Source organism: Phoxinus phoxinus (assembly GCF_949152265.1).
Source record: "Phoxinus phoxinus genome assembly, chromosome: 20".
Lineage (NCBI taxonomy): Eukaryota > Metazoa > Chordata > Actinopteri > Cypriniformes > Leuciscidae > Phoxinus > Phoxinus phoxinus.
In genome coordinates, this window is record NC_136895.1 from 6,043,050 (window position 1) to 6,115,138 (window position 72,089).

Sequence of the window (72,089 nt, forward strand, 5' to 3'; positions counted from 1 at the left end):
TTTACTTTTTTCAATCTTTATCAATGACCTTGCACAAGTTTGTTCTAATTGTAAATTAGAGCTTTATGCTGATGACACTGTCATCTATACATCTGATCGGGATTTGCTGCAAGTTCAAAGAACTCTTCAATCTGACTTTGATAAAGTGCAACAGTGGCTGTCCATTAATAAACTTCTGTTGAACATGAAGAAGTCCTGCTGCATGGTGTTCTCCACGATACAAAATCGCCGTTGTGCTTCCTGTTTTGAATTAAAGTTTTTAGATGGGTCCCTTATGCAGATTGTGGAGGAATTTAAATATTTGGGCCTCTGGCTAGATTCCAACCTTACCTTTAAGACACATATTGATACTATTATTAGGAAAGTATATGGATGTCTTAACACTCTGTATAGATCAATTAACTGTTTTTTATCTCCAGTCAGGAAAAAAAATATTTCTCAACTGGTAATACCAATTATTGATTATGCAGATATAGTCTACACTAATACCTCTGAGTCCAATCTCAAACCCCTTAATGTTGTATTCAATTCTCTTTGCAGATTTATCTTGAACTGTCCATTTAAAACTCATCATTGCTTTATGTATGATTCACTACACTGGCTGCAACCTAAACCACGAAGGGATTACCACTGGATTTTGTTTATTTTTAAATGTGTTAATTCCAATTGTCCTGCATACCTTAAACAGTACTTAATACCCTATTCCTCAACATACTCACTTAGACGCCTCCAATATCCAACATTTTTTACGGTGCCAAGGTTATTTTCTGTAGCTGGTAGGAGAGCATTCCAATATAAAGCCCCTCATGATTGGAATAACTTTCCTCTTTTTTTGAGGTCCATGGGACCCCCTTGAAAATGAGATGATACATCTCAAGGGGCTATCCTGAAATAAATTCAATTCAACAGCCGAGAGGAAGAGAAGTAAGGATGTGTGGTGGAAGGGTACAGAGGCAAAACAGAGGAAGAGACAGAAGAGACCAAAGGCATATAGACGTATATCGGATGAAATAAGGGCCACTATTGTGTTGTCAATCACGTTCTTACAATGGCTGAGGCGGGTCGAAGGGTGCAGCCAAACATTGGGAGATCGACCGTATCCTCTACAGTTCAAACGTTTCATAGAGAGTAATGATACCTGTTGTATGTCAACCAATGTGCAATGTACTGTTATACTGTATACTTTCTGTAATGAAAGGTTAGGCGGTTCAAAGAGGCGGCGTGTTCCGGCCCAAATGTTCCCTGGTGCTACTTTGCAGTTTGAGAAAACAATTACGCCACTGACCAGGAAAACCCTAGTCTAAAGTCAGTGGCGCGTTATTCAGATGCTATTTTTAGGGCGCATACTTGGCCATAATGTAGCGTGTGCACAACACACATACACTTTGCTTCTCTCATCTACACAGACGCAGCAGTTCCCATTTTTGCAAACCATACATGATTACAAGGGAAAATATTACCACATGAGGGAAATCATTGTGGTGTCCATGAAGATGTGAAAAAATTAGCATAAATCTAGCTTACACATCTACCCAAATTATTCAGGCTAATTGTAGTAATGGCAAGACACACTGTAGGTATATAAGGACATCTGACAAAGTGGGTTGTCCGTCAAGAACCAGGAAACTAAATTCTGAAGACTGCGAAATCACCTTTACCATCATGTAAGTTGCGTGCGCCTGGCAAATCCGCCGTTATTATAGCAATCCGCCATGGAACAAGCGCGCCTGCTCTTAAAGGGAATGTGAGATGACGTTCTGATTGGTTTATTGCACGTTACACCTAAACCACACCTATGTGTAATGAAGCGACTTCAGACCAACCCATTTTAGATTTGCGCCGGGCGCAGGAGTAATTTATCCCGCGGGTGTAATAGCAGCGAACGAGATCCGCTCACAAAATGATGTTTTATTAACAAGGTTCGGGAGGAACACGTTCTAATGATCAAGCAATCAAGTAACTCCAACCAGCTGTCATCAATCAGTAATCAACAGATCCACTCAATCAGCATGAGTAAAGCCTATAAATATTCACAGTCAACTCACCCTTATTCCTCGACAGTTTTCAGCATTTGGTTCTCCGTTCTGCAAACGATGTCTCAAATGCAACGTTCACCGTCCGATGACGAGCTCAACCGCTCTCCGGTTCCTCCGCCGCCATCAGCCGGCCCTAGGACCACTTCTTCTCCGCCTGATATCGCCTCCGAGCCCCAGGCTTCATCTCGCGGGCGCCGGTCTGCACAAGCAACCCCCCGCACGCCAAGACGCCGAGGCCTGCCCTCACCTCCACCAGCGAGGACTCCAGCTTTCTCCCCGGCATCCTCCTATCATTCGGCCGTACCCACGATTCCACCCATTGGAAAGTGGACAGTCATGAGTCTGAGACAAGCGCTGATAAATTCTGATATTCAGCCTTCACGCAGGATGAACAAAGCGCAATTGTACAATCTGTACGTCACCTTGCAGTCATCCAATCTCTCTCCCAAGTCCACCCCAGCTTCCACGGCAGCCAGCAGGCTGAGAAAAACCCGGGAGGCCCCGAATCCGCCTCGCCAGACACCGTCTCCTCCTCATTCAAGATCCGGTTTTCGGCGTGCATCAGCCCGCAGTACCAGGCCTTCAGCGAGCCTGGGCCGCGCCCCAGATGCCACCGCTGCGAGCCCTTACTCGCCTCCCGCCTCAGCTCAGCTTTACACCGCGCCGCTTCCCGCCGTAGCGCCTTACACAGCTGGGCCCGCCGGCCCACCCCCAGCCTCCCAGCTTTTTCCTCCCGCTATTTCCAACTCTTTTCCTTTGCAGTGGCCTCCGGCTCCCGTAGCAGACGCTAGCGTGAGGCTGCCTCCGCTAGCGGCGCAGGCCCGGCCTTTCAGTCATCTTCCCGCGACTACTGCTAACTCCTCCCCTTTTCAGTGGTCTGCAGCCCAAGCAAGCGCGAGGCTGCCTCCGCTTGTAACTGAGGCTCACACTTCTTATTCATATCCTCCTTTTCCCCCTCATGTTTCTTTCAATTTCCCTCCCCAAGCCCCTCAGGCCGATTTAAGCGTGAGGCTGCCTCCGCCGATAGTCGCAGCCCCGGCTTCTCTCCCTTTCAGCTCTCTCTTAAACGTAAAATCTAACTATTCTCTTTTTACAGCTACACCGATGCCTGTCCCACAAAACGCCGTCGCTCTGGAGCCTCCACCAGTGGCCCACAACATCCGAGCACAGATCCTGGCAGGTGCAGACATAGACCTTTCACATTTACTTTCTCTGCTCCCCGTGTCCGATTCTAATCGCCAGTTGGACTGCGGGGATTTTTCAGTGACTTTAAAAAATCAAAACATGCATTCATCACGTTTACTTTCGTTTTCTGAATTCTCCATCGCTTTCAGCCATTTCACAGAAGTCATTTGTTCAGCATTCCCTCATAGGCGGCGCGAACTGAACGACTATTTAGCGCTCATCGCCGAGCTCGCGTTGTCTTACGGGGGAGGGCACTTTTATACCTACCACAAACTCTTCTCGGCAAAATGCGCTGTTAGAGTTTCCCAGTGGAACCAGTGCCCTTACTGGGGTGCACTCGACACCGACCTTCACAGCAGAGTATTCCTTGGCTGCAGGAACATTTCTTGCGCGGTCTGCAGGTCAGTAGCTCATTCCACCATATCATGCCCACAAGTTAACCCCTCCATTCCCCCTTGCTCAAACACAGCACCAGTTAAATCCACCAGTTATGTACCAAGACCGGCAACCATCAACGCAAATCCCCACGATGCCGATTTCAGCTCCAGAGCTTCTACGGATAGCAAACAGCCTTGCAACAATTTTAACGCTGGCAAGTGCACCAGGCAGCGTTGTCGATACTTGCACATATGCAGTTTCTGCGGCAGCGCCCATGCCCGTCCTGTATGCCCCGTGTTTAAAGATGTCAATAAAAAATCCAAAAATTATTTATCGACTCCCGTGAATATTTCTCGCCTTTCTATCGAACTAGCTCACCACCCGGACTCCGACTTTACTGAATATCTGCTTTCCGGCCTCCAACATGGTTTTAAACCTGGAGTGGTTTGCCCGCTCTCCCAAAACGTCATCTGCGATAATCTCCAATCGGCTCTCGCCGAGCCCGACGTAGTAGATAACCTGATAAAAAAAAGAAGTTGATTCAGGCTTTATGATTGGCCCTTTTGACGATCCTCCATTTAAAGTTTTTCGCATCAGCCCCATTGGCGTGGCTACGAGAAAGTTTTCAGGTAAGAAACGTCTCATAGTTGATCTGTCAGCTCCGCATAATTCATTTTTCCCAAGCATTAACTAGCCTGATCCCACTTGACGAATTTTCTCTCAAATACCATGACGTAGATCACGCAGTCGACCTAATAAAAATCGTGGGTCGGGGCGCTTGGCTCGCAAAAATTGACATCACCTCAGCTTTCAAAGTGATGCCCATCCACCCTGATTCATGGCACTTATTCGGAGTGCGCTGGCAAGGGAAATTCTATTTTGCCGTTCGTTTAACTTTTGGATGCAAAAGCAGCCCCAAAATTTTTGACATGCTATCCGAAGCTGTTTGCTGGATCTTGTCAAACAACTACGCAATTCCTCACCTCATTCACCTGCTAGACGATTTTCTAATCATTTCGCCTTCCAGTGCCATTCCAGCCGCTCATATTCTCACAGTTCAAAGAGTTTTTTCCGAGCTCGGAATCCCCATCGCCCAAGAAAAAACCATGGGTCCCGCCACATCCATCGAGTTCCTCAGCATTAACTTAGATTCAGTTAAATACCAGGCCTCCCTGCCCAAGGAAAAAAAATCGACAGAATAATTCTCATCTCATCTACCCTCGTAGACCATTCAAAGTGTTCCAAACGCGAACTCCTATCCCTGCTCGGCCACCTAAACTTCGCCATGCGCATCATTCCACAAGGACGCCCTTTCATTTCTCATCTCCTCTCTCTCGCATCTTCAGTGCACGCGCTAGAGGATCTTATTTCCCTAACTGCAGCGTGCCGAGACGAGCTCAGGCTATGGATAACTTTCCTTAATCAGTGGAACGGCCTGTCTTTTTTTATAAGAACCTAGTTTCATCCCCCATCGACATCCAGCTATTTACAGATGCAGCCCCCTCAGTCGGCTTCGGGGGTTTTTGCCAAGGTCGCTGGTTCGCGTCTCCATGGCCCCCCCAAATCCAGGACACTCTACAGTCGTCCGCACTCTTCGAGCTTTACCCTCTCGTAGTAGCAGCCTTCCTGTGGGGAAAGGAATGGACTGCTAGCAGTATCTTAGTGCATTGCGACAACGAAGCTACAGTCCAATGCATTAATAAAGGCCGTTCCCACTCACCCGCACTGATGCCACTTTTAAGACGTCTAATCTGGATTTCAGCGTGTGATCAATTAATTTTAATCGCTAAACATATCCCTGGGTCAAAAAATCAAATCGCTGACTCTCTGTCTCGCTTTATGTTTCAGAAATTCAGGACGCTGGCTCCAGAGGCGGACAAATTCCCAACTCCAGTACCTCATTATTCGGAATTAATATTCCCGTAACCCACTCGTTAAAATCCCTCCTCAACACATCGCTCGACACCATTCTTCAAGCAGTTTCTCCCAGAACTCTTCAATCCTACGTGACCGCATGGAAATGTTTTAAAACTTTCCACTTTTCCTACAACACACCATTCCCTGATTTTTCTCTCCTTTCAATAACCTCCTTCATCTCTTACCTCAACAGCGTTAAGGGCCTCCAAGTTGGGTCCATCAAAGGCTACCTGAGCGGCATCCAATTTTTTCACAAATTGATACATGGCACCCCCTCCCCGGAAATTAATAATTCTCAAACCTCCCTCCTAATTAAAGGCATCCAACGATCCCAGCCCACCCGCCCGGACACAAGACATCCCATCACGTTAGATATTCTCACTAAATGTATTTATACCCTGCGCACAGGCTACCAATCCCTTAACACCTCTCGCACGCTCGATGCCATGTTTATTTTAGCCTTTTTTGGTTTCCTCAGATGCTCGGAACTGGCTATCACTTCCCATTTTGACCCAAAAGTCCACCCAAGCATCTCAGACCTATCAGTACTTAACAGCGAAACAATCTCCTTTTTGATAAAACAAAGCAAAACAGATCAAACCAAAAAAGGTCATTTTATATACATTTTCAACCTTTCATCACCAATTCAACCATACCAAACCATACTGGCATACCTCCAACTGAGAAACTCTCAGGCTAAATCCCATCTCGAACCCCTCTTCGTGGACGACTCCAACAAACCTGTGACACGCTTTTGGTTCCAAAAGCACCTCAAATCCGTTCTCCAACAATCAGGCATCCCGGCAGAGAATTTCTCCAGCCATTCCTTCCGCATCGGGGCAGCAACCTCAGCAGCTCAAAAAGGCCTCTCTCAGCAGTAGATCCAAACCCTTGGAAGATGGTCCTCAGACGCCTTCCAAAGCTACATCAGAACCAACCGATTCCACATTTAAAAAGCCCACCAAACCCTCATCGAGTAAAAAAAAAAAAAAAAAAAAAAATTATAGTGAGTATTGCCCTGTACGTCGAGCATATAGGTCTTCTCTTCCTCCGTCCAGCGAGTATTGATCTCCCAGCGGACACAGCGAGAGCCTCTCCAGCCAAACTTGTCTCCTCTTTCTCCGTCCAGCGAGTATTGATCTCCCAGCGGACACAGCGAGAACCTTTCCGGTCAAGCATCCAAGTCTTCTCTTTCTCCGTCCAGCGAGTATTGATCTCCCAGCGGACACAGCGAGAGCCTTCCCGGTCGAGCATATGTCTCCTCCTTCTCTGTCCAGCGAGTATTGATCTCCCAGCGGACACAACAAGAGTTCCCCAGGCCAGGCGACTTCGTCTCCTCTTTCTCTGTCCTGCGAGTTTTAATCACCCAGTGGACGCAGCAAACTCTTCCAGTCAAGCATTTGCGTTTTCTCTTTTCCGACGAGGCTTACCCGTTCCGATGCCGTGACAATTGCCACAAGTACCCTCCCGTTCGAACATCCATACTTGCCTTCCCGCATGCCTGCTGAACTTACCCGCCCAAGACTTTACATATTGAACCCCCGTCGGACGCTGCGAGAGCTCTCCTGGCCAAACAACCAGGCTCTTCCTTGAAATGCCAGCCCGCCAATCTCTACGCTCTTTTCGGGGGGTCTTTAAACTGGCGGCTGTCCTTTTGCTCACTTAGCTTTTTGGGGAGTACTCTGGGTTCGGGCCCAAATTCCGAGCTCGGAGCCCTCCCCCCAGACAGCACGCCAAATACGCATAAACCTTTACTCTCTGATCATTCGTAAGTGTGAACTCGTGAAATTATGTTTTATTAACAAGGTTCGGGAGGAACACGTTCTAATGATCAAGCAATCAAGTAACTCCAACCAGCTGTCATCAATCAGTAATCAACAGATCCACTCAATCAGCATGAGTAAAGCCTATAAATATTCACAGTCAACTCACCCTTATTCCTCGACAGTTTTCAGCATCCCTCCACCACCCCATCTCCTCACACTTGCATGGCTATCTTCCTAACCAGAGACGGGGGGAGTACTCTGGGTTCGGGCCCAAATTCCGAGCTCGGAGCCCTCCCCCCGGAAAGCACGCCAAATACGCATAAACCTTTACTCTCTGATCATTCGTAAGTGTGAACTCGTGAAGTTACTTGCGTTTCAGATTGTTAAAATAAGGCCCACAGAGTGCCATTATAGAAAACATCCAATCTGTTAGCATCTCAACTATCGACAGGGTGCTGAAAAGACACCACAAGAGCATGAAACAGCTGTACCGTGAGCTACGGTACCAGTATGTACAGGTAAAATATCTATGTACATACACTAACTACAGCATGACCTGTACACATTTTCTATGGCTGTAGAAGAACAAAAGCACATGCAATATGAATACATTTGAGTTAACTGTATCTTGTCCAAAATTAAAAAATGTCCAAAGAGATTTCATCACTCAAACGCCATCAGACAATGGTTTGTGACCCACAATAGGATGCCTATAGAATTTCTCCCACCTTATTCTCCATTCCTTTCCAAACCCAATTGAGAAGTTCTTCTCAGCATGGAGGTGGAAGGTCTATGATCGCCAGCCACATACTCAGATGACCCTGCTGGCTGCCATGGATGTAGTAGCCTGTGAGGACATCACAGTAGACGCCTGCAGAGGTTGGATAAGACATGCATTGCAAGGGAAGATATTCGTTGTGATGTAGATGAGAATCTGTGGCCCGACAGACTGGCACGTCAAGAGGTGTAGACAGACTGCACTACAATTCCTCTTACAGTATTTGTATGTTGTATTTTCACCTTTGTGCCCCTATTTCTTTATCTTTTCTATATCACAATAGTATTGTAATGTTTTTTTTTTTTTTGTCAGACCACTAATAAAAGTGTAACTGTGAATCCTCTCCAGTCTCTTTCAATCAACAACTCGCGTAAAGTAGTGTGTAAATTTTTACTTTTGAAATGGATATATGGCATACAGAAGCGCAGCTTTGTACATTTCAATACAGTAACTGTCATCCAAACTGTTGCCATAGTTTACATAATACTTACAGAGTGCAGTGTTTTATTGGCAACATGACTAAGCATTTTGACTATCTTGTTTGTGAACAATGTCTTTTTATTCTGATGGCACTGATATGTTCATTGAAATACTGTAAATACTTACTTTTGAGAGATAAACTAAAGATTTTGAGGAAGTTACAGGCTTTTGCAGATAATCCAATGTGTGGTGCTGTTTGTACGAATTGTTTTGAGAATGCACATATTTATTTGCAAATATTAAAGATGATTTGAGAAATGCACCAAAGCGACTGACAAAAACTGTAAGTCAGTGTCGTTGCAGTAGCTCCCCCTCCCTGAAGGCACATCCTTGTGCCATAAAGAGCCCATCTGAGGAGGGAGGGGCTTTGGTAGATTGATTGACGTGGAGCTGGAGAGGGATGTAAACAAACAGAGAAAGGTAAACTGGTCCATAGGGGAGTGGAGGGTGGGAGGAGCCAGGAGGAGCCAGACAGGGACCCAGGGCACAACCAGACTGATGACCCAAGGCTCCGTCGCAGGAGGGGGGAGCGATGGTGGAGGCCTGGGATGAGGGACCAGGGATGCGATCTCCTGCGATCCGTCGTGGTGGTGAGTCAGATGGAGCCGAGGAGACACAGAGGAAGTCCAGAGGCGGATCCACAACACTGGATGGAATCCACTGAGGATGACCCGAGGGACTGACAGGAACCAGCGGTGGCAGGACTGGGGAACTGGCTGGGAGAGGCAGAGGAGGTGGGGGAGGGAAGTTGGGAGGGAACTCTGGGGACACTGGAAGATCTAAGCTGGGCGGGACCAGCGAAAGTAGGATAAAAAGGGGTATAACCTTCTCAAATACCTCCAATTCACAGTCAGAGGCCAGTAGAAGCTCACCATCAGTGGCATGAGTGTGGGTAGGGATCCATTCCATGTTCTCGTAGTCCACGAGTACTCCCTCAGGGACAGGCAATGTTGCCAGCTCGCGTACCTGGTCAGATGTACCGCTGGGCTCAGGCTCAGGCTTAGGGGCGCGGTATGGCTCAGATATTTCTTCTGGCTCGTTGTCCATTAAAGGCTCTGGCTCTGTGTCTGTGGTGGGCTCAGGCATCCACTCTCTCTGGCTGGGTGAAGGTACAGAAGTGCAGTCCTCTGAAGTGCAGATGGTGAACGGCGAGTCGTTGCTCACCAGCACCCAGTCCACGAATGCGGCAAAGTTGTCTTGAGGACCATTCCCTGGTAGGCGTACCTTAGTGTGGTAAAAACAGAGAGCAAATGGTCAGGGTAGTGCAAAAGGCATGTTTAGAAAGTCCCTTGTATGGTCTTCCAGTGAGCGGTCCCTCTGCTCCAGGCACAGGAGTCGTACAGCAGGCAGGTCCATGGGTGGGGAAAAAAAGACAGAAAAAAGTCACAAAACTTCTCTTCTGTATTTGTCCGGTATTCTGTAATGGGAAGTCTCACATTGATGAGTCAGAGGTAAGCAAAGAGTCCTTTAATCAACAATGGGAACATGCAGGAGAAACAGAATCACAACTACTGTACACTTAATGCAAATAATACCACAGAGGGAACTACAGTAACTCAAACTGTGGGCTTATATACACAGAGCAAACAAAAGAGCTAATGAGTTAATTACCAAGACAACAGGAGGACATGATCATCAATCAAACAAACTGGAAAACTAGGTCAAACAGGCAAACAGAACACAATAGGCGCTTTTCCACTACACAGTACCAGCTCGCCTCGACTCGACTCACCTTTGTTTGGTTTTCCACTGTAAAGGATTTTCCACTTCCACAGGTTTTGTACCTGATACTTTTTTAGTATCACCTCCGGCGAGGTTCTGAGCGAGCTGAGGCGATACTAAAATGCGACGTGAAAACACGGCAGACTGCTGATTGGTCAGAGAGAATCGTCACTATTCACTGCGTCATCATTGCACGTGCCAGACGGAGTATCCTGATTAACCCCGCCATTTTTAAATAGTTTGGCCAGAGATTGCGTGATATATCCATTAATAATATTATGTAAAACAGCATACACTCAATTTCCTCCATTGTCCTGTGTGTGTGGGTAGCGGGTGTGTGTCGCGTAGAAGATTCCGTCACGGCAGTTTCCTGCGGCGTCGCTATGATGACCAGGTACTATTGTGGAGGTACTGTCTGCATTGGAAAACGGAGCGAAAAGCGAGCCGAGACGAGCCAAGACGAGTCGAGTCGAGTCGAGTCGAGTTGAGCTGGTACTGGTAATGGAAAAGCGCCAAATGAAAACTAAATAAAAACAGAACATACACGTTACAGTCTTATGGTGCATCTCTTTAAAATACTGAATGATAATTCTGAATTAATAATTCATGATATTTTTTGGAAAAATTCCTTAAAACCTATTTTAAAAAAACAATTAGTATTTGTGCTCTCACATGTATTCAAGGTGTAAGGAAAATATGTTATTACTTTTTACTAGATGGTTACACCACATGACAATTTTAAAGTCATTAAATTAAAACTGTTATTGGCGCACTTGTTGGTTAGTCGTTTTACATGTTATTACGACATCTCTTCTACAGTATGTTTGTTCGTGAGATATATACAGTCCTTTCCTTATTTGCTGAGAAATTGCTTTCAGTTTTCAGTATATTTCTGGTAATCATGACATGAGAAGAACCTGATAATGCGATAATTTAAACAAAACAACCTTTTTTATGACTAATAGATACTGCAAATCGTGATCTATCAATATGGTTATATAACACAGTCCAAAGATATGTATACCCAAAGCATCCACAGGTATTATTACCCTTTACCACAAAACTACATGTGGAACTGCAGTGTGAGCATAGATTATTCCACAAGCTAATTTTTTTGTAATATAATATAATATAATATAATATAATATAATATAATATAATATAATATAATATAATATAATATAATGTAATATAGGAACACTGCAAAGGGTATTATCAACCATCAGGTACAACTTTTATGGCACTGGCTCTGTAATGTGATATACATGAGAGTTAATTAAAGACAGGAAGTATAACAGAGCATTTCAGTGGAAGCAATGAGTAAAGAAGACAAGCGTGAGCTGACCTTTCCACAGATGGCAATAAGTCTTGAGAAAAGCAGCTGGAGGGAGCGGATAATGAATGCTTCTTTGGAAAGCTCTAATTATGTTTAACACTAGCAGTTTTGGGAAGACAGAAACAATAGTGCTAGTCTTACACATGGGGGCATGTTTATGATTTGAAGTCAAGATGTGTAAAGGTTTATATTTGATTGTTTTCTATTAAATGAGAGAAATTGATATGACTACTTGTATGTGTTGGTATACCTTTAAGACTTATTTGTAAATGATCTCTTAATGATTGGATAACATTCCTTCATTCATTTGATAGCCTCTTTGTAAAGCTGTATTACATTGTGACAGATTTAAACAAACTGTGCTGAAATGTGCTGGTCAAACTGTTAAAGGAATGTTTACCAGAGGGTTTAGTTACCGGGTTTACACACAAGGTTATCAGTTCTATCACACTTGAATGAATACACTATCATTTTTAAGTCTGGTGGCCAGTTTATGACTATAAACAGTTATGAGGGACAGGGTTCTCAAGGTTGTTTGGCATTCCGAATGCAGAATTGTAATTAAAATTTGAATGTAGGTAAAACTGAAACTCAAATAAATATTCATAACTGTATGGTATCTACAAAAACGATTTATTAAAGGGCACCTATTATGGAATTTTGAAATTTACCTTTCATGTAGTGTGTAACATAGATCTAGGTGAACAAAAACATCCTGCAAAGTTTGAAATATGAAAGTGCACCGTATATAAAGTTATTGTCTTTCAAAAGTGAGAGTCGACTCTGAGTCATTTTTATGAATCGTTAGAAGACCGAAGCTTTTTCTCTGACTAGATGACGTCAACTTGTCAAGTTATTTGAATACGATACGCCCACTTATTGCGCTCCAAGGCCAAGGAAAACATCATGGCGACGAGACGCTGTGTTCTGAAGTGCTGCTCAAAAGCAAACTTTTTTTATCTGCCCAAGGAGGAGCATTTGAAGACTAAGTGGCTACAATTCACTATACCACAGAAGTATAGTCCGAGCCTTGTGCTTTGTTCGCGTCATTTTGAAGACGATTGCTTTTTAAATGCAATCAAACTTGGATTCGCCAGCTGGCTGATATTGAAGGAAGGTTCAGTTCCAAGTGTATTTGCATCAGCTTCCTCCTCCGTATCACAACCTGTAAGTGTTATTAATAATTTTTGCTTTTATATTTTATGTAGCATGCTTAATAATTATTTAGTTTGTTGTGTAAGCACCGTTTAGCTTCTAGGTCTTCAATGACAATTGTATTGAGATATGTGAAGTGTTTGTCGTTGTTTTCGGAGTTGTCTAAAGAATAGAGTAATACCTCGTAGTAACGTAACTGCATTTTTTTTTTTTTTTTGTAAAAACGTTATGTTTATGCATCGGGCTAACGCAAACAAAGACTGATTGTGCTTTTACAATATGAACTCTGGGCTATATGCTCGCTAACATAACATTAAATTATTTATCTTATTTTTCGTTTTTTACTACAAACTATAAAGCAGTGGACTATAATCATTATTATAATACAATTGAATTGATAAAAGCATCATTGTACTCCGTGTTAAAAATAAGTATTATCTATGTAAACACTGCTGGGTCATCTGACCAATCAACGCAGATTAGCGTCGCGCAAAGGAGGGGTTTGAAAAATGAGTCGTTGAAGGATTCATGTGGGAGTCGGTGCGCAAATCAGGTAAAAAAAAAATGCATATTATACGAAAACAAAAGTGTTTTTTGTCATTGCATGCATGTAAAACTGTTGTTGGGGACTCCCTAAACAACATTAGGAACATTTTAAATGTCATAATAGGTGCCCTTTAAGACAAACTTTGCATTTGTTGCATTTGCAAGTGTTAGAAAAGTAGGCCTATAAAAAAACGGTTAAGTTTGAAAATGTATAGGCTTCATGCGGATGGACATAGATAGATGATAGCTAGACAGACAGACAGATAGATAGATAGATAGATAGATAGATAGATAGATAGATAGATAGATAGATAGATAGATAGATAGATAGATAGAGACAGAGAGACAGACAGATAGATAGATAGATAGATAGATAGATAGATAGATAGACAGATAGATAGATAGATAGTTAGATAGATAGATAGATACACAGACAGACAGACAGACAGACAGACAGACAGATAGACAGACAGACAGACAGACCGACAGATAGATAGATAGATAGATAGATAGATAGAGATAGATAGACACACAGACAGACAGACAGACAGACAGATAGATAGATAGATAGATAGATAGATAGATAGACAGACAGATATATAGATAGACAGACAGACAGACAGATAGACACAGATAGATAGATAGATAGATAGATAGATAGATAGATAGATAGATAGATAGATAGATAGATAGATAGACAGACAGACAGATAGACAGACCGACAGATAGATAGATAGATAGATAGATAGAGATAGATAGACACACAGACAGACAGACAGACAGATCGATAGATAGATAGACAGACAGACACAGATAGATAGATAGAGATAGATAGATAGATAGATAGATAGAGATAGATAGACAGACAGACAGACAGACAGACAGACAGATCGATAGATAGATAGATAGATAGATAGATAGAGATAGATAGATAGATAGATAGATAGATAGATAGATAGATAGATAGATAGATAGATAGATAGATAGATAGATAGATAGATAGATAGATAGAGATAGATAGACAGACAGACAGACAGACAGACAGCGCCACATGAAAAATGTGGGAAGGAAGACTTGCTTATTTTCCAGAAGACACTAGGGTCTGTGTTCCACAGCCATTACCAAACATTACACAGGGTGGCACGTGGTGACCAAGATTACACAAAATGAAAGTAGTTTACATTATTTCAATCGGGAAAGCATGAATCATGAGTTACAGGAAGAAAACCCACCACTGGAAGCAGAAAAAGGGAGGTTTGTCAGCCTGTCTGCAGTGTCTTCGTGAAACTAAAACTCTGGGATTAAGGTGTTTCGGAGCACAGGCGTAGCCGTGGCCTCACCAGACTGCTTATTCAGATGGCCGTGTGTAAATGGTGCATACTCTGCATGTAGGAGGTGTACTTCCCACGACACGCCGGTAACACTGAACGACCGCCACACAAGTCCGTCAAGGGTTTTAAACGCTCAATACACACGGGTAAAAAAAGGTCCATAAACAAAGCTTCACGTTTCAGTTGTTGGAGTCAGACGCATCTGGGACTGTTTTTATTGTTTGAAAGTTACTTGATACATTGCTGCAACAATTACAGACTTTTTGGGAGGCCTTTTGACACATTTACTTTTACATTTAGACATTTATATTAGGGGTTCAAGCACATAGCTCTAAACCTGGGAACTGTGTGAATGCCACCAATGCAGAAAGTTTTGTTCACTTCAAGTTCAAGCGCGGATACACTGTTGTCAGAAGGATGTCGGGATCAGTCAGGCTATTGTCAGACCGACAACTTCCATCCAGTTACCAACCACTACGGCCTTTCATTGGGAAATTTCATTGGGAAAGCTTGAGGGTATACAAGGTTTAACATTTATCAATGTGACATTTCATGTTTCTTTTTTATTGGCTAGTCAGTATTCCTAGGTCGTATCAGAAAACACACTGTGAGATGATCATGCTAAATTTCTAACACAGTTAGAAAATGATCGCAGGCTATCTTTGGTAAAAAAAAAAACGTGACAAGGACCATCTTTGAGCCTCTCTCACTGTACGACGTAGGACCACCGTTTAGGAACCACGCCACGATTGGTCATCTTTTATCTGGGACAGACCAAAATTGTACAATGTGTACGGCATTACCATTTGGATAGCTATAACATGGTCATTTAGTAAATGGGCCTGGCCAAGTGTACACAAAAGCCTGTAATCCCAAAACAAAAATGTAAAAGTTCACGAAATTAGGCGAGGACATGCGGCATATGACTCTAAACAAGTATGCAAACTTTTTTGGAGATCGGATCATAGGTGGCACTATAACAGTTAAAAACGTTTCAAACTATATTTCTATGGTAAATGTACTGAAATGGCAAAAAAATGTATTTTTCATATCTGATTTAGATGTTTACCTGATCACTATGTGCTTGAACCCTGATAATTCCTGCTCGCAGCTATATTTATTTATTTGGTTAGTTATTGTTGTTACGATTAGGCCTACTATTTTGTTTCATTTTCAAATAAGATTAAAACACATTTTTTTGAATGAAATATACAGTACTTACTGCATTTTGCCATTATATATAAAAAAAACCAACAACAACAGATGAATATGCGTGTTTTGACATTTTTCAAAGTTAGACATGAATTCATCAAAGAACTCAAACTGTATACTTTTTTTTTGCCAACTCAAACATAAAAAGCACATGTCATAACATGACAGAGAGGCTACACCACAGCATGATAACAGTAATCATGTTTTTATTGGCATGCTCTATGATGGAAGGCAATCATATCTTTTATATGACAGGTTAAAGTACTTCAAATCTGCAACGTCAAGAGGTTCAGAGCTAAATCTATATACGTGAATATTACAGTCATAAAAAGCCAGTGTTCAGCCAATAAATTAAATAATTTAAAATAGATTAATTTAATTAAAAATCCTATAGACTTCCATTTATGGAAGAAGTCCAATAGAGACCAGAATATCATAAATTAGGCAATAGCCACACAAAATCAACCACTCATCCTGCATTAGAAACCGCATAGCAATGCCCAGCCAACCACCCACAACCACACATAACATTAGAGAAGAAACCATTCTAAACACCTTAGCAACCACATGTCATGCACCATGGCATCTATTCACATCACCAAAACAATCCTTAGAAACTGCATATTAATAACCAGCAGTCACACAGTAATGACCTGAAAACCCATAACACCTTAGCAATATCAGAGCAATGTAGAGGAAACTACACCTTAGCAAAACATAGGCAACACCATAGCAACCAACCACAACACCATGGCAACTTTTTGGCAACACGAGAGAAACCACACAGAACATCTTATCAACCACATAGTATCGCCCAAGCAACACACAAAAACCTCCTGGAAATACCTACAACACTCATACTGTAGCTATACAGTAGACGCTACGACTAGCAACAACTTACAACATCACAGCAACTTCACAGCAAAACACTAGAATCCATTCACAACTCTTTAGCAACTGCTTGGCAACTCACTAGAAACCTCGCAGAACACCATAGCAACCACACAGGAATGCCCTGGTAACTATCCAAACAGCAGAGGAACCGCATAGCCCTGGCAACTACTTACAACACCATAGCAACTGCATAGCAACACACTAGAAACCGGATATGTTAGAAACTCAGAACATCCTAGCAACCACATACCATCGCTGTGGCACAACCATTGCAACCGCACAGCAACATCCTAGAACCCACAACACAGAGCAACCCCAAAGTAACCACATAGGAATTACCTGGAAACTACTCACAACACCCTAGCAACTGCACAGAAACACACATGAAAACGCCCACAACCCACCAGCAACTGAACAGCAACACACTATAATCCCAGACAGAAACATACTGTAGTGTCTGCCCAGATCTGGGCCACATCTGGTACATGTGTATTCAACGTAGCAACACCATAGCAACCGTGTAGTATCTGTCAGGAGTTAGTAATCAGCAATAAAGCACACGAGACAGGAGTAGCAAACTCAGTAGTCAACAATACAATTCACACACGAACACAACATTTCCCCCCTTTTTAAAGAACAGAATATTACATCAGATCTAAGTAACATAGTCCTTCAACCATCTAGGCTTCCGAACATCAAGTTTAGGTCTAGTGGTATGAGTGTGTGTAGTGAGCAGTGATCTCAGCCGGAGTTGTTGGGAAGATGGGAAGATTTCCATCACTAAGAATGTGTGTACCCACCCCAAGTCTTTTGGCAACCGCGAGAGGATCAGTAAACTTTCGGTGTCCCTTAGGCTCCTTAACCTCACGTTATCCCCTTCTACAAGGAGTGTGAGCACCAAGCTTAGCATCAGTGTACCTTTTCATTTTGTGTTGCAGCCGCGTAACCCTTCAGCAAACAGTCATGTCAGTTGGCGGGTTCACAGGAGCAGATGCCAAAATAGCCTTGTGCGAATCTGCCTGCCATAGACGAGCTTAAAGGGTTAAGTACCAGTTTGCAGCTTTGGCAAGGGTGAAGTACCAGTTTGCAGCTTTGGCAAGCGTGAAGTACCAGTTTGTGGAGCGGCACGGTGCACCTGAAAGAAGTCAGTTACCACAGGTGTCCATGGCTGATGTTGCTGGATGGCCGTTTGGACAGTGTCTTTGAGCACACGGTTGACTCTCTCTACAGCACCATTAGCTGACAGGTAGTAGAGAGAGGAATGATGGTGATGAATATTCCTTCCTTCCAGAAAAGCAGCAACAGCAGCAGACGTATACTAAACACCGTTATCTGTAACTGTAGTCAATGGATTTCAATGGCGGCTGAAGGCTGACGACAGAAATAAAACCACAGAATCAGTAGTGACAGTGTAAAGGAGTCCTCAGGACATTTGCTGTAATAGTCAGTTAAGGTTATAGCAAACCTGGTGTCAGAGTCACATGGCTGGACTACATCCACAGTCACTTTCTGCCATGGTCCATTTGTCAGTGGCACTGTCTGGAGAGGAGCAGGGTGTGACTTGACAGTTTTGTCATCGAGCAGACACACTTGGTAGGAACAGACAGCATCATGAACCTAAGCATCTATCCCTGGCCACAAATAGAGATGACGAAGGCATTCTTTGGTTCTCACCTCTCCCTGACGTCCTTTGTGCGCTATGGAGACAAGCACAGTTCGAAAAGTAGCAGGAACAATAAGATGTGAGCCTTGGAAGATGAATTTGTCCTTAACAGACAGTTTCAGATGCAGTCAATATAGTACGACAACAACTCCACGTCCAGTCCCTTGGGTGAAGGAGGCCGGACATTAGAAATCTGTTTAAGAAGTTGGGTTGCAGCAGGACAAGAAACACATGCAGAATCAATATCCGCAGCAGACAGACAATTACAGGCGGCAGATAGAAAAGCAACAAACTCCTCATCCACATCCTCAACAAGAGCTGGAGCAACAGCATTATTTGCAGGAGAAGCAGGAAAGAGCAAACATGACAGAAGAACAGGGGCACTGAGTATCACCTGTACAGGTGATTCATCAGGAAGAAGACCCTTCCCTGAAACAGTAGGACCTAAGAACAGCTGGCTGGTTTGCCAGAAGTGACAGTTATCTTAATTGAGCTGCAAGCCAGCAGTTTCTAGTCGTTGTAGGACCGCTTGAAGTGCTTTGTCATTCGTAGACATGTCAAGTCCATGGATGGTAAGGGTGATTTTCAGTGACAAGCCAACCAGGATGATGGTCATCACCTTCTGAAATGCTGCAGCTGCTGAAGCCAATCCATAAGGAACAAGACAAAAATGGTCATAATAGTAATACAGTTTGTGAGATCATGACTGTCCTCATACAGAGGTACTTGGTAGTAAGCATTAGTCAGGTCGATGGTAGAGTAAACAATAAAACCCTTTAGTTCATCCATGTGTCGCAATGGAAAAGAGATTACGACCACTGCTTTATTTTGCTCTCTGAGGTCAACACACATCCTAATTCGACCGGACTTTTTCTGCGTAACAACAATTGATGAAACCTTTGCAGATGCGTTAATGCGTTCTATCACCCCAGCGGCTTGCAAGTGATTTAATTCCTCTGACACAGCACTATGAACAGAGACTAGAAACCGTTTAAACACTATACTTAAGATAAAATAAAAACATCTTGGGTTACATATTTAACCCGGTTCCCCAAGAAGGGAATGAGACGCTGCATCGGTTGCTGACGCTATGGGGATGCGACCTCGCCGGACCCATTGACTGAGGCACGTGTAACTTCATGCCATAGGGCCTCTTTTGTTCCTGGCAAGATAAAATATGGAGTTGCTGGCAGCAACACTTTATATGTTTAATCCAGGCCTAAGCACAAACCTAGGAGAGCAGCGCACTGAAGGGAGTATGTATATGAACAATGTATATAGCTTCTAGGCTAATGATCTGGGGAGGCAACAGAAAATGGGTCCCCACTTTTTTTGGGTTTTTTTGCGACGCATTCATTCCAACTGTCAAGCCCTGCTCTAACCTTTGGGTGTTAGGATGGGGGTACTGAGAACAGGCGCGCTCAACTCCCAAATCGGTTTTGGGTGCGAGTATTAAAAAAGTTGTCAAATAAATATTTAAGAAGGATCACATGCCGAACTTAAATGGTTGTATTTCAAGAATGCTTTGGAATATAGATGTATATTGGTATTGTTTTAAAGAAGACATTTAGCAGATTTTTGTAGAAGTGAAATAAAAAAAGTTATAGAAGTTTGAGTTTATGAAAATGTACAAATGTTAAAAATGTAATGATTCATATTTTATATAAAATATATATTTTCAAAACCTGGAGAACTCTAAAATAAAATAAAAAATAAAAGCCAATTTTATAAAAAATATCTCAAAAAATCAGCTTTCAGTGAGATTTAGTTTGGGCGCAGTACCACACTTCTCCACTAGTTAACATTACTGCCCATATAAGGGTGCCTCCATTTCCATATGTTGTTTGCGTGATCTGAACCATTATTTTTACAATTTTCATACAATTTATGAAGTAGACATCCTATTCAGAAGTATAGGATGGTTTGGCAAAAGTTTGGCAGATTTTAAAATGAATTCCACCTCTAAGAAACACAAAAAGAAGACGTATGTGCATTATAGCTCGCTGCCACATCACTAATGCTGAATCTATTATTTTTTAACCTTTTTTTCTAAAAGAATTGAATGGATGCTATCTTTTGAACTCTTGGCATGAAAACAAACTGAGGTTTCTACCATTCTTTCATGATTTTTCATGTTCATCACTATTTCAAAATAAAAGTCTGAACACGCCTTAGGAGTATGAAAATATTCTTGTTGCAAATTGATAAGAAATTTTTGGTAACGCTTTAGATTACAGCCCGGAAAGTACTGCGTAATTACAATGAAATTACAGTGTAACTTTCGGTAATTACAGTGTACCTATAAAGTACTTATGTGTAAGTATAGGGGAACAATATGTAAAGTCTTGGGAATAAAGGGGTAACAACCAGGAAAATACTGCGTAATTAAAACTAAATTACAGTGTAACTTTCGGTAATTACAGTGTACCTATAAAGTACGTACGTGTAAGTATATAGGGGAACAATGTAAAGTTTTGGAATAAAGGGGTAACAACCAGGAAAAAAAAAAAAAAAATTAGGCAAATTATTAAGTATTTTAGAACTACGGGGTACTTATACTATAATACAATCTTACTTTTGGGAGCAATTTAGCGAGTAGGCTACATACACTGCACCTTTTTGTAATGTATACAAATACATAAAGGCTTTTTTCAAATTACGGGGTAGCCTATATATCAGTGCATTTATAAAGTAGGGTAATTTGTTTTTATTGCAAAGGTGCACTGATTAAGTTGTTTCAAGGCAAGTAAAACTATTGCAACTTTTTTTTTTTTTTTAATGCTGGGGAAATATACTCTTGTTTCTTGTAGTTACAGGGTAAGTATGACATTGTGGGCCGTAAATTAAAGTGGTGCTTCTTACCCTCTTGTTTCTTGTAGTTACAGGGTAAGTACAATAAAAACACATGTAAACACACAATCTGATATCACTTGGAAAACTTTATTTGAAAAACAACTTATTTTAAAACGGATTTACAACACTTTCTCTTGCTTGGTTTCCTCCTCCTCTTGTTCCTCTTCTTCTTTCTTTCCACTGATAAATCTTAAGAAGGAATCCCATGTCTCTTGCTATTCTGTATTATGTGTTAAAAGAAAATACAGTACAGAAATGTCCTCACCATTTACTCATCTTTTACCCTCATGTCATCCGAGATGTATATGAATTTCCTTCTTCAGATTAACACAAATTTTTTTTTTAGAAAAATATATAATCTCTGTGAATGCATAATGCAAGCCCATGTGTTCCTAAAAGTTGACATCAAACAGCACATACAGCAATAACTAAAGTAATCCATACGACCCCAATGGATGAATCAATGTCTTCTGAAGTGAGACGATAAGTGTTTGTAAGAAAAATACCAAATATTTAAACATTTTAAAGACTATCGCTTCCGTTCCGACCAACTGTCACTTGCGCGTGCATGAGAGGGTTGAGTTCACGCTTGGCACGCGTGACGTAAGCGCGCCGAGAAACCGAATGTCGATTTTTTATTTTTTATTAATGCTCACAACAAAATACAAACAATAACACATAATAATAATGAAAAACAAACAATACAGAAGAACAGAGATGGCAGTTCTCGCGCGAGTTTCACATCTAACTCCCGCGAGAACGTAATGAACGCGTAAAGCTTCACCAAACACGAAGCCAAGCCGACTCTCATGCACTCGCTGGACGCTGGTGACAGTTGGTCGGTAGCGAAAAGATGAGTAAATTACGAGAACATTTCTGGGTGTACTGTATTTTCTTTTAATACATAATACAGAATAGCAAAAGACTCCTTCTTAAGATTAGGCTAATCAGTGGAATGATAGAAAAAGAAGAAGAGGAACAAGAGGAGGAGGAGGAAGTAGGAAGCCATGCAAAAACGTATACTTTCTGTCAGGACTTTAGTATTTGAAATGAAAAGTTGATTTTAAAAAAGGAATAAAGAATAATAAGTGTAATATGTTGTAAATCTTTTTTGAAATAAGTTGTTTTTCAAATAAAGTTTTCCAAGTGATATCAGATTGTGTGTTTACATGTTTTTATTGTACTTACCCTGTAACTACATGAAACAAGAGGGTAAGAAGCACCACTTTAATTTACGGCCCGCAATGTCATACTTACCCTGTAACTACAAGAAACAAGAGGGTAAGAAGCACCGCTTTAATTTACGGCCCGCAATGTCATACTTACCCTGTAACTACAAGAAACAAGAGTATATTTCCCCAGCATTTAAAAAAAAAAAAAAAGTTGTAGTTTTACTTTTACAACTTAATCAGTGCACCTTTGCAATAAAAACAAATTAGCCTACTTTGTAAATGCACTGATATATAGGCTACCCCGTAATTTGAAAAAGCCTTTATGTATTTGTATACACTATTATTACAAAAAGGTGTATGTAGCCTACTCGCTAAATTGCTCCCAAAAGTAAGATTGTATTATAGTATAAGTACCCCGTAGTTCTAAAATACTTACAGTATAAATAATTTGCCTAAATAACATTTTTTTTTTTCCTGGTTGTTACCCCTTTATTCCAAAACTTTACATTGTTCCCCTATATACTTACACGTACGTACTTTATAGGTACACTGTAATTACCGAAAGTTACACTGTAATTTAGTTTTAATTACGCAGTATTTTCCTGGTTGTTACCCCTTTATTCCCAAGACTTTACATATTGTTCCCCTATACTTACACATAAGTACTTTATAGGTACACTGTAATTACCGAAAGTTACACTGTAATTTCATTGTAATTACGCAGTACTTTCCGGGCTGTAATCTAAAGCGTTACCAAATTTTTTTTTGAAAATCAGTCACCAAATATGTAAACTAGAGATTGTAAGCTTTCAAATTATATATAGTGTGTCAAGATTAATTTAGGTTTAGTATAGGATATTACTGTTTTAAATATGTAATGGCAATATAAGGGGTTAAATACTTATGAACAACATGAAAATAGTTAAATAATCTGAATAATTTTGAGAATCATACATTTTGAGAATATATTATTTGATTATTATTACTTAAACAATATAAAAAACGAGTTATAATTAAAACAAATTAAAATAATCAAATAATTTTGAGAATCATACATTTTGAGAATACATTATTATTTTATTATTATTACTTAAACAATATACAAAAACGAGTTATAGTGTAATTAAAACAAATTAAAATAATCAAATAATTTATGTATATATATTATTTGTAATGTTATTATACATTATTATTATTATTTTTATTATTGTAGTATTAGTAGTAATAGTTGTTGTTGTAATGCATTTGTATGTCAGATTATAGTCTGTTTGAGGAGTTTAGCTGGTGGCCTTCAACAATAATAATAGTTAACAGATATAACAAAGCAGTGACACTATGTCTGTAAAATCTCCGCTCCTCATAAGCGTCCTCTAATTGTACCTTAGGAGCACAGTTAAGACATCACACACTGAAGTGACCTCACACTTGTCCCTTTTAACTTGTTTTATAGTGATGAGTTTCAGGTTGTAACAGGGAGCGAGCGGTTTGATGTTGTACATGTTCAGTAACCACGTGCCAAATTAGGCCATGACGCCAGTCTGTTAATGACAAAATCACACAGTAAATGTATTTTTGGGAAACCGCTTTGAATAAACCTGCTCCTGGACAGACCCCTCATGAGGTCATCCCTCAGCAGACAACCACGTCCAGAGACGACAGACGTGAACAAGTTCCTGCCACTGTGATTTGTTGCATGACAGAAATGTGAGTTGAAATGCTTCTGCCACTCAAATAGTTGACACCAAGATGTCACTCCAGCAGAAAAACAAAACATGAGTTAATATTGAAGTTCATCAGACAGGAGTGTTTAGATTATTTGAGATGTGATGGCGCCATCTAGTGGACACTTATTGTAACTGACTGTCCAGTTATCCCAGACTGGCTGCACAGTTGGGCTGAAGCCTTAAAACATTATTTACAAATTGGCAAATTAAAAGTTTACTTTAAATTACATCTTAAATCAATATTTTTTTTTAATAATACACTTATAAGAACATACCATGACAAATGTAAAGTACCTAAATGTTGACTGTTTAACTGTAGGCTATGTAGTGTGTTACTTGATATTACAATTTAAGTTAATATATATTAAATGTAAGACATTACATTTAAAAACATTACACATGTGTAATTACAAATATTTTTAAAGTCCTCCTGTGGTGAAAATCAAGCTTTTAATGTTGTTGTGTCTATGTGGTGTTTTTAATATGTTTTAAGACAAACCATGTGTAAGTTCATAAGTCGACAGAATTGCTGAGTATTTTCTGCTTAAAACTGCAGTGAGCCAAAGACAGTCTCAAAAACACGGTGTGAAATCGTTGGTGTTTCTGACGTCAAAAACTACCTTGTAACCAATCAGATCAACGTGTGATCGTCAACCAGTGGATCTCTGAGCTGAGCGAGTGAGTGGAGGCGGGGCTCATTTGCATATTCATAGAACCGCGCATACTAAATAAGGCAAGGGTGTTGAGTTACATTCAAGTTACGTTTCAATAGAAATTACATTAAAATATATATATTTTTTGGTATATAATATAACTTGTCAGTTCAATCGGCAGTAGCAGTACACTTTTAACAATATTTCAAAGACAATTAGGAAATGATATAAATGTGTAACTTCTATCTAACTTATAACTGTATCTACTAGCTAATTGCATTTAATATACATTTTACATCTTCATTTTACCTGCAATTTCATTAATTTCTCCTGTAAGCATATACCGTACTTTAACTGAATCAGTTCTGAATCAAAAAATGTGCCAGAGAACTCAAATATCTCCACAGTAAGACTGGCTGTCATATCTTTCCCGCAGGCGCTGACGATCCTCAGCCTAGGCAGGTATCGACAAGTTAGCGGCGGGTATCCGCTGAAAGGAAAACCGTTCAATCTGTCATCTTAATTACCTTTCACATCCCATGAAAGCTCTGATTGCACCATTACATTAGCCTACCGTTGGATTCCCATGCCACGGGTCCTAAGAAGCTGGAACAAATGTTACACTGATAGTAATTACCTTAAGGAGTTCGAAAGAATCAACCTTCTGTATTCAAGAGAATCTGTTTGACAGATGTTTACAGCTTTCCTATGCCCCACGGGACAAAAAGAAGAAGAAAAGTTGTTCTTTTCCAAAGGTGCTATCAGGACAATTGTCTATCAGGTTGATTTGATGAGATAACTCTCCTCTAGTTATGAAATGTACAGCTAACTGAACTGCACAGACTGCAAGTCTACAGTATTTCACAAAGATCAAGATATTTGTCAATTACTCATGAATTTGTGATGCAAGCACTCTCTAATGTAGGAAGAGGTTGGCGTAAAATATTACTTTGCCAAAGAGTGTATAGTTGATGGTGTATAGTTGATAATAAGAGTGTATAGTTTACTTGATGGTTACACCACATGACATTTTTGACAAAATGGTGCAAAAATCAAAATATTTTTATTTATTTTTATTATTATGATAAAAAGCAGAAGTGCAGCTCATGCTAACATGTGCACCAATCTTTAAGTATTCAAAACATTGGTATGCATATCAACAGAAGCATTTGTACACATACTCTACATAGTAAGTGCTTTACTGTTTCCTGTTCATTCAAACTGAGTGACACAATTAGGCAGGTTTTTTAAAATATAAATATTATTATTCAGATCTGTTCATTCATTAAAAAAATATAAGCAATACATATACAAATAAAATTTGATATTGATATTTTTGGGGCGGATAGAACCATAAATGCCAGGATGGTGCAACTGAGTCTACTAAATATCATAAAGAAAATGATTAGTTGGAGATAGTCGCTTAAAAAATAGTTTAACAAAACATCTTTACTTTTTATTTTACTATTTTTTTGTCAGAGTCGTGGTGCAGCCAACATGCAAAAATATAAAACAGCAAATTATATATTGTCACAAGTTGCAGATCGTTGCAATAAGCACGATGAAGACAAAGGGAAAACTCCAGAATTAGTTATTATTATTTACTAAATCAAAATACAGGAAATAACAGGAGAAAAGCCAGTGTGAACCAGCCAGGAGAAGCTGAACACGGGAGAAAATACACAAGCTACTAACAAGAAACTGATAAACAGATGAACATAATGAACTGATCAATCAGTAACCATAGCAACTAATAACAGGAAACAGGAACTAAAGAAAACATGTTTTTGTTTTGTTTTTGTTTTTTACATATGTACAGTTACATTTATTTAAGGTGTAAGGAAAATATGTTATTACATTTTACTTGATGGTTACACCACATGACATTTTTGACAAAATGGTGTAAAAATCGAAATATTTTTATTATTATTATTTTAACACATTGTTTAAAAAATAAAACACTTCTAATTAAAATAAATACAATGTAAAAAATTACAATTAATTTAAGAATAATTATTTACTTTTTTAATGTTATTATATAGCATTTATGTTATATTTATGTTATATCAATGTTATTATTGTTACACCATATTACTTTTTGACAAAACACACACACACACACGCACGCACGCACGCAAGCACGCACGCACGCACACACACACACACACACACACACACACACACACACACACACACACACACACACACACACACACACACACACACACACACACACACACCAACACAAGTGATAAATCTTTAAGGTTACAAAAGGAGAGTCACCTTTGTCCAATATAGAACCAAAAATAAATCTGCTTTTATATGGCATTCCTGTTAGCACTTTGAAGGCACAGTATAGGCTTCTTGATGTTTCGCGGGGACAGAAATGTCAAACACTCAATGACTTAATCCGTGAGCATTAACTGTACATTACCTCTATCTTTTAACAGAGCATTAGTATATTCCACAGCAAGACCAGCCTGTAAAACCCCGTGTCCACCAGAGAACAGACTGATATTGTGGGCCTAGCGCTCTGCACGCTATCTCCTCAGAGCAAAAGCCAATGCTGCATTTTTCGTGGGCACAACCTGAAATGAGCAATGGCGTCGTTCTCAACTGTAACCGCTGTCGAAATATTATCTCAATGGAAGCTGTCTCCGGCGAGCATCCTGGGGTGAAGCGCTCACCTCAAACACACGAAGCTGAAGGGGGCTCGAAGAAGCCTTGACATTTCCTACCAAGACTGTGGCAAGACACTTTCAGTGTATATGATAATGATGAATGTTTTAACTAAATCTGCTGGAATGTGCAAGACATGGGATCGGTTCCCTGTTTTATGCTGGATTTAAAGAGAGAGAACCATAATTAGGGTCTGATGCTATATGTTCATTGTAAAGATCAAGGTTTTATTTGGATTTTTTTTAGGAACAGCGTTGCATAAACTGCGTAGACTAATCTTAAAAGTTAGTTCATGTTTTTAGTTACACTTTATTTCAATAGTATATTTGTAGTAACTATGCCTTTTACTTTCGGCAATCCTATAAGATCATTATAATCACACTACACGACTTGGGTACGACATGTATGACTGTACGATGATGACACCTATCGAATCAGAGGCTACGACTCAAGCTAGTGTAGAAGAATAAAACGTCTTCAGCGTGTGCTAGTGGTGAACAAATAGAGCAAGATAATCGCACTTTGGCAATTGTGGTTTTTGTGTGCGCTGAAAAAAAGATGAGGAAGCGAAAGAGGAGAATATGGACGAGGTCAATGCTAGGGAAAAGAGGCCAACTTGGCATGGCAATTTTGCAAATGGATCAAAATTGGTGTTTGATTTCACTTTTCTAACTGTAGTTAGTGTGTAATGTTGCTGTTTGATCATAAACAACATCTGCAAAGTTACAACGCTCAAAGTTCAGAGCAAAGGGAGATATTTGCTGGTAGGAACTACACGACATTCCTCCGGGACATCACCAACCCTAAAATGTACATAAGCCCCGCCCCCTGAACACGCAGTCCATGTTGAGAAGAGGGAGAGTTGTTGTAGTCGAGCACATTTGTGAGTCAGCTCAAACTTTAGCATCCATCTTTTCACATGCAATAGAAAGTCACTCTGTGTGCATCTCACAACAGTTCCTATACGAGCGATTTATAGATTACCACAGAATATGCTAATTGAAGATAGTTAACTCCACATCAGCAACATAAATTCATCAACTAACCATTCAGAGACGTCCTGTTGCTTCTACATGTTGTCACTTCTTCTTGAGTCTCTGACTCAGTTTTAACATTAAAGGCAGAACAGTTTCTGTCATTTTAGTGTGTCTGCGTGAGTTAATCGCAGCTGCTAACACACACACAAGCTCTTGAAGCCCCGCCCTTAGATTGCATTTGCAATGTACATAGTCAATTATGAATGGAGCAATAAATGGGGCAAAAAAGTTAGCTGCGCGTACTCAGGAGTTTCAGTCTGTTGGACTTAACCCTCACCAGTGAATGGAGTAGCTATACCATGCCAGTGACATAGCCGAATGTTGAAATCCAACATGGCGGCGCCCGTGCAACAACAACAACATTTTCAATGTATCATTTTATCCCTTTTAACAAATTCTGCCATTTTAATAATTGTACCAATGAGAATAAATAAAATATATCTGTGCATCACCTTTACTCAAATTCCAGTTCAGTTCATCTTTAAGGTAAGGTTTAAGTTTTAGGGCCATGTTGCGTTGATCCATTTCATGTCTCAGAGATCAATTCGCCAATACACCATTTCATGTTTTATTGGCTAGTCAGTAGATATAGTTTGTAGCAGCAAACACACTGTGAGATGATCATGCTAAATTTCTGACACTATTATCTTTGGTTGCAAGACCGTGACAACGGCCGTCTTTGAGCCTCTCTCACTGTACGACCACCGTTTAGGAGCCACGATTGGTCATCTTTCGTCTGGGACAGCCCAGAATCAGTGTGTACCGGGCATTAGACATTCTACTAACTATAAGTAACTTTGCAACTACATATCAATTAACTCTCATTAATTTGCATTTACATGTCAACTAACTCTCTTAGTAGACTGACATGTACTTGCAAATTTACTTTGTAATTCTGAGTTATAGTCAGTTGAATGTCTGTTGGGGAGCATCAAAATAAAGTGTTATTAAGCAGACAGTCTACTAATACTCTAATTCCTGCTAGTTGACATGTAGGTGCAAAGTTACTTATAGTTAAAAGAGTGTCTGAAGTGTACCATCGAAATAAAGTGGTCCATTTTTTTCTTAAAAACTGGTCATTTACAGCAAAAGGTAGATTTAATTCCGCAAAGCAAGACTTGGCTAAATAATAGTTGTTGAAACTAGTTGAGACACAATCTTAAAGCAAGGTTTGGGAATTTCTTCGCTGTATTCTCGCTTTATGCTGGCAGGTTTCTCTATAGAGCGCCCCCTACAGCTTCGGAGTAGATATTTGACAACACTGTCGAAAAACTTGTTATCGACTCTCGGATACCAGAGGCTAGTAGATCAACGACATCACAGCAGACGGGACATTCTTTACAACGGCTTCTACATTCGGGTTCGAACAGCGTGAGGGAGCGCAATAATGACAGAATTTTAGCAGATTTTTTTGGCCGTAAAGCAATTCGTTACATCGCGAGACCTGATATCACACGATACTTCCTGACGCGGCGGCTGGCGGCCCAAAAACCTGCATAGTTCACCTTTAATGGCTATGTTACTGCAACTGGCAGCTGGGGCCGGATTCACAAATTATTTCCTTAAGATTTAACTTTATTTCTGAAGATAAATTCGAAAAAGTCAGAATGTTCGTAAGAGCAATCCTTGAAAAAATTGCACTTGAAAAAAGTCTTTCACTTTTTTTTCTTAAAGTGCCCCTGTATTTAATCATTGTATCCTTAAAAATTATTTGTGATCACCAAAATGACATATTTAAACGTAAACTTAAAATAGCTTATGAATAGGTTCTATGAATATGCAAATTATCCCCGCCTCCACTGACTCACTCAGCTCAGAGATCCACTGGTTGACGATCACACGTTGATCTGATTGGTTACAAGGTTGTTTGTGACGTCAGAAACAAACCATGTTTTTGAGACTGTCTTTGGTTCACTGCAGTTTTAAGGAGAAAATACTCAGCAATGGTTTTTTTTAAGATTTGTCTTAAAATATATTAAAAACACCACATAGACATAATATAAACAACATTAAAAGCTGGATTTACACCACAGGGGGACTTTAAAACAAAATTACAGGTTTTGTTGTTATCAGATTATATGGTGAAGACTCGTTTATCAACTAAATGAAAAACACTGCCTGCAAATAAACGTAATAATCGTAATAAGTGCGTAATAACCATAATAAGCCATTTAGTTTGACTGGAGTTTGGCGCTCTGCATCACGTTTTTTAATGCACCATTGTACAGTCATTTATAAAGAGCCAGACGCAAAGATCCGTTACATTAATCTGCGTTTCATCTTTTTGTGCTCTCTCATTTGTGCTGAATGATTTTTAAGAAGATCGTACAAATTTAAAAAAGCCGAATTTAGAACAGTCTCAAGATAAGAACATTCTTAAAAAGTGTTTTTGGGAATACATAAGGTTACACTTTATTTCAATGTTAGACATTCTATAACTTTGGGTTTGTAGAATAAGTTGACATTTATTTGCAAAGTTACTTATAGTTAGTAGAATGTCTAAGTGGACCATCGAAATAAAGTTTTAGCATACGCAATATTCTTAAGTAAGAAAAAAAGTATAAAATAGCCATTAAGAAGAGATTTATTCTCAATAATTGTTTGTGGCGTTGCCTGCATTGATGTATTGGTGTGATGTCAGACAACCCGAGCTCATGAGAAAACGTCACATGAGTCAATTATTTGCAATTAAGATTTAAGCATCATCCGAAAGCTGAATAGATACACTTTCCATTGATGTGTGGTTTGTTATAATAGGACAATATTTGTATATTGTATATTTGTATATTGTATATTGACAATATTTTTCATATAGATACAACTATATGAAAATCTGGAATCTGAGGGTGCAAAAAAATGGAAACATTGAGAAAATCTCATTTAAATTTGTCCATTTATGTTCACGATTGTGCTGCATTCACTCACAAAAATACATGTTTTATATATTTACGGTAGGAAATTTACTAAATATCTTCATGGAACATGATTTAATGACTTAACATCCTAATGATTTTTGGCATAAAAGAAAAATTTATAATTTTGACCCATATTTGTTGGCTATTGCCAAAAATTTACCCATGTGACATGTGACTGGTTTTGTGATCCAGGGTCACAATTTACAATTTTGGATTGATGTTTTTTTTTTTTTTTTTTATAAAAATATGTTAAAAAGGATGATAGCATGATAGCCCACCCCTAAACATAACCCTCAGTGGGTCATAACCAGATGAATGACATCATACCAATTCACCTCCAATTGGTCAAAAATGTAAAATGGTTACGAACTCCCATGAGCGTGTTGACATGATGTCTTTACTGCCACTGAATTTCACATGCAGTTTCGCATCCTGACAAATATTTAAACAATTATGTCACTTTTAACGGCGCTAGCTGCCATATTCCTGACATGACAACACAATTGTGGTCTCTTTTTGTGACTTTCAATGAGACACAACTGTGCCTGCAGTTCTTTTGAAGGCTGCGCCAAGTTTCCCACCCACAAAGCCAAAGCGTGATCTAACCAACATGAAATGTTCCTGTGATGTTCCTAACGGAGAAATAAATAGATTTGAGGAAAAGTAAAGGAATGCTACACGAACGGAGCTGGTACTTGAAAAGCTTTTTTGTATCTTTAAATTCGGGTTATAGATGAGCTCCTTTTAATACCTTACAAGATTGAATTTTCTTCATTTCTTCAAGACCCAACTTTGTGTCTCCTTAAATTCCTTGCTTGGGGAAATAAAAAGGACAGTTGTTGGTGGACAGTACGAGTTTATATAATTAGGTCTTAAATTAGATTGATGTTTGATCCAAAAGCGGCCATTTTTTTGGTTCCCCAGAGAGCCTTAAAGTTAAAAGTTCTTAAAATAAATCTTAAAATAAGATCTTTTTAACAATCTAAAGAATCTTTTTCCACTATAAAGAACCTTTTGTGCAAAGGAAAGATTCCATGGATGTTGAAGATTCTTCATGGAACCATTGATTCCAATTTAGAACCTTTATTTTGAATGACTTTTGATTAAGCTGTTGACACTTTGAGACGTTGTTGAGATCTCTTCTGGAACTCTAGAGACTCTTGTTGGGTCTCGGGGGAGAAACATCTGAGAAGGAGCGAACTTAACTTGATCTTTATTTAATCTCATTGCCGTCTCAGAGAAGCATCTGAGGCTTATTGTGGAGTTCCAGAGTTTTTTCTCCAGTGCTCCAGAAGATGGCAGACATGACTTTATGTGAGGGCCCAATGGAAAAAAACATTTAACGGTGTGGCAGGATGTGTTGTGTTGCCTTGCGTCAAGCTGTTTTTGTTTGGCAAATGACTTTAAAAGAATGGTGCCTATAAACCGGATAGAGATGATATGAGACATAAAACCAAAAAAAAGCACCGGCGAACATGCTGTAATTTCCCCGACTAGGAGCATCTAGTCATCTAACGGGTTTGTCCATTTAAAAGAGGGATTTTTTTTTTGAGTAACTTAATTGTGATTGTCATTTGTCATTCGTCAGTCTAATGGTCTTAACAGGCCCCGAGACCTAGTTTAGTCTATTTTGTGACATGAACTATGCGTCATGCAACTCGCACCAGTCATGAAGATGGAATGTGAAAGTTGAATAACGACTGCATTTACCTTTCAAGCTGATTTTTTTTTTTTTGTTAAAATATGAAAATGTAAAGTCCTACTATATTTATATAACTTACTGTATTATATAAAATGACATTACTGGGTGAAAGTCAGTGCAACTGTTTGATATTACGAAGACCATATGGCTCACGGTACAGGGCTCTGCTCAACAGTCAGTGTTATTACAGCATTAAGACTCCACTGGATGCAGTTTTCTCTTGATGGTCTTCTCTCTCATCGTATAACGTCTCAGTCCACTGACTGAGCTAATATCTTCATGGATATTAAGGCCTTAAGGAGTGAATTGGGAGGAAGATGCTTTGCTGAAGGATTTAAACGGTGATCCTACATAACCATTATTCTCACTCGGTTGCTTTTATAGCTCTGGAGATGTGCGTTATGACATCATAATTTAGCACTACTGCAGTACTGCACTGCAACCGCGTGAAGAAGTTTTGTGGATGACGTATGCCCAGAAAACTCACCGCCGTGATGCAAGGGTGTGCTGAGTGGTTGCAAGGTCACTGTTATGCGGTTGCTAGGGTATTCTGAATGGTTGCTAGGGTGTTGTGTGTTACTGTCAGTGTGTTGCTATCCAGGTTCTAAGGTGTTCTGAATGGTTGCTAGGGTGTTGTGTGTCACTGTCAGGAAGTTGCTATCCAGTTTCTAAGATGTTCTGAATGGTTGCTACTAGATGTTGTGTGTCACTGTCAGGGTGTTGCTATCCAGGTTCTAAGGTGTTCTGAATGGTTGCTAGGGTGTTGTGTGTCACTGTCAGGGTGTTACTATCCAGGTTCTAAGGTGTTCTGAATGGTTGCTAGGGTGTTGTGTGTTACTGTCAGGGTGTTACTATGTAGTTTCTAAGGTGTTCTGAATGGTTGCTTGGGTGTTGTGTGTTACTGTCAGGGTGTTACTATCCAATTTCTAAGGTGTTCTGAATGGTTGCTTGGGTGTTGTGTGTTACTGTCAGGGTGTTACTACACAGTTTCTAAGGTTTTCTGAATGGTTGCTAGGGTGTTGTGTGTCACTGTCAGGGTGTTACTATCCAGTTTCTAAGGTTTTCTGAATGGTTGCTTGGGTGTTGTGTGTCACTGTCAGGGTGTTGCTATCCAGGTTCTAAGGTGATCTGAATGGTTGCTAGGGTATTGTGTGTCACTGTCAGGGTGTTTCTATCCAGGTTCTAAGGTGTTCTGAATGGTTGCTAGGGTGTTGTGTGTCACTGTCAGGGTGTTGCTATCCAGGTTCTAAGGTGTTCTGAACGGTTGCTAGGGTGTTGTGTGTCACTGTCAGGGTGTTGCTATCCAGGTTCTAAGGTGTTCTGAATGGTTGCTTGGGTGTTGTGTGTCACTGTCAGGGTGTTGCTATCCAGGTTCTAAGGTGTTCTGAATGGTTGCTAGGGTGTTGTGTGTCACTGTCAGGGTGTTGCTATCCAGGTTCTAAGGTGTTCTGAATGGTTGCTTTGGTGTTGTGTGTCACTGTCAGGGTGTTACTATCCAGGTTCTAAGGTGTTCTGAATGGTTGCTAGGGTGTTGTGTGTTACTGTCAGGGTGTTACTATCCAATTTCTAAGGTGTTCTGAATGGTTGCTTGGGTGTTGTGTGTCACTGTCAGGGTGTTACTATCCAGTTTCTAAGGTTTTCTGAATGGTTGCTTGGGTGTTGTGTGTCACTGCCAGGGTGTTGCTATCCAGGTTCTAAGGTGTTCTGAATGGTTGCTAGGGTGTTGTGTGTCACTGTCAGGGTGTTACTATCCAGTTTCTAAGGTGTTCTGAATGGTTGCTAGGGTGTTGTGTGTCACTGTCAGGGTGTTACTATCCAGTTTCTAAGGTGTTCTGAATGGTTGCTAGGGTGTTGTGTGTCACTGTCAGGGTGTTACTATCCAGTTTCTAAGGTGTTCTGAATGGTTGCTAGGGTGTTGTGTGTCACTGTCAGGGTGTTACTATCCAGTTTCTAAGGTGTTCTGAATGGTTGCTTGGGTGTTGTGTGTCACTGTCAGGGTGTTGCTATCCAGTTTTTTTTAAGGTGTTCTGAATGGTTACTTGGGTCTTGTGTGTCATTGTCAGGGTGTTACTATCCAAGGTGTTCTGAATGGTAATTGGTTGTGGTTGCAAGGTCATTGCTATGCAGATGCTAGGTTGTTCTGAATGGTTGTTAGGATGTTGCTATGCTTTTGCTTGGGTGTTGTTGGTGGTTGGCAGGGCATTGTTATGCGGTTGCTGAATGGTTGCTAGTGTGTTGTGTGTCATTGTACGGGTGTTACTATCCAGTAGCTAAGGTGTTCTGAGTGGTTATTAGCACCTTGTTATGAGGTTGCATGGTTGTGTTTGCTAGGGCATTGCAATACAGTTGCTATGGTGTTGTCGGTGATTCTAAGTGGTCGTAAGCACATTGCTATGCAGTTTCTGTGGGGTGCTGGTGTTTTTTTTTTAAAGATTTTGCCAGGTTCCTCTGGGTGATTTTTAGCATGTTCATGTGTGGTTGCTAAGGTGCTGTGAGTGGTTGCCAGGGTTTTACAGTGTGGCTGCTAAGGTGTTTTTTTTTTTTAAAGCATATTACTATGCGATTGCTAGGGTAGTCTGAGTGTTTGTAAGGGTGGTGCTATAGGTGGTTGCTACAGTGTTCTATGCTGTTAGGGTGTTGCTAGGGTGTACCAAACAAAGGTGATCATTAGGTTGACGCTATGCAATTTTTACGGTGATTTTGGGTATTATGTGGTTGCTAAACTTGTTCGGACATTGCTAGGTGGTTGCTAGGGTTTTCTTAATGGTTGCACACACAAGGTAAAAGACAAAATGAATAATTAAGGTGGAATCACAGGTCCATTGTCTATGGTCAATAATAGTGTAGTGATGTATGAACACAAAAGTCACTTTTAACCAAGCAACTTTCTGGTCAATGCGGTGAATCCAATTAAAAATGTAAATGGGAAAATCTTTGGATTCCTGTTGAAATGACAAGATTTTGCCTTGGGTCAATATGATATGAATGCATTATGTATTTTAACAGTGTTGTTCAATAAAACCATACAATAACTTGATTTTGATACTTGATACTTATGATTTATGTATTTAAGTCAAGTTAAAGGCTATTATTCACTTATATTACCACAAAAAAATCAGATTACTCGATTCATTTTTGAAAATAATCGATCAATTGGGCTACTTGATTATCAAAATAATCATTTGTGACAGCCCTAGATTAGTTAAAACATTACAAACTGCACCAGCTTTGTTTTGTATTTTGTGACTTTCAGTCAAATAAAATACGGTACTATTTTTCCCATTTTTTCCATTGAAGATTTCTTAAACATATAGTGTTAAAATATCGTCTCGTCTTGTCTTGTGAGCTAAATGTATCTTCACACTCCTAATGCGCACGCACATACACACACACACACACACACACACACACACACACACACACACACACACACACACACACACACACACACACACACACACACACACACACACACACACACACACGCACACACACACACACACACACACACACGCACATTTCTAAATGGGGACATTCCATAGCATAGACATAATGGTTTTATAGTCTCTCCCCTTACACAAAACTTTCTGCATTTTTTAATTTAAAAAAAAAAAAAACGTTTTTTTTTTTTTACCACATTTACAAACAATGTTTTTCGAGATTTTCACACACACACACACACACACACACACACACACACACACACACACACACACACACACACACACACACACACACACACACACACACACACACACACACAAACATGACTAATAATATTACATTAACCCGTTGCAATCACCTTGTCTGTTTCTGTCACGGTGTGGGTTTTGTGTCTTGTTCCTTGTTCTTGTCTGTCATGTGATTCACAGTTTGCCATGTGTCTTGTTAATTGTCTGATCATTGTTCACAGGTGTTTCTGATTACCACGCCCCCTTGTTATCTTGTCTAGCTCGTTTATCCCTTGTATTTAAGCCTTGTGTTTCAGCCCTGTCTTTGTGAGTTCTTGTTTGATTGTTTATGTGTATGTGGCTGTTTCTGGTCTTGTAATCTTGTTCCTGAGTACCGTTCGTTAAGTTTTGTGTCTATTTAATAAAGTGTGCTGCGTATGGATCCTGCTTCATCCTTGCTTCAACCACTACATGTAACAGTTTCTTTATTGTCGTTGTACACTTTTACAACCTCAACAAACAGTTTCTTTTCAGGTGTAATTCATGGGACTCAAACTGTCGAGATCTCCCGGGGGATTTAAAGTGTGTGTATATGGGCTTTTTGCACTCCTGTTGCCGCTTTACACTAGTCCAGCGAGCCAACAAGTGGCGTGTGACGAAGCATTCTGCGGCCTTGCTTTAAGTTGAGCACAAAGGATCTGTCAAAAGCACTAGTTTTCCAACATTTTTGTTTTGCAGTAAAAAACACGTTTTTATTTTATTTTATTTTTTTTATGTACATGCTCATTTCCTAATCATCCTCGGGAGACTTGAAACGAGTCGGAGGAGTGCGGTCCGCTTTATCAAGCTCTGCCAGACAGCTACCTTTAATAAATACCACTTCTAAATGCTTTGGATTGTGTGTGTCTTCATTTTCAGGAAGCAGACAAAGCCATGTTTCAAACCAAATAAATACGTGGTCATATCTCAGCAAAGTATACCAGCCTCATTATTACTGTAGGTAAGTGACTTCTATTCCAGAAACAAATTATAATCTCCTTTAACGACTAAAAAATATAAATACCGATGTCAGATTCAACCACATACTCCCTGAAAATAGAGTATTACCTCTTCAGCGCTGGCCCCTTGAGGGACTTTTGCTCACTTTTTCCTGTTTTTACATTCTCATGTGGTTTATAATTGCAAGTGAATGCGCTCTCAATCCGTTTGGGTCGTGCACAGTGTATTGTCATTTTTCATTCAGAGCTTCAAACCCCTTTCGTTTAAAAACCAGTAAGGAACACATCCACAGACACGGAGGTAACCAGAGATGTTTTCACAGTAGTTACCCTTCGGTTTTGCTTTACTGAACTAGAGCTCTTCATGAGAAAACGAGAGGGCAGTGTTAAGTGCCGAGGATTGAACTCACTTCAGAAACGCACACAAACACAATCCATTATTTAGTTGGGCTGTAGAGAAGCCTGGAGTATAAAGGAAGCCGATCAGGGGCCATAAAGCAAGGCTGATTTTTATGGATATATATATATATAAAGAAAAAAGGAATAATGGTTAATTGAAATGAATAGTTCACCCTATAATGAAAATTAAGTCATTATTTACTCACACTGGGTTTGTTCTAATGCCGTGCGCCCTTCTTTCTTTTTCGGATAACAGTATTCATCCTAAAAGCTTACATTTTGTAAGTTAAATTTCTCTTCATCTTCAGACTGGCGTGTTCGGTTGTGACTAGATAATAACAGCATTTTTATTTTTGGGGTCAATTATTCCTTTATAGAGACAGATTTGCAATTCCGAAAAGTTATATAATGTTTTGAATCTCTGGAGGGTTGCATTTTTTCACATCATTTAGGACGGATTTGGCTGTACATGTTCCACGATGAGCAAACATTTTGAGGTTGGTAGATATAATTGCGGTTACATAGTGTACCCGTGGATGAGCAGATGTGCAGGTTCCTGCAGGTCACGCGTGTACACTTGCACAGGATGCCTCTGGAGAAGGTGTGACATGCCGCTTGGCAGCGTGATCACGGAGCCACTTAGTCTCTGATCTTCATCGTGATAGATGAGATTAGGTGAACCACACAAAAGACTAACTGTTCGCATAAGTCAGATGTGTTGTCATCTTTGGATGCACATTTAAGAACTACTTTGGTTGGTTGTATGCCATTGGTAAAATGGGGATCACAGTTTGGCTGGTTAGCATGGGCAGCGTTAGCATGGTTAGCATCACATTAGCGGTTTATGGCTGCTGGGAAATATTTTCTGAGAATGAAAGCTTGCAAATCTCCAACCCAACTAACAAAAAATATGTTCTAAGAACGTTTTGCTAACATCCCCATTAAGTTATAAAAACCTTATTTCTATATTTTCTCTAAAAGACCAGATTTTTAAACAGAATTCTTGGTTATGTGAAGGTTAAGGGAACATTTTGATCATTCTTCAAACATTACGGGATGTAGTGATGGTTGCACTTCATTTTGATGGTCCACTTTAGACATTCTGTCGACTATAAGTTTTTCGCCGTTGGTCCGGACCAAATGAACTGAACTACAGATGTGAAAGCACCCTTATTTGACATGTAGGTGTAAAGTTACTTATGCCCCGTTTACACCTGGTATTAGAAGCATTTTGGTCGATCGGATCACAAGTGGATGATGCTAAATACAGGTGTAAATGGGGTCTAAAACATTTTGAGCTTCGACTACAGAGGTAGTCGAAAACACATTCAACCGGATTGCTTTCATAGTGTAAACGCTCATGTGTTCAAACAGCCACCAAAGACCGTCTTCTCTCCACTTACAGTTTTGCATTTACAGACGACAACATTGTCACGGATCCATGAAAATGACTAAAAACGCTGTATTATTCATGCCAAGCCAGTAGTCACTTTGTAAAGAAACACCACGTGCCTCTAGACTGAATAAGTAATACACATGCGCATGACGTCACCGTTTCACAAATTCATGTTTTTTTGTAGTTTACACAGAGACGACAGCGGTATCGGTTTGAAACCGTTTTCAAAAGTTTGTGTTTTCAGGCTCCCAAAATTGCACTGTCGTGTAATGAACGGACAAAACGTGTTAAAAGTTTTACGCTTTTAGTTGAAAACTGTGTCGTGTAAATGGCCCCTACGTGAGAAAAGAATTCATGTAATTTTTAAGATGAAGTCATCAGCTTTGTTTCCATCCAAATTTGCGAATTTTATAGTTCAAATTTGCGAATTTTATAGTTTTATAGTTTATAGGGATAGTTCACCCAAAAATGAAAATCAGCTCATGATTTACTCACCATCAAGCCTTCCTAGGTGTATATGACTTTCTTCTTTCAGACGAACATAATCAGTTATATTAAAAAATATCCCGACTCTTCCAAGCTTTATAATGGCAGGAGGTTGATATTTTGAAGCCCATAAAAGAGCATCCATCCATCCATCATAAAAGTGCTCCATACGACTTCGGCGGGTAATAAAGGCCTTCTGAAGCAAAGCCATGCATGTGTGTAAGAAAAATATCCATATTTAAAACTTTAAAGGGGTGTTTGATTATGATTTCACTTTTCTAACTGTAGTTAGTGTGTAATGTTGCTGTTTGATCATAAACAACATCTGCAAAGTTACGGCGCTCATAAGTTCAAAGCAAAGGGATATATTTGCTTTTAAAGAAAAGGACTACAACAAACGGCTGGTAGGAACTACACGACATTCCTCCCGGGTTAGTGACATCACCAACCCTAAAATTTACATAAACCCCGCCCCCGGGAACGTGATTCATAGATTATCATGACAGAATATGCTAATCAATGATTAGAAGATAACTACACATCAGCTACATAAATTAATCAACTAACCATTCAGAAATGTCCTTTTGCTTCTACTGTACATGTTGTCACTTCTTGTTGAGTCTCTCCATCATTGTCTGATTCTGGTTTGAACATAAACATTTTCAGTGGATGTGTGTGTGAGGTAAAAGGACAGGAGCTGTTGAAGCTCCGCCCCCTGTGCCGGGAGCAGCAGCTCATTTGCATTTAAAGGGACAGACACAATACGGTGCGTTTTTGCTCACCCTCAAAAAGTGACAATTTGAACATTCTATATAAAAATATCTGTGGGGTATTTTGAGCTAAAACTTCACATTCACACTCTGGGGACATCAAAGACTTATTTTGCATCTTGTGAAAAGGGTATTTTACCACCTCTTTAAAAACGAAAATAACTAGCTTATAATAACGGCAGACGGCCTACACAAGTCGACTTACGGCAAAAGAGTAACACTTGGCGCGATGTAGGAGTAGCATAAGCTTTAACGCCTCTCTCGCGGTTCAAACACATAGGGCTGGGCAACAAAACCAAACAGCTTTCTGCAAATTTCTGGAAAATTTCTGCCAACTTGAACCCGTTACGAAATCTATGAGACGAAAAATGTAGAAAAATTGCATGGATTCAAATCGAAGTGACAAATATTCGGTGGACAAAGGTAAATGTGACTTAAAAATGAGGAACATCACCAGCTATGTATTACAAAGAAACCAATAATATAGGATTTGCAATACTGAACTATTTGGTTCAATAGATGTAAGATGTACCAAAAACATGCTGCATCAAAGATTGATTAGGTCTGTATTGCTGAGCAGAGAATGTAAGTTGTTGTTTGTGCAAATGCGCACTGAATTGGTCATTTTTAACTTTAACAATAGCTGACCTCATCAAACAGACGGAAAACCTTTAACTTTGAAGACACCAACACTAACAGCTCATGCTGACACAGCAAACGGTGGCAAATGAAGCATTTTTCAGCGCTGCTCAAATGGACCCTATTCCAAACAGTGTTTGCTCCATTAAAAGTAATTGCCTATTTCTTTAAGTAGTAAGGGACCTTTTCTGGTAATTTGTATGCATGCAAGGCCACTAAAAACCCGAGACCCCCTGCTACCAGAGGAAAAGAACCGAAACAACCCAAAATTGCCTTTAGTACAATAATATGAAGCCTATAATTGAATGACTGTATGTTGTTGTTACAAGGCATTTGATTTATATTTACAAAACAAGTCTTTGTAAGTCTGAATTAAGACCACAGAGCAGTATAATTAAGATGAAATGTTCTGTTCTCAAACCTTGTTAGCTCCCTTGCTGTCTGCTGTTGATGTAAACTACTACCTTTTTATTCAACATTCTGACATACAAACTCTTAATTGCAGTTTGAAACATTGGATAGGTCAATTTATTCACACAAATATGTACAGTATCACTTCTTACATGAATCGCAGAGAGACAATTCATTTCAGTAGAAGTTGATGTTAGCATGTTGCTAAGCTAATATTGCGATACACCAGTATGTCAGAAATAGGGCGTGCACCATCTTTTTGCTTGCTGCAAAGCATTATGGGAATACCTTCTCATTCAATACTTTAGATTTCAGCCAAAATGGGGTAATGTTGCCTTGTAAAGCGTTTGGACGCCATCTGAAAGCAGCTCACTAGATTTTGGTACCAAGCTATAGCTACAGAAAGTTAATTAATCAAAATTGTATTTGCTTTAGAGTATCTTTTGTGCCATTGTGCAATCTTTTCATTATTTTTATACTAATTTTTTTGGCAAAACCGCACAAAAAAATGTCTTTAACAAGTCTAAGCATGTTTAAGCTCTGTAATTTAACAATTGCAAGATGGTGGTTTTCCATGAATTCTGCCTTTATTTTATGTTTTGATAAAAGAAAGGTGGTATGCTGGTCTCTCACCCTGGCCAAACTAGTTAGTTATAGCCTGTTTTTGTGCACTTGTCAGCTAGACTAGCTTAAGCCAGATAAGACCAGCGAACCACCTTAGGCTGGTTTAACTTTTTTATGGCATTCAGTTACTGTACATTCGGGGACAACTTGTGCATAGTGGGATTTGTAAATGGCTCTTGTAGCTGTAATAGTTCAAGGATAGTAGGGTTGAGATCCCATACAGTAAATGGAACTGACTTTTTTTCATTCACTTTGAAAAAATGAAATGGTTGGAGAACTTTGAGTACATAAGCTGCCAAATTCTTTCTCCCTAAAGCTGATTTAATCAAATCTCCTGACAGTTGAATGGAAACTAAACTCCTTTCAACAGAGAGCTCAAAGCACTCAACTTGTCACCTGCCAGGAAATTTCAAGTAAACTAAAACAAAGTGTTCAATAATAAGATAAACTGAGAAGAAGGTAAGTATATGTCATCTGTTTAAAGGTGGAAGGAAAATGATGCTGCCTGCGATGAGTAAGGTGAACCTTTAGTGTTTACCGCTGACAGCTCTTAAAGTCTCTCGGTGTTAAAGAGAAAATTATAAAGAAGCAGACTGATAATTCTTTAGTGAGCAAGAGACATTTAGCAGCCCATTCGTCCGTGCTTTGTTGAACCAGAACGAAGACTAGTCTTTTCTTGAGGGTTGATTGATCTTTGCTCGCAATTGGTCATGGCTTGTGCAAAGCGGCTTTTGGCCCAATACAAACCTCAGCCCATTACATCATTCCAAGTTTGGGATGTGAATTCAAAAACTGTTTTGTTTCCTGTTTTGGCACCGATTCTACCAATGAGATTCGAGTGACTAAACAGTTTTAAAGCACTAGTCTAGTAAACAACTGCAGGTCACGTGGAGCTACGTCATTTCGCAGGCTCTTGGGTCGGAGTGAGAAATCACTCAGTCATAGATGTGACGAATTTCCAAAATACCAGATAGCTGGTTGTGACCTTTCCATTAACTTCGATCCCACACTGGCATCTGTTTTACAGTAGAAAAGCCAAGGACATCACCATTACCTTGCATGACCAGAGTCAGCGCTTGGTTTCCTAAAACTGTAATTTCCTCAAGCCGTAATTACAACATGTTTCTCATAGTGTGAGGGTGTATTGTTAGTTTACACATAATATGTCCATTACACGGACAAGTATTCTGTCATCATCTACAGTCATGGTCAGAATTAATGGCACCCCTGGTAAATATGATCAAAACTGGCTGTAAAAAATAAATCTGCATTGTTTATCCTTTTGATCTTTCATTCAAAAATGTTCCAAAAATCTAACCTTTCATTGAAGTAAAATAATTAAAACTGGGGGGAAATCACATTATGAAATAAATATTTTTCTCCAAAACACGTTGGCCACAATTACTGGTACCCCTAGAATTTTCTACGAGTAAAATATCTCTGAAGTATAATACCATTTATATTTAACGTTTTTAGCACACCAGGGTGACTAGGAACATGAAATTGTCCAGTCATGACTTCTTGTTTCACAGGAGTTTAAATATGACGAAACCAAATTCCCTTAATAATCCATCACAATGAGTAAAACCAAAGAATATAGTTCTGATGTGCATCAAAAGATTGTTGAGCTTCACAAAATAGAAAGTGGCTGTAAGAAAATTGCTAAAGAATTGAAAATCCCCATTTTGACCATCAGGGCAATAATTGAGAAGTTCCAATCAACTGAAGATGTTACGAATCTGCCAGGAAGAGAACGTGTCTATATCGCCTTAATGGACGGTGAGGAGGAGAGTTTGAGTGGCCAAAGAGTCTTCAAGGATCACAGATGGAGAATTGCAGAGATTAGTTGAGTCTTGGGGTCAGAAAGCCTATATATATATATAAAATCAAACACCCCCTACATCTCCACATGTTGTTTAGGAGGGTTTCAAGAAAAATCCTCCTCGCTCATCCAAAAACAAACTCCAGCAAACTCAGTTGTCAGACACGACTGGATCTTCAGGGTTCTGTGGTCAGATCACACTAAAAAAAAGAGCTTTTTGGCAGCAAACACGCTAGATGGATTTGGTGCACACAAGGATAAAAAGCCCCAATTTCATATACCCTTAGATCTTTAATGTTGTGGGCATATTTTTCTGCTGGAGGTCCTGGACTTCTTGTTTTAGATACGGCATCGTGGATTCTATCAAATATCAACAGATAAAAAATCAAAACCTGACGGCTTCTGCTATAAATCTTATAATGGGCCGTGGTTGGATCTTCCATCAGGACAACGATCCAAAACAAGCATCAAAATCAACACAAAAATATGTTACGGAGCACAAAATGAAGCTTCTGCCATGACCGTCCCAGTTCCCTGACCGGATGAGTGGAGTGAACTGAAGAGAAGAAGCGCCAACATGGATCTGGGAATCTGGAGGATCTGGAGAGATTCTGTATGGAGGAATGGTCTCTGATCTCTAGTCAGTTGTTCTCCAAACTCATCAGGCATTATAGGAGAAGACTCAGAGCTGTTATCTTGGCAAAAGGAGATTGCAAAAAGTATTTAATAAAAGAGTGCCAATAATTATTGTGGCCAATGTGTTTTTGGGAGAGAAAAAAAACATTAATTTCATAATGTGATTTCCCCCCACTTTCAATTCTTTTACTTCAATGAAAGGTTAGATTTTTGGCAATTTTTTTGAATGAAACATCAAAAGGATAAACAATGCAGATTTTTTTTTTTTACAGTCAGTTTTAATCATATTTACCAGGAGTGCCATTAATTCTGACCATGACTGTACTTAGCCTCCTGTCATTCCAAACCTGTATGCATTTCTATTTTCTGTCAGATGGACAAGAAAGCGTGAGAAGTACAAGAAAGCGTGAGAAATTGAGCATTTGAATTGGGGAGGTGCATGAATAATAGATCGCTACCGTTGGGGAGGGGGGGGGGCGTTTTATTGTTCGAGCTCTCTCTTGTGCTGTGTCCACCAATGGCCTGCTGGGATAACATTGTTAGTCTCCGAACTGCCACAACCGGAGTGGAGAACTGCAGCCGTGCCACCCAAACCAAACGTTGACGCTTTCAATTCCTCCACAGCTTGAGTCATGCCCTTTCAAGGCTGCGTTAAATAAAATACAGAGAAACTGTGTCTAAGTGGACTGCCTCTGCGCCTATTGTCTGATATCCAGGAGAGGCCGATGCAAATATCGAGCAGTCGCTGACATCTCCAAAGGTCAGCTCTTTAAGGTGATGAAGAACGCGGACCCTTGGTGAACTGTTTCGACAGGCATAAAAACCCTTTCATTTTGGATTTATCTAATTTCTTTTGATGTCTCTGCACGTCTACACGTATAAGTGGTGGCATCTAACGCAATCCGGTCGGCCCACAGGTGTTCGATTACGTCATTGCATCGGTAATGAATCCAAAAGCTAACCCAAATTATTTAATTTGAGTAATCACAATTTAAAAAAAAAAACTGGCACCACACGATTGGCAATTGAGTGAGATGAAAAAGATAACGAAACCAACATATCAGTCTAGCCTTTGTGTGATCCTGTAATCCCGGTGTAGGCCGTGAATATGACTGTCTTTTCAAATCATACTGTAGTCTTACAATTGTGTAAAAACAAGAAGTGTGGAAACTTTGTGATGCTGAATGGTCCGGGAAGCGCTTTGAATTTGTAATCCCTTGTAAATCACAAAATGGTGAATTCAGTTCCTTTGCCCCAGCAGCTCCAGTACACTCACAGTTGTCGCAGTTGTAATTGCGGTCTGATATTTCACCCAGGCCATTAGGGCAGAGGAAATGTTTCCGAAAATGTTCTTTCAGGAAACCCTTGGAAGCTTCAAATGTAGTTTGCTTCAAACAAAGGGACGAACAGCTGTGTGTCTGTGAACTCAAAATGATACAAAAATGAGTATAACAGGCTACGTTGACATTGTAGCTAAATATGGCCCAATATATCAGATTTTTGTCCATCATATGCGTTGCATCTGCAACACAAATCGCACTCAATTTGTTACATGTAGTTACTATAGTAATGACTATAAATTATACATAATTACATGCAACTAACCCGAAACCAAACCAAACCGTAACCCTGTAGTAAGTGCATGTAGTCAATTACTATTACTAACTATTACACTGTAACGGGGACACATTAAAATAAAGTGTAACCAAATGTAAGTTGCGTCCATGCATTTTCCCTAAATCCCATAATGCTCTTTACAGCAGAAAAAATGTGGTACAGTGGGTAAATGTACTATAGTATAGTAAAACTATACAGTTCATTGTCTACAGTAAATTATATTTTTATTAATTAAAAAGTAATAACTACATTTTGAATCTGACATGAGAAATCAAATTTGCCTTGATCTTGTGACATATAAGAGGTCTGTGTACTGTACCAATTAAAATCCATGGCATGACCCCTTTAAAAAGAAGTCAATGTTTTAAAATGTTAAATAAACAATAAAATAATCACTAAATTATATTTAAACACGCATTTACATTAAAGCACAAAACATTCTTTTCAAGTTTGTTAACTTTCCAATGATAAAATAGCATATGCACGATTGAAAATTAAGAAAACTATTTGCACACTTTCTTTGTTCAAATATTGTCTGTGTCTGAAAAATAGTTCTGAGAAAAGCTCATTTGTTTGTTGTGAAATTTGGTTTGATGTTTTGAAATCAAATAGCAATTATAATCATATGCAAGTGTACAAAAGTGTTAAAAAAAATTCGGAGGCCACTATACAGTATATTTATGATATGCAAATGAATTACTGCACATACATAATGTAGTAAATGTGCAGCTCATACATACTCTAGGTTCAGCAGAATCCAGTTTTGTTGAAATCCAGTCCAAAAGTCAATCATAGCTCTATATTTCTCATGTGTTTTTATGTTTTATGGGGCAAGACTATTTATTCTTTACTAGCAGCTATAAAATACTTTTCATAATCTGCTTTTTGAGGGGAAAGACCTCTTAAATTATATAAAACAGTCTCTCATTCCAAACTCTGGCCTGCTCAATTGATAGCTATAGGTGTTGGAGATCTTTCTCACACAAGGTTGTAGTCTTTAATTTGCTTTCCTGGATCCAGCTTGTTGGTTTGCAAAGCTTTTTCCATGCAGTATGACGGGGTGGGCGTTCTCTTTTAACGCAATTATATTTACGTACAAGAGATTTGCTAATTGCCATTCCTGCTCCCACGCTTCTGCTCGGGCTCTCTCTAAAGAAATCAAACACGGGCTTGACATCAAAAGCAAAAGAGGTTAAGCAAACCATGACTGCCTTGTTTAAACCTGACCAACACCTGAAAGAACTGTTAAAAGTGTGACTCTTTCTAAATTAGGAAAATAGGAATAGTAAAATAGGTGTTTCTCAGTCCACTTTGTTTTGGTGAGCTCCAGGGATCGGATGATCCTTATTCAAATGAACTGCACCAACTGAGCAACCAGAGTTCGTTTTAATCGAACAAACATGCTAAGTGTAAACACAACCTTACTGAAGGTTAAGGACTAGGTCTTTGCCACAGTTAGTACTACATAAATGATTCCTCAAATCCTGTAGAGTTGATTCCTCAAGATTCTGGTGTGCAATTATGTGTTTTGTTGTTGTTGTGCAATTACGTATTTTCAATTGGTGGATGCTAAAATGGCAACTTAAAAAATCCAGCCAGACATCCAGCCAGATCCAAGAGCCAGACCATCATTGAGACTTGAGGGTGAGTTATTTTAGCATGGGCCTACTTAGAAAACACCTAGAGAACCATCAAAATGTGTATGCCTTGAAATGGTGCAACACCAAAGCTAAGTTTTGCACGGACATGCATCACAGTTTTGTGAAAGCCTTTAATTAAAGCAGGGGTGTCCAATCCTACCCCAGGAGGGCCACTATCCAGCAGAGTTTAGCTGCAAGCCTAATTAAACACACCAGAACTGGATAAGCATGGTATTTTTAGGGTGTATTCACACCAGGAAAGTCCGATAGTTCACTTGCTTTGGTCCGGACCAAATACATTTTTTTTGTTGTTGTTTGGTACGGTTCGCTTTCACACTGCTCTTTTTGCAAGTGAACCAAAATTTGTAAACAAAACCACACGTGTGCTAAGGTCGTTCATTCATTGGACAAGGATTCTCAAGTAGGGAAATTAGGAAGTGCAAAAAAAAAGCTATTGTATATACTGCTAACAAGTGCTGTCAACGTTAACGCTTGTGATTAAGTTAGACCAGTTTAACGTAAATTAACGCAGCACCCCCCGCCCCCCCCCACACACACCCACCCACCATCCTTGTATTGTAACTATCGTTACATTATACGAACTCGCTCGTATTCATGCAAATGCTTTTAAAGCATTTATGCGCGATTAGACTAAAGAGAACGCTCTGTATGTGAATGTCCTGATGCGCACACACTCATTCATTCATTCCATTCCAATGATGCACACATGACGCGCAGAAAGACGCGCAACAGTATCATGTGGCCAGACAGCGCGCCGGAATGAAATTCTCTTTCGCACTTGAACGAACAATAACACAAACCATTATGCCAAAATGTAGTAAATCAACAACAGATCACTTTCCCATAACGCAACTCCGACTACGGAGGCCTGTTAACTCAAAGGCGCAGTGCTTTCTTGCAATTGGTTCATGTTCGTTTGGAACCGTACCGAGACCACCTCTTCAGCTGGGTCTCGGTTCGATTGTTTGGTCCGCACCCGAGTTCGATTGCTGTATTCACACCTGCCCAAAAGGTCCGCACCAAGGGGGGAAATGAACTAGAGTTCGATTCAATTGAACCAAACAAGGCAGGTGTGAATACACCCTAAGACTACTAGAAACTTTCAGTAAGATGTCTTAGAGCTAAACTCCTTCGGCCCTCGAGGAGCAATATTGGACACCCCTGTTGTAAACCTTTGTAATATTTTGTGTGACGAATTGCAAATTCAATTTGAGGGAAAAAAAAACATATGTAGGAAAGCAATATTATGTCAGAGACAATGATAGTTCCCACACATGACGTCTGGATACACCCCAGTTTGCGTCTTCTCATGGGTCCTGAGTGACAAGGACAGTGACTTGTCTGACAAATCCTGCCATATTAAACTCATTAGGATGTCCACAAGCTAATTATAGCTCTTTCTTACCAGACTACCAATGATGAGTCAGGAGTTAGACAAATCCCTGAATGCTAACAGCTGGGAAGTGCCCTCAGCAGGACACAAATTTACCGTGCTCAATGGGGACCGGATCCCTTAATTTCCCAAAACATCAGAACTATTTGTCTGACATTTGTTTGTCCCTGAATCAGCTAGAAGCAACATAAGGTCTCTTCAAGAACTCACAAATTAAGATTGTTGAATTAATGTAATAATAAAAAGGGGGTGGAATTATTACCATCTCTGTTAAGTTAAAATGTTGAACACGGGGAGGTTCTGTGCAAGGAAAATTGAGCCAAAGGAACGCTGACCCACCCCAGTACCTGCACTTCCTGAACTGTGGGAAACCCGGAGTTTTGGAATATCCTCAGGAATTCTCCCGTTACCTGTCTGACACCCACGGCACTCCAGAGATTTTACGATTAAAGGCCCGTGTTAAAGATCTATGGTGGATCTATTTTTAGGACACCAAATTGAGACTGGGCATGAAAACCTGCAGCAAAAAATAACTCAATAAAGTTTAAGGGGGAAAGTTTAATACCTATGTGGCTCACGTGTGGTCTCAGTTTCATTAAAAAGATCTAGTTTTCCACTCATGCTTTGGAAACTACCTCTATAGCAGAGCGTTTGATGCTTTTCAGAAGCCAAGATGTGTTTCTGTCAGCTGGGCAAAGCCTGGAAGAACCTACAAGAACTGTTTGTTGCTTGTATTGCACTTGCAATCAACAGGGAAAGTTTATGGATTGAACTTTGGCATGTAACCAGACCTGACTATTGTGCTGAAAACCATAGCAGTGCTTAGAAACTATCCAGAACACCCTTGCAACCGCCTAGGATTCACCCAATTCCAGTGTAAGTGCAACTACAAAATTAGTTTGAAACATCCGCAGACATTAAATTGTAAACAACAGAGAATATTCCTTTGCTCTTTTACAAATTGCTAGTGACTTTTCAAGAAATTCAAGCAGTGTAATGTTCCCACTGATAGCTGTCAAATTAGATCCTCTGGAAATGTGTATTTCCACTTGTAAATTTCTATTAAGCATAGGAGACAACACCCTACTGTAATGCAAGCTAATGCTGAGTGTAATATAAGCAAATGAAGTTTTAAATGTTGAGGCAGGAACTCATTACCCAGAGCCATTATGAGGTAAGATTTCTCTCTTCATCTCTCTTCATTTCTCTGGTCATCTTACCAGAACCTCTTGATTAGGGAGAATCTATTCCATTAGTCATATATGCTAACAGAAGAAGCCATTGTGAACAGCGGTACAAATGCTGTATTGTCTCTGTAACCCAATTTTACATCTACTGGAGAAAAAGTGAGCGATATTCGCCTGCGCTAATCTTGTATACAGCTGTGTTGTGAGTTTTCTGTGAGGTTATTAGCATAGTGCTTGAAGATTGCTTTCTGAGCCAAGTCAACAGTGCACACCACAAGTGTCTAAGACATAATGTGAGGCCTTTCCACAAGGTAAATGTGATTGCACCCTTATTCAGAGAGCTAGCTATCACCATGGCTGCATCCGAAATCACATACTTCCCTACTATATAGTAGGCGAAAAACAGGTACTTAAAGCAAAAAGTACCTGGAGAACTTACTTTTTCTGGTGAGATTTTGAGGTGTGTGTATATGATGGACACTTTACTATCCCATTAGGCCACGGGAGAGGATTTGTGAATGACAGAGAAGCGACGTAACTGACGCCATATGTCACATGATAATGACAACATGGCGGATGTAGTACGTCCAGATTACATTCATACTGCACACACTCATATAAAACATACTTTTTAAGCGGTTGAGAAGTCATTACTTATTCACAATAAGTACCTACTCAAGAGTATGTGATTTCAGTCCAAGCCCATGTCAACAGTTTAAGTTCAGTACGATTTTCTTCAAACTGTTGTTCCACCGTTACAGTTGTAACAGTGTTAGCTATTACCCTGGTATTTTTGTCATACTTGCCACTAGGGGGCGCATGAGCAATATAACCTCTTGTATTTAAACGGGTACTAGTATAGAAGAAGTCCTATTATTCAGATATATACAGCTGCATATAGATATCATATATAAAGGCTAGATGTCTCGTCTGCGCTGCTGTCCAATGGAGGTCGACGTCCGCACACGGCGGCCATTTTGCTACAGGGGGCTCGCTCACTCGTAACATTGTGTTTTAATGGTGCATGTACATTTTAAATAACCATAACTTTTAATGGTGTATGTACATTTTAAATAACCATAACTTGCTCAATTTTCTACCGATTTTCAAACGGGTTGGTTTGTTATAAACGTCAGAGATGTAGTTATGACACTGCATACTTATGAATAATTATAATATTATATATTTCAGCATGCAGAATTATAGTCACATTAATAACGTTTGTAAGAAACCAAACCGTTTGTAAATCCGTCAAGATTTCAGTGAGATAAGAGGATTTGGGTTCGTGTAGATCATCAGGAACCACAGAGCTCGCCAGAAAGCTTCCCTGTGACAAGATGGCCGCCGGGTGATGCCGTTCGAGACTCCGCCTTAAGACATCTAGCCTTTATATATGATATCTATGCAGCTGCATGCCACTAATGTGGTTATACAGTAGAAGAAGACAGTTTATGCCAATGTCCACTATAGTGCCCCTTGTGGCAATGAAACTCATGCAGCAAATACTGGCATTATGAGTTGTGGCCAGACATGTTTTAAAACATGACAAGGCACAAAATCGAGCTGAATAGATGCATTTGCATTTTTCTTCTTGTGAACAGGATTTTGCACGTATGTTAGCACTATATGAGCAATAATAACTGCTGTATCAATCACCGCTAACTGTAGGATCCATCATGTTCCAGTGAGTACATGCAAATCTGTTTAATCAAACAAGCTTTCACAAATCTTCACTGATGGCTGAAAGAGATACCAGAAATCAAAACTTGATTAGCGCCAGTAATGATTTATTTAAGACTCAGATCAAAGTGATGTGTGGTGGAGTCGCCGATCTCAGTTTATGAAAGAGAAAACAAGCAGAGCAGATGTCAGGTTTGTCAAGACATGCTGAAGACCACAATCTCCCTTTTTTTTTTTTGACAGCACAGCCAGACTGATATATAATCTTCATGCAAATTATGATTGACTGAGAATACCACTAAAATACTATCATTAGCCTCTTAGTTTGTGCAACATTTTGTTAATATAAAAGAGAGTAATCAACTTGCTGATACTAATTTAACTTATTTTGTGTAGCAAGGCCTTTATCCTAGCCAGACTTTTGTCATTATATCAGTTTTTCTCCATGCTGATAATGACTGGCAATAATTATTGTTTATTAATGACTGCCAGACAGTCTTTTTCTAAGTAAGTAGTTCTTGGCCAAAGTAAGACACGATGTGGATAGTCAAAAGTCTGTGCTGATGGTAAAACATCTAACCCTAACCCTAACTACACTGGACTAGCACATGCCTTCAACTTTGTCTCATCCTAGCAGGTAATAAACTAAATTAATAAAAAATCAATATACATATAAAAAGTAATTATGTGAGTTGTCATTGTTAAATGTCTCCTTTAGGTCAATGTTAAGGAATAGTTTGCTGACAGATTTCTCCTAGAGCGAAAAATAACGAGTTCAGTATTACTTCTTTTCTGATACTCACAGTACTGTATATATGAAGACTTTATAATGTTAGTCAGTGGTGGCAGATGTTTGAAATGAATAGTTTTACCATGAAGGGTATCGATTCCCTAACCAAGTATACAAAAGAGGTTCTGACTTTGTCCTAAACTGAAGGCAGCTGCCTTGTTTGCCAGACAGTCATGACTTAACAGACAGCGTTTTTGTATGAAAGTACAAGATAGATATATAGATATTTGGATATTTTCAGATAGATAGGTAGATAGATAGATAGATAGATAGATAGATAGATATTGCAAAAGGGTGGCATGTTTATTATTGTCGTTAGCTTAGCAACATGCTAACCCCAGTCTCCAATGTTCTTCGTACAAATCAGTCACATACATTCTCTTTCAGTTAGTTCGTATTGTAGTAACACTAGTTTCTACACTGAACAAAATTATAAGTGCAACACTTTTGTTTTTGCCCCCATTTTTTGAAACTCAAAGATCTAAGACTTTTTCTATGTACACAAAAGGCCTATTTCTCTCAAATATTGTTCACAAATCTGTCTAAATCTGTGTTAGTGAGCACTTCTCCTTTGCCGAGATAATCCATTCACCTCACAGGTGTGGCATATCAAGATGCTGATTAGACTGCATGATTATTGCACAGGTGTGCCTTAGGCTGGCCAGAATAAAAGGCCACTCTTAAATGTGCAGTTTTATCACACGGGCCACGGCACAACGCCACAGATGTCGCAAGTTTTGAAGGAGCGTGCAATTGGCATGCTGACGGCAGGAATGTCCTCCAGAGCTGTTGCCCGTGAATTTAATGCTCATTTCTTTACCATAGGCCGGCTCCAAAGGCGTTTCAGAGAATTTGGCAGTACAGCCAACGGGCCTCACAACCGCAGACCACGTGTGACAACACCAGCCCAGGACCTCCACATCCAGCATCTTCACCTCCAAGATCGTCTGAGACCCGCCACCCGGACAGCGGCTGCAGCAATCGGCTTGCATAACCAAAGAATCTCTGCACAAACTGTCAGAAACCGTCTCAGGAAAGCTCATCTGCATGCTCATCGTCCTCATCGGGGTCTCGACATGACTGCAGTTCGTCGCCGTAACCGACTTGAGTGGGCAAATACTCACATTCGATGGCGCCTGGCACTTTGGAGAAGTGTTCTCTTCACGGATGAATCCCGGTTTTCACTGGACAAGACAGATGCTAGACAGCGTGAATGGGGTCGTGTAGGTGAGCGGTTTGCAGATGTCAACGTTGTGGATCGAGTTGTCCATGTTGGCCCATGTAGAAGTGCTCACTAAAAAATATTTAAGAAAAAAAAAGTATATTGCGTGGTAGATTAAATCAATTATGCTAATTACATATAACATATAAACAGCTGTCATTTGATTATGCAATTAATGTAAAACAGCATATATGTAAACATTACTAATGGATATGGCTGTTACTATATTGGACAGATTACTAATGGACAGATTTGTGAACAATATTTAAGAGAAATTTTGTGTACATAGAAAAAGTCTTAGATCTTTGAGTTCAGCTCGTGAAAAATGGTGGCAAAAACAAAAGTGTTGCGTTTATATTTTTGTTCAGTGTAGTTTTGGGATCCTTGTCCTCATCATTAAAGAGGTATAAAGACTCTAAATTTGATAACTCAATCTAATAAGTAAATGGGAATAGGAGCGGGCTTCACTCAGTGATTAAAGTAAACTTTAAGAGTGCTGGCCTGAATAATTGGAATATTTAAAATAATATAACTCAATCTAATAACATGGTAATGATTTCAGATAATTTAGAAAAGCTGTTCATGGAAACTGACTGACTGACTGACTGACTGACTTCCCGTCTGACCCCCCATGTTGATATTCAGTCCCACACACCCAAATGCATTATGCTTTGAGTTTTGTGCATTACCACACAAACTGTCAGGCCTTATAAAATCCACACAACTGAAGGACATAAATGTATATTAGAAGCAGGAGGAACTTATGCACTGATTCTCTTGCAGCCACTCCTTATGACAAGCCAAGAAAATGTGCTCCAAGCACTCCGAGGTGAGAATCTTGGCTTAGCATCCGAATCCATTCTTAGGTTGCAAAAATTCTATACATTTATTCATAAAGCTCATTGTGTTCGGGTATATGATATAAAATATTCAACCTACTTGGCAAAAATCCAGTTGTTTTTTCTTTAAGGCATAGAGTGCCATTGTTAAAATCACTTAAAATGTGGCTCACATAATATAAAATGCATTATTTAGAAAGTAATGCATAAAACATTGTGTGTGTGTGTGTGTGTGTGTGTGTGTGTGTGTGTGTGTGTGTGTGTGTGTGTGTGTGTGTGTGTGTGTGTGTGTGTGTGTGTGTGTGTGTGTGTGTGTGTGTGTGAGAGAGAAAAAAAGATTATTCTCTGCTTAACAACCATATCCATTAGTAATGTTTACATTTATGCTGTTTTACATTTATTGCATAATTAAATGGCTGCTGTTTAATTGTAATTAGCATAATTGATTTAATCTACCCCACGCAATAAACTTTTTTTTTCTTAAATATATTTTAGCATTTTAAATGAAAATGCTTGTGCAATACTTACATTTTAAAGACAATCCACAAGTTTTTTTAGCAGCTTTATTGACTTTTTTTTCATGTCCTAAGTTCTGAATATCTGATTCAGACAATAAAAAAAACTAAACGTAATTGTTATTAATGGGTGACTGAGGCAGGATATAGGTTGTCAACCTTAGCATTCACCTTATCAGTGGGACTTTCAAATAAGCAACAGTGTGTCACTATGGCAGTGTAACCATGTGAATTGTGACTGTTACCTTTGTCAGCTGGGGATTGATTTTTTTTTATGGAAAGAGAAAGTTGGAATTTCTGTAAAAGATTTATGGCTGTTTCTCCAACATTTTTTTTTTCTTCACTAAAAGGTGTGGTTTGACTGAAATGCACTGAAATATCTCCGCACTGGCAGCTCATCATGTAAACAGATCCATAACTTGTTACAACATGCAACCAGGATCCCAAATACTGATTCCATCAGCTCTTATCTGACTCAGCTGTTTATGTCTGATTGAGCATTTCATCTTGAGAGTGAATCTGACACAATTTAGCAATGCTCTGATTTGATATATTGCCAACATAATACGGTACGGGTGTCACTGTTAATCAGTGTTTATGGAAAAATAATCTAGTTACAAGGAAGAATCCCAATATGTGCTTTGCCACGCAATTTTTTTAATACATCTTCATGACCTTAAAGTTTGTAAACCCTAGATTTTATTTTAAAAAATCATTAAAAATCTATCATGGCTCAGACTTGACTCTGGAACGAGTCTGATTGATTCACTTCTGAATCACTAGATTGATTCACTCCAAATCAGACATTAATATATATATACTATTGACTTTTACAGAACTGGATAAAAGCATTTTTTTCTTTAACCTCACTGTTGCGTCGTGGGGTTGATGTGTGTCAACCCCATGCTCAGTGTCTGAGCATGTGCAAAATCATGCCAACTCTTCTGTGTTTAGCGCCAGGAAAAAATAAAAGAGACTGCTAGGGGAGAGTTTAGGAGATGTGTGCCACCATGCACTTGTTTTATCTCAGGGCTTGATCAGGAGCGGAGCATTTGTGAAAACTTCATTATGAGGAAGCTCCGCTCTCGCCTCGCTTTCTTCGACAAAGAAGGCAACTTTTCATCTGCACCTCGTGGTTCAGAACCCAGTGCTGTTGAGGCGACTCAGATCATGGAGTTCGTAGGTGGAGTTATTAGACAAGCATGTCCTTTCTCTCGCTCTGTCTACTGACTCTGAGGGTCCATTTCTGGATTTGGGAGCTCACACTGTGATTTCTTCTGATTTCAGCTTTATCTGGTTATGAGGACCTGGTTGTGGATTGTCATGAACTGTGTGCATCTTTTGAACAGCTTCCTTACGCTAAAGCCTGTGAGGAGCAGCTTGAAGTTGTGGCATGGGCAGTTGCTAAGTTAAATTTAGAATGGCCCAAGGAAAGACACGAAGTGCGCCAAAGCAAGATCGATTGTGTGCTTGATCGATTGCTTTCTGTCAAGCGGTAGGGGCCAGCCTTCTAAGTCTCCCCTTCTTCCCTGATCTCCATGCAGAGATTACGAGATTGTGGAAAAGCCCATAATCGTGTTTATTACTCCACGATGTTGAATTATTCGGCTATCATGGGGAAGTCATGGGTCATGGGAACATAGGTATGGGTCGATGGCAAAAGTGTAAGAGACGCTCAAGCTATCTGCCCCTGCTTTGGCATCATCTTTAAAATAAAAAAAAAAACCTGTCTTGCCTTTCAGGTCCTGTAGGGTGACATCTGGGCTGGTTAGCAAGGCTTATCAGACAGCAGGTCAGGTTGTTGTGTCCCTGTACTTGATGGCCGTGCTACAGGCATACCTGGCTGAGGTGTTAAAAGACTTGATAGCTCTGAGGGCCTTGGCCCCATTTCAGTAACAGGATTACTCCGCGACCACAGACTTGTCTCTCCATGCTGCCAAGCAAACAGTCCTTGCCAACAGCCATTTCATTCTACGGTCAACACGGAGAGACATCTATGGTTAAACCGGTTGAAGATTAAGGAAAGAGAAACGGTCTTCCTGCTGGACTGTTTGGCAACACGGTCAAAGTCGTTGTCAACAATTTCCAGGTGCCTAAGATACAATTGGTGCCGTCCAAGCAGTTTATCCGTTGCCGGAATCAAGAGCCAGGGCCTTCAAGCAGCAAGCCCCAAGGCTAGGAAGAAGAAGTCCTGACACTGAGGTGTTCAGGGCTTCGAAAGGCAGGCACTTTTGGGAGAGAGAGAGCACAGCACTACAATATCATGTTCCCTCTCCTCCCAATGCCTTTTTGATGTAGTTCCTCAACCCCGCTACCTTAGGTGTTTTGAGGAGCGTCGGCCTCCGGAGTGGTTCTGCCCCATCTCCGCTCATCAATGATACCAGAGTAGGGCACTCGTCCCCTCTTTCGAGGGTATCAGGGCACAAGGAGTCCCCAATTGAAAAATCTTGTTTGCTCCCTGGCAGCAAGCTGTTTCAGGGCACCGAGCATACTAACCCCCATTACAAGACGAGTCGATTCCTCTTTCAGAGCATTTGGTAGTGTGGGAACTTCTGCCAAATGTTTCCAAAAAAGAGCGTAGTCAACCACAGACACAAGGATCATCTCAAAAATGGCCTTTACTTTAAATCTTCAAAACAGTTGTTGCAATCTTGGTTTGCAGTTTGTTGATTTCCATTCACATCACAATTGATTAGAGCAGCTTCCCAACAGATGAGCTTAGTTTGCAGTTAGATAAGAGACTTGAAACAGTAATTATTTTAGTAGAAAAAGTTGATTTAAGCTTAAGCTCATATTAGGTTGATAACCTTTAAAGAAAAAATAATAAAATACCTAATTACAATCAAACATTTGACACCCTATGCATCAACACAAATATTTTTTTACAGACTTTTAAATACATATATGAACCTATACAGCATATGAATGCAACCTTATCATACACAATATAAATTAGTAAAATGTTTCAAAACACACAAACAGTTCAAATAACACACAACATGACATTTATCTGAATATAAATTGGCATTAAGCTTGTTCAAACAGTCATCTTACCACCATCGTACTCAGGTTGACTAATCACTGATGGTTGCATCCAATTTTTGATCTGCATTGCTTGAACATACTCTGTGGAAATACAGGTTCAAGATTCTAAAGCTAAAACTTATCGTGTCTCAAATTCAATATCAGGATTAGTTTGTCACGATATATTTGAAGGATGCATACTTTCACATTGAGATTTTTTCCAAACACAGGAAGTTTATCAGATTTTCTTTCAGAGGCAAAGCATGCCAGTTCTTCCCTTGGGTCCAGCCTTATAGCCTCGCACCTTCACGAAGTACATGGATGCAGCTTTGGCTCTTTTGCAACTTCAGGGTATCCCATTGCTAAATTAAATTGACGACTGGCTGATTCTAGCGGAAGAGTTCACAGCTTTACATCGATATGTCATTCTTGCTCACTTGAGGAGCTTGGGGTTGATGTTGAACCACAAGAAAACTGTTCTGTCTCAGAGTCAGAATGCGACTTTTCTAGGGGTCGTTTGGGATTCGACCACAATGTGGGCACATCTGTCTCCTGCATGGGTAGAGTTGATCCTGACCACTGTGGGAAAAGTGAGGCTAGGCCAGGGCATGTGTGTCCACCAATGCCAAATACTACTGGGTCTTATGGCTGCAGCCGCCATTGTTATCAGCATTGTTGGGCAGGCCCTTTTCTCACGTGGCACATAAATTGGCTGGAGATGAGGGCTGTGTTTCTAGCTCTAAAACACTTCGTCCCAGACCTGAGGCGCTACCATGTGTTGGTGTGGATGGACAGCTATTAAATAATCTCTTGCATAAATTACCAGGGTAGGCTGCGTTCACGTCCCCTTTTCAGGCTGGTGCAGCAGACCTCGCTCTGGGCGGAGGACAAACCACTCTCCCTGAGTGCAGTTTAGATCCCTGACACTCAAATGTGCGAGCAGACATCCTATCGAAGCAGTGGCTGAGGCCCGGGGAATGGCGACTCCACTGGTGTGGTGGATTTGAAATGGCAGAGGTATGGCTGGGCAGAAGTGGACTTGTTTGCCTCCGAGAAGTCAACCCACAATTTCCAATTTTGCCAAGGTCGATCGTTTACCCCAGACCCAAGATTTTGAAGCTGTGGGTCTGGCCCCTGAGGGGCACTAGATTGTAAATTCTGATCTCTCTACCGAGATTGTTGAAACTATCTTATACTAGAACTCTACAAAGAAACTTTATGCTTTTAAGTGGCATGTCTTTGTATCATGGTGTGATAAGTGTTGATAATACCCAGTTCAATGCTAGATTGGTTCAATGCTGGTGTCCTTAAAACAGCTTCTTTCAGCTGTGCTGAACCCTGCTACACTTAAAGTGTATGTGGCATAAGTCCCACTAACACTTTGTTTGCTTTGATGGGTGCAAGCCGTCCAAGCCGACGCTCTTGCAAGACATTTGTGTTGCGGCTGGCTGGTCCTCTCCACACATATTTATAAGATTTTATAGCGTAGGCTCTCGAGTCCTCTTGGGTTAATTCATCCCGCTTGTCCTCTGGGTCTGTGCTTGTATACTTTTGGACTCATTGAGCAGGCTTTTGTAAGTATGGCGGCGTGGGTAGTAACGTTCCATAGCATTAACGCCATGATGCAGCACTGAGGGTTCCCTGAGAAGGAAACGAGACGCTGCGTCTCATTGCCATACTGCATGCATGCTTGCATGGCTTCTTCAGACAATGAGAACCTGGGGATTCTCTGATGTAGGAGCCCATTTATGGTCTTGTTGATGCACTAGGCTTCGTCACATGACCTCCGTCTGCCAACAGAACTGGCATGATTTCACACGTGCTCAGATACCGGTGCAAACTGAAGGTGTTCCCATAGTGTCAATGCTATGATGCAGCTCATTGCCTTCTTAGTAAACTCTAAGCAGAATGTTCAAACTTCTTTTTTTCTAAACAATGAAAGTATACGGGTATGGCAACTGTCAAGCTCTGAAAAAAAAACGCTTTTTTCCCAATGACTCCCTCCCTCTGCAATTGGTTGGACAAACAAATAGTCTTCCCCAAAACTCACTTAATTGGTTGAAAAAAATCTTGCTGTTTTGGATAATGAATGAATGAAAACACATTGATTTTCCATTGAAAATAACTGTAACTAAGTAGGCAGTTTCTTTGCCTTCATTAAAAGTGCAACCTTTTCGCATCTTTGTCAGGGGCTCACAGAGGGTAACATCACAATAAGCAAGAGAGAGTTCGGCCAGATTACATTAATGCACCCCAATGTGCTACATCATTCACTAGAGGTACAAAACAAGTGCCAAGCACCATGGGGTTGAAGTCCTGGCAAAGTGACCTCTGAAATGATTAGCCTTAGAAATTCTTGACACGTTCCAGAAAACTCCACAGCATTTTTGCTGTCTTTCTCCTTCCCTCTTCCTCTGTAGCCTGTGGTCGTTCCAGACCTGGGGACCGCCACTGGGAACCATTCTAATAGGGAATAGGAACTAATAAAATCAGATGCCAAACCCGCAGGAAGAATAGGGAATAGTTGCCTATTGAAAAGCCGCCCCAGATTGAGTAAATGTGGCATTGTTTGGCTCTTTTGATGACTTCAGCAGGGGTTGACCGCCCAATGGGTTCTGTTGACGACCAGGTCAGGTCACGTGCTGCTGAGGGGTGCATGAGGTAAAATGGGGAAACTATAGCAGTGCTTCAAGTGCTTCTGGAGCGCTTTGAAGTCAAAGAAAGCGGCCTCATCGATCATTAATTTAAAGGCTTTTAGCTCCTTTTCTCTTTCTTTTCACATGCCGTTTCCCTGCTCTGCCGTGGAATGGTTACACAAAATCAGCTTACCGTCTGTGTGAACCCACGCTTGCCTTAATGAAAACGAAATAGTTTACTATACTAAATCAATACTAAATTTACGTTAAAACGTTGTTTATTCATATTCTGATCACACATGTTATAATTACATAAATCAAATAAATGAACACTATATATTTGTTTAGATTTCCATGCCTATTTAAATAACTATACATTAATACCTAATCTATATCATAAAAGATAAAATACTACAAATGTTTATATATTACAGACATTTTCTTTATCTTTAAGCATGAACTCATTCATTTAGAGGTTTGTATATGGTTTGATGCCAAGGACACCTAAATATGAATATCCTGTTGTGAGGGACTTTTATTAAGTTGTCAACTTTTAGAGGACTGTTAGCTGAATTAACCTGAGAATAAGCATTACACTTTGGCTGTCAATAGAAAGAAAAACAGATTCATCTCTCGGTTTCCAATCAGACTTAATACAAGAGTGCAACAGTAATAATTGAATATGATTTATTATAATATTAATATGTTTTTTGTATTTTATATATTATTTATTTTGGGTTTTTATATCATGTATGATACATTATAATTTATTGATTCAAAAATAATCTTTACTTTGAACTTTAATGCAATTTTAATGCATACACCTATTATCTCAAAGCAATATTAATTTGACCAATTATTAGGGCACATCCTAGCAAGAAATGGTAATGTCATTCATTCTGCAACTGAATATGAGCAATGGCGGTATTTGTTCATGCTTTTATATTTTCCATACTTCCTCTTTGTAATATGTTCCCAGACATAGCCTAGAGGCATCTTATTCTTCCTCTGGGGTTTGCTTCCTTTCTGGAAGTAGTGACACCTGAAACACTAGAGAGGTGGAGCCTAATCCCCGTGTCTAAGTCCATTTAAGAAGGAGTTTCCTTCAGGAACTTTCCTCTGTGCTGTCATGGGCCCCATTCGGCCCCCCCGACCCTGTCCGTCTGATTGCCAACTTGAACTTCTAATCTCCTTGTGCCGTGTGGTCCAATTTTCTTGAGCTTTTAACCTCTCTCTGATCAGTGCAAATGGCTACAGAGGAGATCAAGCAGGGGTCGTGGAGAATGAGTTCTCTTAATGTCCTGATATCTCTTCCAGTGATCTCTGCTGTGATTTTATTCAATCACCCACAGCTCAGGTTCCAGGAACACATGTGCTTTCGCAGTGCTACAGAATAATGTCGCTCAGTTCACCAGAACTCCAGTCATTGATGATTTAACCTTTAATCTTCATTCATTTTCTGGAACTTCACGAGGTCTTATTTTGATTGGTCAGTTTATTTAGACGTTTGATTCGAATCGTTATTAAAAATTGCTTTTTGGGATTACGGATTTATTTACACAACTTCTAACATTTTTGTGTATGGGTTGCCGGTTTATAACCTCAATGACCAACTAACAACCACCCAGAGCATCCAATAAAATGACATAACAACATCTTAGCATTGTGGTGGCAAGTTTTGCCCAAGCACTGTCAATGTATTTATTTCAAAGTTGCAAAGTTTAGTTTTCCTGGAGATGTTCTCGGATTGTCTTCTCTGATATGCCCTTGGATGCCTGTATTTCTAATCACGGTAATATCACAGGCTCACCGTATGACACATTTTAATAAGCCAAAACCTTTGACCCAGTTTGAGATCACTGCACAGAGGGAGCTATTTCAGCTAATAAAACCCGACAGTTAATAAAACGGCAGATTTGATAAGATCAAGACTGCTATTAATGGTATTCTAATGTATTGTTATTGCTGCTAATAGAACCTAATAAAAACCTGGCTCTTCACAAGGACCTTGTTTAGACCTTGTTATATTAATATTCTTCCTGCTTTACCAGATGTGCTTGTGCATTCTAAAGAACGAGGAAGTATATTAATGTAACTTCAAGAAAATGTAATCAGATAAGAACATATCTGTTATTGAAGTTTTAAATTTAGCTTGTCTGGATATCTCTAAAATGCGGATATGTCTGCTTCAAGCATTCAAAGTATTTGGACACAATGCAAGAGAAAAAGCCAAATGCAACATAATTATTTTGGTAACATGCAGCTAAATGAAAGAGTTTACAGCATGTGTGTGACCATGAGCAATTTTTGTGTAACTGAAAATAATAATAAAAATGCTTAAAAATAAAAAGTCTTTGTTCTTCATAAGCATTATAGGAAATCCAACTTTGCATCTAAAAGTAGCTTAAATTTAATGGAGGATGTAATGCAATACAACAAAATATTCTTTAAATAACACTTCTCTGCTATAAAAAAACAGCCTTAACTAGCCTAAAGTTAGCTAGTGTCCCAGCCTGGCCTAGTTTGGGGCACTTGTTAGCTGGTCAGGTAGCTAATTAATCTAAATAACAGCTTGGCCAAGGTTTTAGACTAGGAAAACCAAGTCCAAAAAATCCTTTAAGGCTGGTTTAAGTATTTTATTTTTTATTTTTTTGCCCTCTTGCACAGTGTGGTTAGACAAACCAATCTCACAGCAATTCGTAAAATTTTTACGAGGTGGCTAATTCGTACAAATTACCCCTGACCCCTGACCCCACCTCTACACCTACCCATCACTGGGGTTTAGACAAATCGTACGAATTAGCCACCTTTTACTCACTCGTATGAATTCGTACAAATTGGTCAATAGCGTTGGGTTAGATGATGATCCTTGCTCTGAAAACTCTTGCAAAATCCGCATTTGCTGCAAGGCTTAGGGTTACTGTTATTCTCCTAATAAACGCTCTATGAATATACTGTATGTAGCATGTGAATCATGTGTCGAGTGTTGCCATGAAATTACCCTACAACACTTGTGAAGGTCAGGGTCTGGATAAAAGCTTTCTGCAGCAGCAGAGATCTGAGTCCACAAACCAGGCCAAGACACTGCTATATTCCATTTCCCACCCTTCCAACCCCATTATACCTGACTGACCTGCCCACATAAATATTTGCCTCGGAAACCACCATCACAGTCGGAGACACGGCCGTGATTTCACCAGGGGCCTGGATTACTGTCGGATATCACGTTTGGCACATCAGTGGTGTACCTCCACCCTGCTTTCAAGTGGCTGAGCAAGAATGTCTCCAGAGATTGCTGCTTTATTCTTAAGTGCAGCTAAAGCTTTCCTAGGCCTCATCCCAAATGACGCCCTCAGTACAAAGTTCACACTTTGATGACCTTTCTTTGGAGGGCGATAGACTGTTGTGCTGTTAAGACCACACCTGGGTGTCGGAGTCATAGCATTGTGGGCAGTGTTCGGGTCCCAGCTTGTGGTCCTTACCTAATCCTGTCCCCCTCTCTGCTCTCATATCACTTCTTGTCTCTGCTTTGCTGTCCTATCTAAATAAGGCCAAAAAATGTGTCCAGCTAAAAGTCGCATATAGGGGACTCTCTGGCACTCTATGGCCTTCTGAGCCATACAAAGACAAATGGGACACTGTATGGCAGAGGTGGGACACTCTGACCCTTGAGGTCCACTGTCCTACACTCTAGAAATACTGGGTTAAAAACAACCATTTCTGGGTTATTTGACAACCCAGTGCTGGGAAAAAAATTGGACAACACATGCTGGGTTATTTTTACCTAGCTTGTTGGGTTTCATACATTAACCCATTTGGTGGGTTGTTTTTTTTACCATGCTGAGTCAGTCAATTTGATATTGAAGGTTTTTCATTTTAAATAATAAAAATGCACTCTAAAATCTCTGTTATATATATATATATATATATATATATATATATATATATATATATATATATATATATATATATATATATATATATATATAGGACAGGAACAGTTCATATACATTAATTTTTATTCAATGGCAAGTCAGTCTTTTACAATCATAAAATACTCAAAAAACATTTAGTATATGTTTTAGGACCTGACAGGAGCAGCAAAATCAGCCAATGGGAATATGTGGGAAGAAAACTGGTATCAGTAGGCTGTTCCAGTTCATTAAATGACAATCTTATATATTCATGTTTGAAAAGTTACATCAAAAACAACTTTACCTGTGCCATCTCCTCTGTCAGACATGTAGTTTCAACCTGTCAAACACATAGCAGGACCACAGCCGCGACACTAACTCACTAGATCAATAGCGCTCCTATTGTAAGCAGTGGAGCACACAGCAACTTTTACACATGGCAGCGATGTCGCATCGTGTTTCAGCTTTGGTCGCACAGTAAAACTTCCATGGTGGCGCTGGCGCGTTGTTCATTTCGGTTGTATGCTGCGTTTGTAGGCCTTACAGTTCAACCTAGTCACCATCCTCTTCACTACATTTCCCATCACCCTCCTGGGCTGCCACCTGCACATCATTCACAATCACACACACCTGCACATCATCATCACCCTCATCACTGCCACTATATATGCACTCACCAGAATAGGAATAGGAATAGGCTTGTCGTAACAAGCACCACCATGGAAGTTTTACGGCCGCAAAATGAATCCGCGACCCAGGCTGAAACACAGCGCGTCCAGACATCGGCTGCGGCATTTTTATACTTGTACAGTAATAATTTGATAGGAATACACATTATAATTTCATTGAGGAAGTTTCCCCTCAGAACGTTTTCTCTCAGAACAGAAAACAAAATTTACAAATTATATTCAGTTTTAACTGGTTTGGGACAGACTACCCAACATTGGGTCACATTGACCCAGTGCTGGGTATGTTCATCATTTGTGTTGACAGTAAAAATTACCCAGCAGCTGAGTTACAGAAAACTACCCAGCACTGGGTGAAAATATAAAAAAAAAATAACCCAATAAAATGACCCAGCAGGCTGAACCCAGCATTTGGGTTAAAAAGGGCAGTGGACCTTGAGGGTTAGAGTTGCCCTATGGTCTCGTGGAATTTATGGACACGTGCCCACAAAGGCGACAAGACCCTAGTGTCAGCCTTGCATGAGATAATCTGATGTATATTCTGGATGAGAGTTTCCTGTTTGTAATCTGCTTAAATCTGCTAGTTTCAAGCTGACTGGCTGACATCTGCTCAATCGTGAGTCAGACGGTTTATAACAGTTTTAGTAGAACTAGTTACTGAGTAGAACTTATCCTTGAGCACACCTAAATACTCCACATTATTCTCATATATACCAACCCCTAAATGTCACTTATATATATATAACTGTCACTGTACATATTGCTCAGGTGGTCTTCCTGTCTAAGGGGCGGTTCTTGACCAGAATCGACTGATAAGCTGGCTATGCTGATAGTCAAAAGTCTGGCTACATAAAATGGGGGGTTCATACTGACATTTATTTATTGTCTCTCTGCTGTCGTCCACTGCTTGCACTCCCATTGGTAGTCATGCCAATGGCTGAGCACTGTCGCCTCATAGCAAAACGGTTCCAGGTTTGAGTCCGGCTGAGCCAGGAGGCCTTTCTGTTGGGTTCTCCAGTTTCCCCCATAATCCAAAGACATGCAGGTCAGATGAATTGGAGACACTAAATTGCTTGTAGGTGTGAGTGCATGTGTGTATGTCCCCGTTATCCCTGTAATGGACTGGCCATCTGGGAGTTTCCCTGCCTTCAGCCCAAGATCCTGGCTGGGCTTCAGCTTCACTGTGACCCTACTGTACATAGTGGACAAGTGGTTTGGAGAATGGATGGAGGGACTCATGCACAACTATGAACACTAAACTAAAGGAATTAATTACTTTAGTTTAGGTCTCTTCGTCAACAGTCTCTGTCACTCCTTTTGTTGAACTATAACTACTACTAGATCATTGCTGTCAGTGTGAATGTCCCTTTATTATTTTCAAATAATAAAACTTGTGCAGTTGTTTTGAGGACCAGGTGTGATATTTAATTTCTAGGAGTCTTACCAACTTTATTTACTTGTGGGGAACATTAAAACATGTAAAAACAAATATTCCATAGACTTACATTGAAGAAGGGACACAAGCCATATCTACACTCTAAAAAAAAAAAAACTGGGTAAATATAGGACAGAACACATGTTGGGTTAATTTTACTCAGCAAATTGGGTTGTTTATTTAACCCAGTATAAGGGGTTGATTCATTTTTACTATAAAATCTTATGTTTTTTACTTCACACATGAATGAATGATTATGGATTAACTTCAGAAAAATACTCCACACAACCACTGTTTTGCATGATAATGACTTTATTTTCGATTATTCTTTACAGTATAGCATATTTCATACAGTTTAAATACATATTGCTTACAATTAATCTCGTTTAACAAATATAAAGAGTACAAATTAAACATTTAGAAGTAATTCAAGTGTAATCGACCAGTCTCTCTTGTCCCGTTTCCACCGTAACGGTGCTGGATCTCATGCTGGCACTTGTATAATTTTCAGCGGTGGAACTTCTAACTTCAGACCAACGCCCTGCGTTTTACTCAAACACTGGGTTGTTACGTCTGACCCAGGATCTGGGTAACACAAAAACTACCCAAACACTGGGTTGTTACGTCTGACCCAGGAGCAGGGTAACACAAAAAGTCCCCAACACTGGGTTGTTACGTCTGACCCAGGATTGCGGGTACACAAAACTACCCAAACATTGGGTTGTTACCTCTGACCCAGGAGCAGGATAACACAAAAACTACCCAAACACTGGGTTGTTACGTCTGACCCAGGATCTGGGGGTACATAAAAACTACCCAAACACTGGGTTGTTACGTCTGACCCAGCATCTGGGTAACACAAAATCTATCCAAACATTGGGTTGTTACGTCTGACCCAGGAGCAGGGTAACACAAAAACTACCCAAACACTGGGTTGTTACATCTGACCCAGCATCTGGGTAACACAAAAAACTACCCAAACATTGGGTTGGTATGTCTGACCCAGGAGCAGGATAACACAAAAACTACCCCAACACTGAGTTGTTACGTCTGACCCAGGAGCAGGATAACACAAAAACTACCCAAACACTGGGTTGTTACACCTGACCCAGCATCTGGGTAATACAAAAACTACCCAAACACTGGGTTGTTACGTCTGACCCAGCATCTGGGTAACACAAAAACTACCCAAACACTGGGTTGTTATGTCTGACCCATGATCTGGGGTACACAAAAACTAACCAAACATTGGGTTGTTATGTCTGACCCAGCATCTGGGGTACACAAAATCTACCCAAACACTGGGTTGTTACATCTGACCCAGCATCTGGGTAACACACAAACTACCCAAACACTGGGTTGTTATGTCTGACCCAGGATCTGGGGCACACAAAAACTACCCAAACACTGGGTTGTTATGTCTGACCCAGCATCTGGGGTACACAAAATCTACCCAAACACTGGGTTGTTACGTCTGACCCCGCATCTGGGTAACACAAAAACTACCTAAAACACCTGGTTGTTACGTCTGACTCAGGTTCTGGGGTACACAACAACTGCCCAAACACTGAGTTGTTATGTCTGACCCAGGATCTGGGGTACACAAAAACTACCCAAACACTGGGTTGTTACGTCTGACCCAGCATCTGGGTAACACAAAAACTACCCAAACATTGGGTTGTTACGTCTGACCCAGTTTCTGGGGTACACAAAAACTACCCAAACACTGGGTTGTTACGTCTGACCCAGCATCTGGGTAACACAAAAAACTACCCAAACATTGGGTTGTTACGTCTGACCCAGTTTCTGGGGTACACAAAAACTACCCAAACACTGGGTTGTTACGTCTGACCCAGCATCTGGGTAACACAAAAACTACCCAAACATTGGGTTGTTATGTTTGACCCAGGATCTGGGGTACACAAAAACTACCCAAACACTGGGTTGTTACGTCTGACCCAATATCTGGGTAACACAAAAACTACCTAAAACACCTGGTTGTTACGTCTGACTCAGGTTCTGGGGTACACAACAACTACCCAAACACTAGGTTGTTACGTCTGACCCAGCATCTGGGTAACACAAAAATTACCCAAACATTGGGTTGTTACGTCTGACCCAGTTTCTGGGGTACACAAAAACTACCCAAACACTGGGTTGTTACGTCTGACCCAGCATCTGGGTAACACAAAAAACTACCTAAACATTGGGTTGTTACGTCTGACCCAGTTTCTGGGGTACACAAAAACTACCCAAACACTGGGTTGTTACGTCTGACCCAGCATCTGGGTAACACAAAAACTACCCAAACACTGGGTTGTTACGTCTGACCCAGCATCTGGGTAACACAAAAACTACCCAAACATTGGGTTGTTATGTTTGACCCAGGATCTGGGGTACACAAAAACTACCCAAACACTGGGTTGTTACGTCTGACCCAACATCTGGGTAACACAAAAACTACCTAAAACACCTGGTTGTTACGTCTGACTCAGGTTCTGGGGTACACAACAACTACCCAAACACTAGGTTGTTACGTCTGACCCAGCATCTGGGTAACACAAAAACTACCCAAACATTGGGTTGTTATGTCTGACCCAGGATCTGGGGTACACAAAAACTACCCAAACACTGGGTTGTTATGTCTGACCCAGCATCTGGGTAACACAAAAACTACCCAAACACTGGGTTGTTAAGTCTGACCCAGGATCTGGGTAACACAAAAACTACCCAAACATTCGGTTGTTATGTCTGACCCAGGAGCAGGGTAACAAAAAACTACCCAAACACTGAAAAAATTGACCCAAAAGGGCTCAACCCAGGGGTTGGGTATAAAACAATAACCCAAGATTTGTTTAGAGGTAAGTCACTAGGATGAGTGGCAAATGTTGAGCAACAAGAGGAAATTAGTCCTGAAAAGGAATTTCTCGACAGTCTATGATGACATGTATGAAAGACAAGCATGCAATAAAAAAACTGGGGGAGAACAGTGTTTGCGCAATGTTAAAGCATGACATAACATAAGCAAGATGTGCACACACTGCTTGAGTGTTGATTCCATGACTAATAAACCTTGTTCTAGAGTACGTGCACTTCCACATGGATAATGGCAGTTGTTCTGTTTGAGGTGTAGCCGTACATGTTATTTTGTCTTTCACCGGTGCGCTGTGATTGAGAACGGGTAAAATCACCTCACAATGATCCATTTAATGGCAAACACATGCCTGTGCAGAAAACGTGAAGCATTAAATAAATGACTGGGGGACAATAATGCTTGAGAGGGTTTGCTGAAGTAATTAGACATGATTAGCTTTATTTAAATAGTCATAATTTGAAAGGTAACAATAATTAGACTCATTAAGCACAACTCAACAAAGAACACAAAGTGAATTAATTATTTCTTGCGTAATGCATGTTTTAAGTCTCCCGAAATAAAAAAAAGCTCTTTTGATAAAACAACAAGAACTATAAGCTCTTCTTTAACACTAGACCTTGTGAGCTGCGTGTCTAAACAGAAACAATATGTTGCCTTCTAACATACCTATATTTGACTAAATACTAAGTCAGCATTATTTTATTTCATTCATTAATGGTGATAAAATAGATACATATAATTAAAGAGACTATTTTACCCCTGTATGTGTGCTGTGTTGTTTTTATGATTACAGTATCGTATTGTTAGCTTAGCATGTTAGCTTAACATCAAGTTCTACTGAAATCAACTAATGTGAGAGGAAATATGTAATTTATGAGGTTAATTCAGTTAGTATGCAGCCTTAAAAGACAACAAGTAAGCTCAGTGGACTTTAGCACAGGGTGTGTGTGTGTGTGTGTGTGTGTGTGTCTTACTCTTAGCTGAGCGCTACATGACTGGATCATCAGAGCAGCGGCTTGGGTCGCTCTTCAGCGCTGCTGTAAGCGTTTCAAGCCAATACTGTTGATTTAAAAGGAAAGAAGATAACAGTCTTTGAATTAATGGGAATATAGTACGCGCTTAATCAGGAATCGTATCCCACCACCACTGACTTTATCACAAAAGCAAAGGACCTGAAGCTAAATCCCTGTGTTAGGCCTGTGTGAGAAAGACATGGTAGTTTAAGAATACAATACAATACAATCAATAATCGTTGTGTTACAAAAACATCTCATGAAATAAAATATTCACAGCAGACTTCCTGGAATTTCATGGGAAATTCTCATATTTACCAATGCAGGTGCTTTATGAAACATAAGCAACACAACCTGATACGCTATCATTTCCTTGAAATGAATGGGCCGCGTAATCGCATGTTTTATGATATAAGATGATGTCATGTATGTGGCTTTATTTGGAAGTGAACATTTCACTATGATTTTGAATATATCATTAGTGGGTCGCCAAGACAAGTTACTATTAGCTACTATTACTCAGAATTTGTAAAAAAAAAAAGTTTTGACTTATTGGACCAGCAAGCAATGACCTCGCCATGAACTAGCAGTCACTCAGAGCTAGCGGCTGCATACC

The 72,089-nt window shown here is 40.0% G+C and overlaps 1 protein-coding gene across 1 annotated transcript; it reads right to left on the reverse strand.

The window, feature by feature from the left end:
• Positions 1-8,437: 8,437 nt before the first annotated feature.
• Positions 8,438-37,014, reverse strand: LOC306988749 (uncharacterized protein; the record flags this gene model as incomplete). Its single annotated transcript, XM_079593898.1, has 2 exons — positions 8,438-9,764; positions 36,937-37,014. 2 exons carry the CDS (start codon positions 37,012-37,014, stop codon positions 8,829-8,831), a joined length of 1,014 nt encoding a protein of 337 aa, XP_079450024.1. The 3' UTR covers positions 8,438-8,828.
• Between the last annotated feature and the right edge of the window lie 35,075 nt (positions 37,015-72,089).